Below are 72,089 nucleotides of genomic sequence, written 5' to 3'. Positions count from 1 at the left end.
AGGGAGTGTCTACTTAACAAGATGCGGCTTCATGGAATGTTGTAAAGATACTAGAAAACAGACTCTTCAGTGGTCTTATGATTTCGGTGGCAACAATTCATCGACGCCAACCATTGGAATTCATCGACAAAGTTTCGATCAGATTGCAAGGATTTCTAATGGTGGTAGTTTGCTAATCAAAATGAGAGACGGAATGCTTAGAAATATATGTCGCATAGACTCCATTAATAAAGGTCATTGGTGGTAATTCCTTGATTAATATGGACGATAAAGGTGGCTGGATTGCTGAAGCTACATGACTGTTCAAGAAGTTTTTTACTTAAATATGTTGCAATATTGATTGTAATAGCGGACTGTTTTGTATATTGATTTCTTTAATACCAATGGAGGATATGTTTTTGGAAAAAAAAAAACAAAAAAAACACGCAAAACACACAGACAGACACACACACACACATTCTCTCTCTCTCTCTTTCCCTCTCCACACACACACACACACACACACACTCTCTCTCTATTGATAAACCCTTTCATGAAAAATAACACACACACACACACACACACTTTCTTTCTCTCTCTCTCTCTCTCGATAAACCCTTTCATGAAAAATAACACACACACACACACACACACACTTTCTTTCTCTCTCTCTCTCTCTCTCTCTCGATAAACCCTTTCATGGAAAATAACACTCGAGAGTCAAAACACACACACACACACACACACAATCTCTCTCTCACTCTCTCTCTCTATGATAAACACCTCATGCAAAATAACACTCAAACCACACACACACACACACACACACTCTCTCTCTCTATATATATATATTGATAAACCCCTCATGAAAAATAACACTCAAACCACACACACACACACACACACACACACACACACTCTCTCTCTATATTGATAAACACCTCATGAAAAATCACACTCAAAACACACACACACACACACACACACACACACACACACACACACACTCTCTCTCTCTCTCTCTATATATATATATTGATAAACCCCATCATGAAAAATAACACTCAAAACACACACACACACACACAAACTCTCTCTCTCTCTATATTGATAAACACCTCATGAAAAATAACGCTCAAAACACACACACACACACACACACACACACACACTCTCTCTCTCTCACTCACTCACTCACTCACACACACACACACTCTCTCTGTGCTTCTGCTTCTTCCTCTTGCCCTTCAAGGCCCTGCCTCGCCCTCCCTGTTGCTGATTGAGGGAGACCCCATCCAGAGATGGGTCCCAAGAAGAAGGTCCAGCAAGAGAGACTCGCAGATGATGGAAGAGGAGCGCCTTCCACTTCTTCCAAAGACAGCAAGAAAGACTCGCAACAACCCAAGAAGGAGAGGCTCTCGGTCTCGGCTTTCCTCGCTGGCCTCGATAGCAAGAGTAAAGACAGCCTCCCCGGTGCCAAACCTAAACCTAAACCTAAACCTAAGCAAGCCAAAGCTCAAGATGACTACATCTCCGGTCTCGATCTGCCCCCGTCCGATGACGATGAAGAAGATGAAAGACCTGAGATCAGCGAAGAAGAGATGGAGAAAAGAAGGCACCAGGCTGAATTTGGTCCCGGGATGGGCGCGGCGTCAGAGAAGGATGCCAAGAAAAAGGAGAAGAAGGATCAGATGGCTGCCCACGTGGCCGAGATAGCGAAGAAAGAAGCTCTCAAGGATGATAGGAGTGCTTTCTCTGTTGTGGTCGGGTCCCGGACCTCAATCCTCGACGGTGAAGATGGCGATGGCGATGCCAATCTCAAGGACATCTCGGTGGAGAATTTCTCGGTCTCGGCACGAGGTAAGGAGCTCTTTAAGAATGCTTCGGTTAAGATTGCTCATGGTCACAAGTATGGACTTGTGGGTCCTAATGGGAAGGGTAAATCTACCCTTCTCAAGCTTCTTGCATGGCGACAGCTCCCAGTACCAAAGAATATCGACATTCTATTGGTTGAGCAAGAGGTCGTGGGTGATGAGAGAACCGCTTTAGAAGCCGTCGTATCGGCCAATGAAGAGCTCATCAGGCTCCGAGAAGAGGCAATAAGGTTGCAGAACCTCACCCTTCTAGATGATGATGACGAAGAAGAGGAGATGAATGGTAAGGAGAAGGATCCCGAGATATACACAGCAGGTGAGAAGTTAACCGAGGTCTATGAAAAGCTTCAAATGATGGGTTCAGATGCAGCCGAAGCACATGCTTCCAAGATATTGGCTGGATTAGGGTTCACCAAGGCCATGCAAGGGCGGGCCACCAAATCCTTTAGTGGAGGGTGGAGAATGAGAATATCGTTGGCCCGTGCTCTCTTTGTTCAACCCACCTTGTTGCTGCTCGACGAACCCACCAACCACTTGGATCTACGAGCTGTGTTGTGGTTAGAGGAGTATCTGTTGAGGTGGAAGAAGACCCTCGTGGTGGTTTCTCATGATCGCGATTTTCTCAACTCCGTCTGCACGGACATCATCCACCTCCACGACGAGAAATTGCATCTCTATCGGGGAAATTTTGACGTTTTTGAAGTGGGTTATGAGCAAAAACGCAAGGAAGTGAACAAGAAGTTTGAGACATATGATAAGCAAATAAAGGCAGTGCAAAGGAGCGGAAGCAAAGCCCAACAAGACAAGGTGAAAGATCGAGCAAAGTATGCCGCGGGGAAAGAAGCTCGATCGAAGGGAAAAGGAAAATCTGGGGCAGAGGAGGATGAGACCCCTATTGTAGAAGTACCTAAGAAATGGAAAGATTACAGTGTACAATTTGACTTTCCTGAACCAACTGAGCTGACGCCACCTCTTCTCCAACTCATCGAGGTTCATTTTAGCTATCCTGGGAGGGAAGATTTTGCTCTCAAGGGTATCGATGTCGGCATTGATATGGGCACCCGAGTAGCCATAGTGGGCCCGAACGGAGCAGGGAAATCCACTCTACTTAACCTGCTTGCAGGTGACCTAGAGCCATTACAAGGGGAATGTCGAAGAAGCCAGAAGCTCCGGATCGGGAGATATTCTCAACATTTTGTGGATTTGCTTACTATGGATGAGACCCCAGTGCAATATTTGTTGAGGCAATATCCGGATCAAGAAGGGCCAAGCAAACAAGAAACAGTTCGAGCAAAGTTGGGGAAGTTTGGCTTACCGAGCCATAATCACCTTACACCTATCATAAAACTCTCTGGAGGGCAAAAGTCCAGGGTTGTGTTCACGGCCATTTCAATGGCAAAACCTCATATTTTGCTCTTAGATGAGCCTACCAATCACCTGGATATGCAAAGTATCGATGCTTTAGCGGATGCTTTGGGTAAGTTTACAGGTGGAGTAGTGCTCGTGAGTCATGATTCTCGCCTGATCTCTCAAGTTTGCGAAGATGAAGAGAAGAGCGAGATATGGATTGTTGATAATGGGACTGTAAGGAAATATCCAGGGTCTTTTGAGGAATATAAGACAGAGTTACAAAGGGAGATCAAAGCTGAAGTGGATGAGTAGACAAACTAAATGAAAAGAAAAATCAAAATAGCAGAGAAATCAATTATTTGTCTATTTTTCCTCTTCCAAAATTTTGTTTTTGCTTGGTAAGAGTTTTCTATTAAGGCCTCAGAGACTTAAAATGGGAGTGGATTGTTTTATTTTCTTCTTCCCAGATAGTTCGAATGGGATGCCTATTTTTTTATTGAGACAAAACAATCATAACTTTTTCGTTTTGATATGAATGTACATGACAGAGAGAGTTCTTTTTTCAGAGTCCATGGGTAGACAACAGGATTATTCAAATGTTTCTTTTGATTGTTGGTTGTCATATTTGAATAAAGCTTCAATCTTCTTGAAATGAAGATATTCTTTGTATATTAAGGGAAAAGTGAATGCTTTCTTCATTGAATGAAATAGAAAGTCACCTTCTTTTTAAAACTAGCTTAGAATTGCTCTCTTTTGTTTACTTGGCCATGTATATCATAACGATCTTCCCTAAATATATTGAACAAGTCGGATGTACTCCTTATGTAGAGACTTAAGCAATGACCTACTGAAACCATTTGTTTCTCTTCGTGCCAATTTCACTTCATTTGAATGCATGCCACATGGAAAACTATTCATTGCAAGTAGTGAATAGAATCTTCTCATAACTAACAAAATAAATAATATAATATAATGAAATAAAGTAAGAACGAATGATATTCCTCAGTGCTTGGTGTGTGAGTGACAGTATGGAGGAGCTTGATGGTGGAAAATCACGAGGCCAGATTGTGGGGAACTGTAAGGCACTAATTGTGGGAATATGGTTCTGTCAAAGAAAGTCGCTTCAGAAGTACAAGAGTAAGGTTCACACCAGAATGTGCTTGTTATTTTATTGTATTCTAATACCTTGAAATTCGTTTTATTGGATTTCATCACCTCTTTTATATATGATAGTTGCATGTTTGCAAGATGCGAAACTTTTTTCTAACTGCATGATCAGAATGCTAATATATTTGATATGTTTGTTGATTGAGGTGATATGGAAAAGAGTAATCATTTGTTTTAGACTTTGGCATGAAAAGGTTGCATTGTTCAATCCACGTCCGGATGATTTTCCACAAAGAGACCCAAAACGAGGATGTGCCAGATCGATGAATTTGCAAGGTACTTTATCTGCAACAGGAATGAGAGTGGGATCTGGCCACTTATAATGAAGCAGAATCATATAAGGGGTTAGTCTTCATTCTATTATTCAAGAATTCTATCGCTTCCAGAATATGAGCCACACTCATGTTAAAATAGAACATGGGGCAACGAGCTCATATTTATGCATAAAACCGGCCCTAATTTTTCAACCGTATATAATAATGTCTGGATGATTCTTCAACTGTAAATATATATATTAACATGTATGTATATGAACTCTTAATGGTTGTTGCTGGCAAAATGTGTGATAATACCGTGGTGCATCACATGGAATGATATACAGTGAAGCTATTCTGATCATATACAAGTTGGCAACCAGATAGTAGCTGTCTGTATGATTTGCATGTGAACATCGATAACCACATTTTTCTCATCACAGCGCCTTGTCTACCATTATGGATGGCCATCCTTTCCGTTTCATTGACATCTATTACCATAGAGAGTGATGAGGGATCGCCATTTTGGGATGCTTGTCCTATAGTTAAACAGAGAGAGATATTGATTGTTATGGATAGAAACTGATTCATATTCTTATATAAATTGGCTCAGATCTCCAAAGATACATGGTTGTGGACATCTTGGCATACGTGATTATATTCATCTTCTTCTTGTTTATGTGGAGTACAGTCGCCAAAATGCCCCAGTATCTGTTTTCAACCTTAGACTGCTGAAGCATGGTGAAACCATCCTCAGTAAGGAGGATCCATTCATTATATCTTTGAGCCATTCATATCCCTCCTGGCTGGCTAACTCAACCCTCAAGCACTCCAAACTTTGTAGCTTATGTCATCATCATAAGAGCATCATATTGTTGATTTATGCCATTGATAAATAGAAAAGGGTTATTGGATATGTCACGCTGCAGAATATAATACGAGAAAAAGAGAGTGATTTCTATCCGGAGAGGGTGTTGGACTTCTTTGCAGAGATGGAGAACTGAAATATGAAATAATAGTGACTGGCACAGTCAAACCATGGAATTGCATGTGGGTATCACTTGGGATGGAGGATTTCAATGTCCTAGTTCTTGAGAAGTCTTATTAGCAATATTTGTAGGATGTAAAAGAACTGTGGGAATGTGTAGTGTTCCCTAGGCGTTGTAGCTATATCATTCATTTCTATGCTATGCCATTTCATTTGTCAAATTACTATCCCCTTGTTTAAATATGATGCACTGTACATTTTATTATTATTGGCAGCATTTCATGAATGCAGCTTGCTCCTTGAAAGGAAAAACAATATATATTTGTGATTTCATTGCCATCGATCAATGACCTCTTAAAACAAGTCTTTCTGCAAGGAAGGTGCATGAGCTACTAACGAAGGTTCCAGCAATATCAATCCATGAACAATTAGAATACCTCCTGAATACTTGCAACTTGACTACTCAACATGGATTAGAACTACGGGATGGATCCCTGTCTTACTGTAAAACACTGCAGTATCTTGCATATCATGGACTTTGTGGATGGTTTGACACTCAATAAATAGACAATGAAATCTCTAAATCAGCCATTTTTTGGTTGTAAGTTTACAGAACCATTAGATGTTGAACGTCGTACTCACATATCTTAATGGTCTTTGGTTTATGTTTTCAGCATCCATATCTAGGCCATAGGATTCTAAGATGGTAAAGTAATATTACTAGAACTATTCTCTTTTTAAACAGAGTTCTCATGTATGTGATTCTGCATTGCAGAATATTTGTTTCGTTTTAGATCATTTGATTAGCTTTTTGTATGCCAGAAATTTCATACTTGGTACACAATCATAAGGCTTATAATATCCATGATTTCATCCAAAAGCTGAGGATACAAATGTGGTTTTTTTATGATCAAGCCTGTATCACAATCTTCTCTTATGTAAACTCTAATCAGGTGGAATTCAGGTTACAATGCAGCCACAGGAAAACAAAGCTGTCTTTCTGGGCATGGTTTCAATTAGTTCAAAATGGAATTGTTGAATTTGTTGAAGCCCAAAATTTGGAAAGAGGGTTTCAGAGTATAGTGCCATTGTGAACAAAATTAAAGACAATCTGGTTGGTTTTTTTGAAGTCATATTTTGCAGCTTTTTGTTATGTGTTGGAACTGTCTCAGTAAGAGCAGTCTTTTGTTTTAAGAGGCCCCAGTTTGAAATGTTTTTGTCAAGGTCGATGCAATGACAAAAGAGTCGAGTGTTGAACTCAGCTTTTGGTTATTCTAAAAGAAGCCTTCTTCTCTATTTAATTCAAGTTTGCACAGATCGCCTGTAGGTTTCTAAAGGATATTAATTCTTCATTACATTCATGTCGTCCATCACGTTGGTGCTTTTTATGTCATGTCTTGCCCTCGTTTCTTCTAAAGAATTAAAGCGTTTACAATCTTTGCACAAAACAGTGAACACCAAATGTCTGATTAAAAATCACCTTGGGGATCTTCATGTGTAGTATTCATTCTATTATAAATCTTCTGGCTCTACTGGTACTAAAGCGCTACGCAACGAGTTTGAACAAGCCTTCTTTACTTCTTTTTAGAAAACAAATCCGTTACAGTGAGCTTTTGTCATGATAGTTTACTCCAACCTGTTTCAATCTGCCAAGTGAAATCATTGCAACTTAGTCTTCCGCCACTCGGTGGTAGAATAAAAAAGGCCATGTTTTACACTGTAGAACTGAATACATCATTGCAAGTTCCACAATGCTGTTTGGCTTTTGCTTCTTGACAGTTAGAGCTTGCTGACATTAATATGAATCTTTCAAAACCTGGGGTGATGCAAGGATCGTATACTAGCTCCTTTTAATTTAATTGAGTCCTTTTGGAACCTGATTGATTGTTTTGGCATTTTGTTAATCAATCAATCTCTATCCAAATTTAATGGTTGTGAAATCTCTCCACAGAAAATCCCTCCTGATTATCAGTTAAAAGAAAGAGAGTTGTTAGGGAGTCTTTGATGTGTATTGTATGAGATAAACTACTTCGTATTTGGTTATGCTATATAGAAATTGTTTGGTATTTCAAGTTCAGGGAAGATGTGTTTCTTTATCCCAAAAGAAGTTAAGTAAACTTGTAGTATTGCAATAGTAGAGATGATTTATTATCACCAGATACAGAAGAAGTAAAGTGTTTGTTATTGGAAATGTAAGCAGATGGTGAGATGGTCAATGTTTGTAAATTCTGAAATTGGTCATTATTGGGATAGAAGCCAGTTCCAATGCTTCACAATATCCTATAGAAGCTGTTGGGCAATTAAATAATAAACTGAGACTGGCTGTCAAAGGTCAATATGATAAAAATCTCTTTGATCCTGTTAAGATATGTCATAATGGGAAATAAAATCGATATTCTCTCTAAGAACCTAACTGATTTAGAATGAGAATGAGAGGAAAATCCTTGATGTACACATTATGTAGCCTGAAATGAAGCTGACATTGCAGTGTTTTAAAAGGTCGACCTACAGCTTTACCTGTTCAGGTTTATGGAAAAGAGAATCAGGAGATGCCATATTCAATAGTGTGTTCGAGAATGGTGACCTAAATGTTAAGCTATTTCCAAAAGCAGATGAAGTTCGAATCTTCCTCAACTTGGAAGATTAACATGAGGGCCTTTGCTTGCTCATAACCATGCCTTTTTGGTGTCTAGTGGTTGCATTTGAATCTCAGACATTCCATGGTTCCCACCTTTTAAATATACAATATGTCCTCATAATGAAAGGCATGAGTAGCAAGGCTATATAGAATTTGGATGCTGTGAATATTGCTGGAGAAGTAATGAGAATATGTAATTTTATTCGGTTGAAGTGTGAGATCACATCTATGCAAAAGAAATGGGGAGTTTTGTGGTTGAAATTTTGAATTGATATGGAAGAACTCTCCAATGTTTTGATTTAAAATCCACATTCACACAATGAGAGCAGTGAAAAAGATTGTTGGGAAACACCATTTATAGACATACAGATAGAAGATATAAACAGATCCATGGGCGACAAACACATTATTAAAATCCACAGGAGAGAAATAAACCACATACACTCACAAGTAGAATAAAGTTCAATTCACAACTTGCAACAAATTGTTTTAATTCTAAAACGACATGCTTGGATCATCTAGAGGGAGAATGGAATCAAACCCAGAAATTTGACATGCATTCCAATGAAATGAAATCACTGCAATGGGTGACAAACAGTTTTAGGAGATGATTGCTTTAGTCTCTATATAATGTGCATATCCAACTTGTTACCTAAACTTCATTACATGACAATCCAAGGTAGGGATTTTTTTTATCATTAAAACAATTAAGGTTTGGATTCTTTACAGTAAAACAGAGAGCACATGTTGATTCTTTTAGCAAACTAGGTGAGTTTGAATTTTATTCAATGCAGAAAGAGTTCATTTTATACTTCATATATGAAGCTTTTATTCAATTACTACAAGTAACAATTACAAGAAATGATAAAGCGGCCAAAAGAATGACCATATTGTATAACCGAAGACCTTGAGAGCTAACTGCTTTCTCTGCGCATGTATATTCAGCGCACAAATAAGAACTAACACAATGTCATACATTAAAAAAACAGAAGATCACATTAGAACAATCTGGGAAGAAGAAAATAAAATCGATCCATGCCGATTTAAAGTCTTTGGGACCTTAACAACAAACTCTTCAGGTACGAATACATTTTGTATAATAAAAAACTAACAAAATCAATGATTGATTTCTTTTCTCATTTGATTTTTCTTTTCATTTAGTTTGTCTACTCATCCACTTCAGCTTTGATCTCCCTTTGTAACTCTGTCTTATATTCCTCAAAAGACCCTGGATATTTCCTTACAGTCCCATTATCAACAATCCATATCTCGCTCTTCTCTTCATCTTCGCAAACTTGAGAGATCAGGCGAGAATCATGACTCACGAGCACTACTCCACCTGTAAACTTACCCAAAGCATCCGCTAAAGCATCGATACTTTGCATATCCAGGTGATTGGTAGGCTCATCTAAGAGCAAAATATGAGGTTTTGCCATTGAAATGGCCGTGAACACAACCCTGGACTTTTGCCCTCCAGAGAGTTTTATGATAGGTGTAAGGTGATTATGGCTCGGTAAGCCAAACTTCCCCAACTTTGCTCGAACTGTTTCTTGTTTGCTTGGCCCTTCTTGATCCGGATATTGCCTCAACAAATATTGCACTGGGGTCTCATCCATAGTAAGCAAATCCACAAAATGTTGAGAATATCTCCCGATCCGGAGCTTCTGGCTTCTTCGACATTCCCCTTGTAATGGCTCTAGGTCACCTGCAAGCAGGTTAAGTAGAGTGGATTTCCCTGCTCCGTTCGGGCCCACTATGGCTACTCGGGTGCCCATATCAATGCCGACATCGATACCCTTGAGAGCAAAATCTTCCCTCCCAGGATAGCTAAAATGAACCTCGATGAGTTGGAGAAGAGGTGGCGTCAGCTCAGTTGGTTCAGGAAAGTCAAATTGTACACTGTAATCTTTCCATTTCTTAGGTACTTCTACAATAGGGGTCTCATCCTCCTCTGCCCCAGATTTTCCTTTTCCCTTCGATCGAGCTTCTTTCCCCGCGGCATACTTTGCTCGATCTTTCACCTTGTCTTGTTGGGCTTTGCTTCCGCTCCTTTGCGCTGCCTTTATTTGCTTATCATATGTCTCAAACTTCTTGTTCACTTCCTTGCGTTTTTGCTCATAACCCACTTCAAAAGCGTCAAAATTTCCCCGATAGAGATGCAATTTCTCGTCGTGGAGGTGGATGATGTCCGTGCAGACGGAGTTGAGAAAATCGCGATCATGAGAAACCACCACGAGGGTCTTCTTCCACCTCAACAGATACTCCTCTAACCACAACACAGCTCGTAGATCCAAGTGGTTGGTGGGTTCGTCGAGCAGCAACAAGGTGGGTTGAACAAAGAGAGCACGGGCCAACGATATTCTCATTCTCCACCCTCCACTAAAGGATTTGGTGGCCCGCCCTTGCATGGCCTTGGTGAACCCTAATCCAGCCAATATCTTGGAAGCATGTGCTTCGGCTGCATCTGAACCCATCATTTGAAGCTTTTCATAGACCTCGGTTAACTTCTCACCTGCTGTATATATCTCGGGATCCTTCTCCTTACCATTCATCTCCTCTTCTTCGTCATCATCATCTAGAAGGGTGAGGTTCTGCAACCTTATTGCCTCTTCTCGGAGCCTGATGAGCTCTTCATTGGCCGATACGACGGCTTCTAAAGCGGTTCTCTCATCACCCACGACCTCTTGCTCAACCAATAGAATGTCGATATTCTTTGGTACTGGGAGCTGTCGCCATGCAAGAAGCTTGAGAAGGGTAGATTTACCCTTCCCATTAGGACCCACAAGTCCATACTTGTGACCATGAGCAATCTTAACCGAAGCATTCTTAAAGAGCTCCTTACCTCGTGCCGAGACCGAGAAATTCTCCACCGAGATGTCCTTGAGATTGGCATCGCCATCGCCATCTTCACCGTCGAGGATTGAGGTCCGGGACCCGACCACAACAGAGAAAGCACTCCTATCATCCTTGAGAGCTTCTTTCTTCGCTATCTCGGCCACGTGGGCAGCCATCTGATCCTTCTTCTCCTTTTTCTTGGCATCCTTCTCTGACGCCGCGCCCATCCCGGGACCAAATTCAGCCTGGTGCCTTCTTTTCTCCATCTCTTCTTCGCTGATCTCAGGTCTTTCATCTTCTTCATCGTCATCGGAAGGGGGCAGATCGAGACCGGAGATGTAGTCATCTTGAGCTTTGGCTTGCTTAGGTTTAGGTTTAGGTTTGGCACCGGGGAGGCTGTCTTTACTCTTGCTATCGAGGCCAGCGAGGAAAGCCGAGACAGACAGCTTCTCCTTCTTGGGTTGTTGGGATTCTTTCTTGCTGTCTTTGGAGGAGCCTTTGGGGGGCTGTGCTGCTGCTGCTGAAGCTTCTTTGTTCTTCCCCATGACTGTTTTTGTGAACGAAGAACAAAAAACAGAGGCCTATATGTATGTATGTATGTATATCTGTTTCCTTCTTCTTCTTCTCCAAAAGGGCCTATATATACATACATATTTGTGTTGGTCTTTTCCCCTGAAGGCAACGGTTCGGTTTCGCCTTGTCCAAACCAAACATGTTAAGCCTATATTGGTTTGAGAGTTTCCGAACCTAAATTGAACCGGTTCCTAAGCTGGTTTAGCCAAGCCAATTAAGCCTTAACGGGCTTGGTTGCCGGGTTTGGCCCAAATCGATTTGGTTCGATTTTAGCCATCCCAAACCCAGCTCAAACCGGTTAAGGAAGCTCAAGCCTAATCGAACCGCCAAACCGTTTAAAAACGGTCGGTTAAGGAAGCTCAAGATTAATCGAACCACCAAACCATTTAAAAATGGTTTCACTGTTCAATTTAGGCTTGAGCCGAGCTGTTGTCGATTCCTAGTTTTACTCGAATCGAGCATTCGAGTACCTAGAACAAACATCTTTTAGGGTTGGTACCCTTGCACACCGTAGTGGTATGTGGCAAAGAGAAGTGGAACAAGCTGGCCTAGTGCACACATTGTGAGCTTTTGAAAGAGTTTGTGCAGCTAACGAAATCCTCCCAACATGCCGAATGAAAGCATGTTGAGGAACAACAGGTTAATAAAGACACAACTGGACGAAGCTAACCAAGAGCTCACCAAATTGAACGAATGACCTCATCCGGGTTGGAGCCAAAACTAAAGCTCTTGTTATGGTCCTAGGAGTTCGTGTCAATAGCTCAGTACGAGTATTGAAGTACTTATCAATACTTCTGTCAGTCCTTTTAAGAACTTGTATAAAAGTGCTCTTTGAGCACGTTTTATGTACAGAGTAATATTTTGAAACTTAGAGTTTACTATTATGTTCTCTCTGTGTAGTTTGAAGTTTCCCATTAAAACTTGATTTTGTTTTCTGTTGCTTTTTGGCAGAACCAGTTGTGTCTACAAGCTTCCGTGGGTTATTCTTTACAGTTCTAAAGTTTGGTGGTTAGGACATGGAACTCCAAAAACCAACTAGCTAATGTTGGAAAACAAGATGTAAGGCATTGTTCTACAATCTAGTAGTTAGCTTTGGACTTATAATCCGTAAAGAATCGAGAGAGATTTAGTGTAGCCGAAGATGACTGCGTGTGTGTGTGTGTATGTACGAGAGAGAGAGAGAGAGAGAGAGAGAGAGAGAGAGAGAGAGAGAGAGAGAGAGAGAGAGAGAGAGAGAGAGAGAGAGAGAGAGAGAGAGAGAGAGAGAGAGAGAGAACAAGAAACTGTATATTACTTCCAACAAACAACTAAGTTACAAAGGGTTGGTTTAAATACCAACTAGGCTAGGGCACTTCCGTGTCACATGTTGTACTCCCCCTCAAGCTCGGCAACGTAGATATCGTGAGACCAAGGTCAGATGCGAATTGCCCAAGCTTGTCGATGCCTAAGGTCTTCGTAAAGATATCCGCAACTTGAAGGTGTGTATTGATGTGTTGTAGATCGATTTCGCCGGCTAGAACGCGCTCGCGAATGAAGTGGTAGTGCACTTCGATGTGTTTAGTCCGTGTGTGAAATACGGGGTTGCGAGGTAGATATTGCTCATGTTGTTGATGTATAAGCAAATTAGATCATTGATGGGTACACCAAGATCATTTAGTACGCGCTTCAGCCATACGACTTTGCATGCTGTGATTGCCACACCCCTGTATTCAGCCTCCGTGCTCGATAGTGCAACTGTCGGTTGCTTCTTGCTGCTCCACGAGATTGCTCTGTTGGAGAGGGAGAAGACGAATTCAGATGTCAATCATCTATCGTCCTTATATCCGGCGCAATCCGCATCTGTGTACCCTTCGAGTTGAATAAGCGTATTCAACTTGTACAGAATGTCGTAATCCATTGTACCACCGACATACCGAAGTATCCTCTTAGCACAATCGAGATGGAGATTCCGTGGGTTCAGCATGAATTGGCTAAGTAGGCTGACAGAGTAGCTGAGGTCAGCTCGTGTGATGGTTAGGTAGATGAGGCTGTCGATCAGTTGGCGATACTGAGTTGGCTCACACTCGGCTGTGCCGGAATCGACATCGAGCTTGACATTACGGTCAAGAGGAGTAGACATAGGTTTGCACTCGTTCATTCCGAACTTTTAGAGTAAGTTGAGAACGTAGTGCTGTTGAGAGATCAAGATCCCGACTAGTGTCAGAATTACTTCGATGCCAAGGAAGTAATGGAGCTCCTGTATATTTTTCATTTCAAATATGCCGGATAGGAGTGATTTCACCGTATTCACTTCGGCTAGATTTAGTACTCTGATTACCAAATCATCCACGTATATGTTATGTACACATAATGTTGGTGAGGGTAGGTCACCAATATTTACATTAGTGAAGGGTATGTTCCCTAATGTTAAAAAAGGGACTAATGATTGGATAGAAGGAATGATAAGTGCATGCACTATCATGATTTGGACAACCAATGAATGGAGAGCCTTTTAGAAAGGCACATCTATTCAAGGGGCCTAGGAAAAGGTATAAATATGAGGCTTAGCTACCCTCATAATGACATTATGTCAGAAGGCTGATGTCTTAGACACCGGTGGTGCGGGCTAGGCTTTCGTCTCAATGATCGTGTTTATCTCCTCCAAGGTATTAGTCATCCTAATATCCGGCGGTATGGGACGTCGGTGGTAGGTTGGCTATGTCTAGATCATAGCTCAAGGGTGGTAAGCGGGAACGGGTTATTCTATCCATTCTATTTTCCTTCTTTTACTTTAGTTTGGTCTATTGATTAGTAATAGACTCTTAACAGTGGTATCAAAGCATTTACTAACAATTTTTTTTGTTGTTTTGATGTTTTTTGCGTGTGAGCGATGGGGATCTAACAAGGCTTGTCATGGTCTTCACAGGATCAAAACAACATTCTTAACCTGGTATTCTTCTTTCTCGATCTCTCTCTTCTTTCGATGATGCGTTCTTTAAGGTCGAATCAAATTTGTATTACGTTTTCTTTTCTTTTCTTTATTCTTTCTACCACGATACGATTTTAATTATTATTGTGCATTGGGCCGAGCGTGTTTGCACTAATCGCACACGCTCAACTCATGGCCTTTTGCATATTGCGATGTATCTCCCACTCTCCCCTCTCTTGAGCCTTCTCTTACGATATTAATTATTGTTGTGCATTGGGTTGAGCGTGTTTGCCCTACTCGCACATTCTCACTTCATGGACCTTTTGCATTCGATGTTGAGTAGGCCACTCTTCCCTCTATTGAGCCATCACTTGGCCGAGTCTATGGGATGTTGTGGCCATGACGAGGTGTATGTTGCCTACCTATGCCAGTCCACTCTCTATTGAGCCATCACTTGGCCGAGTCTATGGGATGTTGTGGCCATGACGAGGTGTATGTCGCCTACCTATGCCACTCTACTCTCTATTGAGCCATAACTTGGCCGATTCTATGGGATGTTGTGGCCTTAACGAGGTATATGCCGCTTACCTATGCCACTTTACTTTTTATTGAGCCATCAATTGGCCAATTCTAGGGAGATGTGGTGGTCTTGATGAGGTGCATGTTGACTACCTTAGGGTTTCATACCTTAAGGCACGCTTAATGATTCATACACCTAATTGATTATTATTCTAATTCATTTCTAATTACATAAATTTTCGTTTCACTTTTGTATGCTTTTCTAGTAATTGTCATTTACCCACCCACAATTAACTCTCTTTCTTGTCCTTATTTTAAGTTCATCTACACTATTTACGTACGTTTAATGGTATAACGATTCATGTAGACTATTTTTTAATATTGAGTGGGCATCGTGCCGTTTTTTGAACGATTTTTTCCAACGGCTCATCTAGGTTTAACTCATATTATCGAGCCTTACAACTCGAGTAAAACCACATGAGTTCCCCTATTGATGTTTTACTCATAGATTTGAGTTCTACATCTTTGCGCACAACACCACCGCCACTTGTATCAATTTGTGGCTTATGTCACAATTGTGCAAGTTACAACCACCATATTGGGATGTAAGTGTCATAACTAGACTCGAACAACTAGACTCGAACCCATAACCTTTTGTTACACGGGTCGAGACTTTACCATTAGGTTATGAGTTGTAATTTGAAGGATATTATTTTCATTTAGGTTTTATTAGGAAATTGATGTATATTCCAGATTTCTCTGGAACATTCTAGAAACTTCAGGAGTATTCCTGAAGACACTATAAAAGGAGGCGCAAGGCATTAGTTCGAACCAAATCGGTTCAACGCCAGTCTTAAGCCTTCTAACTACTGTTGTATATCTTCCGTCATATAATACATATATCTTTCGCATCATCATTCTCTCTCTCTCTCTCTCTCTCTCTCTCTCTCTCTCTCTCTCTCTCTCTCTCTCTCTCTCTCTCTCTCACTCATTCCTTCTCTCAAAGTTCGACACCTCTCATAGTACTAATCCTTCTCTGTCTTAGTACTATTCCCCAACAATAGTACTAATCCTTCTTTTAGTACTAATTCCTTCTCTGCCTTAATAGAGTTCCTGACAGTTTGAACCGATTTTGGTCCTACTAGTCTCCCTCTTCCTTCTGTCTCTCTCCTTTCCTACTAGTCTCTTATTTCCCTTTTCCTTCATCCCATGGCCACCGTTAGCGCTGAAGAGTATCAATCCGTTTTCTCGGAATTTCAATGCTTGAAAGAGAAGTTTCATGCTTTGGAACAAGAAAATCAACGCTTGTTGGGGGATCTTCAGCAAATTTCCTTAGAAAAGCAGCAAACGCAACAACAGCATGGGGAACTTGCGTTACGCGTGCAACAACTCGAAGCAACCATCGTAGCAATGCAACAACAAGGGCACGGAGCACAAGGGATTCATAAAGAACCCAAGATTGGCCTTCCCACAAAGTTCGATGGAACGCGATCGCAGTTTAGAGGGTTTCTTAACCAGGTACGGTTAGTTATTCAAATGCATCCGTCCCGATATCCCACCGATGCATCACAAGTGGGTTTAGTAGGCACGTTGTTAAATGGCTCAGCATTAGCATGGTTCGCTCCGCTACTAGAAAAGGAATCTCCAGTACTAAATAATTTTGAAGAATTCATAAGTGAGTTTAAAGCATGTTTTGGAGATACTGACAGCATAAGGACTGCAATCAACAAAATCCGGCGATTACGCCAAGGTGACCGTCCAGCCTCCGCATATGCTGCAGATTTCCGCCTACTCGCCGCCGATATCCCCTGGGATGATCAAGCATTGATGGAGCAGTTCCGCTATGGTCTACGCAACGATGTCAAGGATTTACTCTTGACTTTCCCTGAAGAGCCAAAATCATTAACAGAAGCAATCAGTCGAGCGGTCAGATGTGACAACCGCCTCTTCGAGCGACGTTCGGAACGACAATTTCAGATGCCGAGGGCAAGATCCGAGCCTACCTATGCCTCAGTGGTAGCGAAACCTTTTCAAAGGGAGTCACATAATGCGCCTCCAGTAAGTACTCCAACTCCAATGGAAATTGACACTACACGTCGTCGTGGGCCGCTATCGGAGGAGGAAAAGCAACGACGCCGAACAAACCGATTATGCCTTTATTGCGGTGGACCAGGGCATATCGCGATAAACTGTCCCCATAGACCAAGAAGGCAGGTAAACCAAGTCATTGTTAGTTCTGACTATACTAAACCCGAGTCTATTTCAGTAGGAATCTCTGATAATCCTCATAGTCATAATAGTCCTAATAGTACTAATAGTCCGAATCTCGCAAACAAATTTGATGTCCTTAGCCAATTAGAAGAAGAGTTAAACGACTAAGTCCAGCCAAAATAGGAGCCGTTTGGTTGGACAGCCCTAGATCTGTGCAGCCCATTAGTGGTTCCATTCCCTCTAAGCAAGTTAGTGATGTGTTCGTAGTCCAAGTAGCAGTTAGTACTAAAAGTACCCCTCCAGTACATACCTTAGCCCTTCTAGATTCTGGAGCTAATTCTTGCTTCATGGATAGGAATTTTGCCCGAGTTCATCAGATATCTCTCAGAAAGCTCCCATGTCCAGCCTCAGTAGTAGTCATTGATGGTCGTCCCATTGCTTCTGGTAATATCATAGAAGAGTCGGAACCCGTTAATATTGTCCTAGATAACTTAACATGTGTAGTATCATTTAATATTATTAGTATTCCAGAACATCCCATAGTTTTAGGATTACCATGGTTCGAGTTACATGACCCAGACATAGATTGGAGGACAAGGGAAATCCGGTTGCGACAAACCCAAGGATCTACCCAGAAGGTTGCAACCATTTCGCTACGTCAGTTGCGTGAGGAAGGGCGCAAGGAGGAAATGTTTCTCTTTGCAATATCAGTACAACCCTCCAGCACCACCAAAGAGGAGTCCATCGTTCAACTTCCCGAGAAGTATCGTCAGTATGCTGATGTGTTCGATAAAGTACAAGCCAACACACTTCCTCATCATCGGCCGTACGACTGCGCCATCGACTTACAACCGGGAAAAGAGCCGCCATGGGGGCCGATCTACAATTTGTCACCAACCGAGCTAGAAGTCCTTCGAGCCTATATAGAGGAGAATTTGGAGAACGGTTTCATTCGGCATTCGAAATCTCCAGCCGGCGCACCCATTTTCTTCGTCAAGAAAAAAGATGGCTCGCTTCGACTCGTTGTAGATTACCGTGGCTTGAATAAGGTCACAGTAAGAAATAGGTATGCTCTTCCCCTTATCTCAAGTCTTTTAGAACGGATCAACGGTGCCAGGTTCTTCACGAAGATCGACTTACGAGGAGCCTATAACCTCGTACGGATCCGACCAGGAGATGAATGGAAGACCGCGTTTCGCACCAGATATGGGCACTTCGAGTATACGGTCATGCCGTTCGGACTCACTAATGCGCCGGCAGTCTTCCAGCACATGGCGAATGATATATTTCGAGATCTCTTGGATGATTTTTTGATCATCTATTTGGATGATCTACTGGTTTATTCAAAGACCCAAGAAGAACATGATTCTCATGTACTATTAGTACTAAAACGACTTCGAGAACATGGTCTGTATGCAAAGTTAGAGAAATGTAGTTTCGGGTGCAACCAAGTGGAGTTTCTCGGCTATGTCATCTCCTCAGAAGGCATATCTATGGACCCAGCCAAGGTCAAAACGGTGATAGAATGGCACACTCCGCGTTCGGTGCGGGATGTGCAATGCTTCCTAGGCTTTGCAAATTTCTACCGGAAGTTCATACAAAATTACTCAAAAATTGTGCTGCCTCTCACACAGCTCACCAGGAAGGGACAATCATTCATTTGGTCTAAAGAGACGGACATGGCTTTCGAGAGTCTTAAGAAGGCGTTTACATCAGCTCCAATTTTAGGTCATGTGGATCCGGAAAAACCATTCATTATCGAAGCTGATGCATCGGATTTCGCATTGGGGAGCATTCTGTCACAACAGGGTAACGACGAGAAGCTACATCCTGTGGCTTTCCACTCCCGTAAGTTTGACGCCGCCGAAATCAACTACGAAATTCATGATAAAGAGCTATTAGCAATAGTTGATTCTTTTATGCAATGGAGGCATTTCCTGGAGGGATCTCCTCATCAGGTCACTGTATTCAGTGACCACAAGAACCTTGCCTACTTTCAAGATGCTCGTGTACTGAATCGACGTCAAGCTCGGTGGGCCCACTTCCTCACACGCTTCGACTTCAAAATTACATATCGTCCGGGGAAGCACCAAGGGAAGGCAGATGCATTATCACGGCGTTCGTATCTAACACCACGTCCCGGTGAGCCAGCTTTCGATAACCAGAAGCAAGTAATCTTGGGTCCAGCACGACTGCAAGCAGCACAGATCTTTGACATGCCCGTGGATTCCGACATTACCAATACTATACGTGAGGACTTGAAGACTGACGCTTTCGCCCAAGCTATACTAGCACAAATTGACCCCTCTCGAGCGTCATGTTCACAATCACAATCACCAGGTACGGATTATCGGCAATTCAAATACTGTGATGGATTACTCTTCTTTAAAGAACTTTTGTATGTTCCTAATGGTTCTTGCCGCCTTCGAGTAGTACAAAACTGCCATGACACATATACAGCAGGACATTTTGGTAGTACTAAAACATTAGATTTAGTACAACGATCATTCTGGTGGCCCCGTATGCGACAATTTGTCGAAGATTTTGTTCGGACTTGCGATACATGCTGCAGAGCGAAAATGCCAAGACATCATCCATATGGTTTATTAGAACCATTACCAATTCCAAGCAAGCCATGGCAATCCATTGCTCTTGACTTCATTACAGATCTTCCAGTCTCTAAGGGATTCAGTGCGATTCTCACAGTGGTGGATCGATATACGAAGATGGCTCATTTCTTACCATGTACTAAAGAAATATCTAGTGAAGACACCGCCGAAATTGTCATGCGGGAAGTATGTCGGCATCATGGACTCCCTGATAATATCATCAGCGATCGTGGACCCCAGTTTGTGTCAAAATTCTGGAAGCACCTTTTTAAAATGCTGAAGGTCACTTGTAACCTCTCCTCCGGCTACCACCCACAAACCGACGGTCAAGCCGAACGAACAAATCAAACACTGGAGCAGTATCTGCGGTGCTTTCTCAACTATCATCAGAATGACTGGGCATATATTCTTCAGTTCGCCGAATTTGCCTATAATAACGCTATCCACGCATCGACTAAAGTCACGCCATTCTACGCTTATACGGGATATCATCCCCGGTGGTGTGTCCTTGAAACCCCAGAAGTGTCCACAAATCCTTGCGCGGAGGATCGTTTGGAGCGGTTACGCAAGATACAAGCGGATTTATCTACTCAACTCCAGCAAGCTCAACAATCACACAAGGACTACGCAGATCGTCATCGACTTCCATCCAGTTTTAACATTGGAGATCGGGTGTGGCTGCTACGACGACACATCAAGACTACTCGCCCATGTGAGAAGTTGGATTATCGACGATTAGGTCCTTTCCGTATTATCGGGAAGATTAATGATGTCGCTTTTCGTCTTGAGCTACCTCCGCAACTTCGGATACACCCGGTGTTTCATAGTTCTCTCCTCGAACCCTATCACGAGAGCACTATCCCAGGACGTACTATACAACCTCCACCTCCTATCGAGCTCGAAGATGGACCTGAGTATGAGGTCGCTGCCATCCTCGATTCCAAGATTGTTCGCAACAAGCTCTACTATCTAGTCGATTGGCTAGGATATAGTCCCAGCGAGCGTACTTGGGAACCGATCGAGAATGTGACCAATGCTCGTGCTCTTCTAGAAGACTTCCATCGACGATATCCCGAGAAACCGGGTCCTCAATCCAAAACGACTCGTGAAACTCGTCGTTTTAAAGGGGGGATAGTGTCATAACTAGACTCGAACAACTAGACTCGAACCCATAACCTTTTGTTACACGGGTCGAGACTTTACCATTAGGTTATGAGTTGTAATTTGAAGGATATTATTTTCATTTAGGTTTTATTAGGAAATTGATGTATATTCCAGATTTCTCTGGAACATTCTAGAAACTTCAGGAGTATTCCTGAAGACACTATAAAAGGAGGCGCAAGGCATTAGTTCGAACCAAATCGGTTCAACGCCAGTCTTAAGCCTTCTAACTACTGTTGTATATCTTCCGTCATATAATACATATATCTTTCGCATCATCATTCTCTCTCTCTCTCTCTCTCTCTCTCTCTCTCTCTCTCTCTCTCTCACTCATTCCTTCTCTCAAAGTTCGACACCTCTCATAGTACTAATCCTTCTCTGTCTTAGTACTATTCCCCAACAATAGTACTAATCCTTCTTTTAGTACTAATTCCTTCTCTGCCTTAATAGAGTTCCTGACAGTATATGTGCATACCTCGCACCATCCATTTATTTGTGACATTTTATTTTTAGTAGGTAACACATGAGTTTTTTGACCCTTGTTTTTGTCATTGCTTGATTCTTATGGGTAGTGCCTTATTTTATCGTTTTTGTCATAACATTTGCTTGTTACTCGCAAGACTAGAATATTACTTGCAAGTGCACTTGTTTTTTCACGTAATACACTTTCTCGACCATATCAATACATATTGGGTTGGCATTCTAATATAAGGCTAACTAGGAAACTACGTTGATGTTAAAACCATGGTTGAGCCTCGGGGAGCCGCCATGATTATTCAAGATAGAGATCCGAGAAAGACATCTTAGCTATGTTTTCCCCCATGGTTTTTAAAACACCATAGTTTTACCATAGTTATCAGATCTCGAATCACATCTCATATGTCTAGAGGGCTAAAGATGTGAGATGCTTTCTTGGTAAAGTTCTTACAATCAAAATTTCAAGCATTCATTTTGCTTGTGTATTTTCTGAACCTCCTTATTTATATTGCATACCCACAACTTGCATCATGGAACAAGTTTTGAACGTTGTTGGAGCAATCTCTCCGTCCGAGACCTCTCAACTCCAATCCACATCTCGCACACAAGCTGAGATCACTATTGAGCAATTGCTCACTACTACCTTGAATCAATTGGCCGAAATGAGGCAGGACAATATGGCATTGGAAATTTTTCCCCAAGAATTGACTATTAAGTCCAAGAAAGAAGGTGAGCCTTCTTTCGTAGTAACGCCATTCAAGGGAGATAAGAAAGAAAGAACCGAGGAGGCCATTAACACTTGGCTTGGTCGTTGAGAATCTCACTTTGAGCTCCACCCCAAGCCTGATGCTGTAAAAATTGGTTACGTCGGTCGTGAGTTAGGTGGCTGAGCTGCTGCTTGGTGGCGTGGCCTAAGGACTGCAAAGAACTTACCCACAACTTGGGAAGATTTTGTTGATGTTTTTAAGAAACAGTTTTTGCAGCCACCTTCTCAAACTAAACAAGCACAACACTTGCTCACGTTATCGAGTAAGCCATTTACCTCTCTCGAGGATTATGTGCATCATGCTCGGACCCAGATCCAAAAATTGGGACTTACGGGTGAGAAATGGTTTGTTGCTTGCTTTTTGAATGGTATTCCTAATGGGGATTAACATTGGATTGTCCATGACAAGGACCCCACAACTTTTGAGGAAGCCGTCAACATTGTACTTTGGTACCATAGGACTTCCAAGAAAGACCACAATAAACCTGAGTTCACCAAAACTCCGAATGTCAAGTTCATTGGGAAACGTAAGCAATCCAATGACACTCTTGACCACGACTCCAAGAAACCTAACCTCTTCTGTGCATATTGCAAGAAATGGGGCCACACAAAGGATACCTGTCGTCGTCTTGAGAGGAAGTCAATGAACACCCCTCCTCAAGGCGAATCTACGAGTCACACAGGTGAGTCTTTTGATGTTGTTGAAGTTCATACCAACCACTTAAGTTCATGTGAATGCACTTTTCCTTCACATTTACTTGGACCTAATGATTTACTCCAAGCAGTCGGGTATATCAATGGAACACAAGCACATTTCTTGTTTGATTTCGGTAGTTCTCACAATTTTCTTAATGATCACTTTGTGCAGCAAATGGAACTCCACCTAAACGCAAGTGATCATATCTATCAAGTTCACATGGCAAATGGAAGTGTTCAATACATCAGTGGCATTGTTTGTCAATTGTCAATTCAAATAGATACCTATTTGGAGAAGCTTGACTTTCATGTTATGAAACTACAATCCGCAGATGTCATTTTAGGATACCCTTGGTTTTTTAAATAAAAACCCTTCTTTGTCCATTGATTGGGTTAATCACTCAATCACATTTGAACTTAATAATTGTAAACATTTTATTCAATGTTCCAAACTTCCTTCTTGTTCACTTGTGTCTTCTAAATCTTTAAGTGAGTATTCAAGTTCATTAATTTATTCGTGTGTAATTGATCTTGCGCTTCAATTTTATTATTTTAATATTGACGCCACACAATTACCACATTATGAACAACGATTACTCGACTCTATTTTAGACGATTTTCAAGACGTGTTTCCTAACGAATTGCCACTTACTTTACCACCAAAACCTAATGTGGACCACCAAATTGAACTCATTCCTGGTGCTGCACCTGTGAGCATTCCACCTTACCGACTTAGTCGATTAGAAGAGGATGAGATCGCTAAACAACTTAAGGAATACTTGAGTATGGGCCACATTAGGTATAGTAAATCACTTTGGGGTGCACCAGTTCTATTGGTTAAGAAGAAGGAAGGTTCATGGCGAATGTGTATCAATTATCGCTGTTTGAATAAAATGACAATTAAAAATGCATATCCGTTACCTCGTGCCGATGATTTGATTGATCGTTTGCATGGGGCCCGATATTTTATGAAAATTGACTTACGGACAGGTTATCATCAGATTCGCATTGCCGAGGATGATATTCCTAAAACTGCTTTTCGTACGCTCTATGGCCATTATGAGTTTTTATTTATGCCTTTCGGGTTGACTAATGCTCCAGCCACATTCCAAAAAGAATGACGTTTTCCGAGATCAACTCGGTATGGGGCCCGATATTTTACGAAAATTGACTTATGGACAGGTTATCATAAGATTCGTATTGCCGAGGATGATATTCCTAAAACCGCTTTTCGTACGCGCTATGGCCATTATGAGTTTTTATTTATGCCTTTCGGGTTGACTAATGCTCCAACCACTTTCCAAAAAGAATGACATTTTCCGAGATCAACTCGGTGATTTTGTTGTTGTCTTCTTGGATGATATATAGCCGTACCTTGCAAGATCATGTTCAACATGTTCGATTTGTTTTGCAAAAGTTGCGTGACAACTCTTTCTATGCAAAACATTCAAAATGTGATTTTTTCCAAAAATCTATTGTGTACCTAGGTCATTTAATTATAGAAAATGGTATTGAAATTGAACCTTCTCGTATTGAAAAGGTTAAACTTTGGCCCATTCCTTATTCGTGAACTGCGATCATTCTTAGCGTTTGTTGGATTTTTACGAAAATCAATTCGTAACTATTCCAAATTGACTACACCATTAACTGACCTTTTAAAAGGTCATCCACGTAAGTCTATCAAACCAATTGCATGGAATGAACAACTTGACAAATCATTTGAGACACTCAAAGAGCATGTGTGTCTGGCTCCCACTCTTCTATTACCAGACCCTTCTAAGCCTTTCTCAATCGAAACCGATGCCAATGATTATGCTATTGTTGTCGTTCTTTATCAAGGCGGTCACCCTATTGCTTTTGAAAGTAAGAAGCTTGATGCTGCTCAATCTCGGTATTTAGTTCAAGAGAAAGAGTTGTTTGCGGTAATACATGCAGTTAAAACATGGAGGCACTATCTATGGAAATAAATTTGTGGTTACAACAGACCATCAATCATTGAAGTATTTTTGTGACCAACCAGATCTTGTTGGTCGTAAAGGCCGTTGGGCTGACCTTATGCAAGATTTTGATTTTTCCATACGGTATCGCAAGGGTTCTATGAACACTGTTGCGGATGCTATTAGTTGCATTAAAGAAGTTAACATGCTTAACTTCACGAAAATAAAGTCTGATCTTTTAGATCACCTTCGAGGGAAATACCTTGATGACAGTTATTTTTTGAAATACTGGACGAAAGCCGAATCTGGTTTAGATGCTGATACTAGCACCCTACCCTCGAAGGCGACCTTTCACATTACAAACGGTTTGCTCTACCGTACTGGAAAGGTATGTGTTCCCGATTACCAAACGTAAAACAGAAAATTCTTCATGAATGTCATGATGCACCATCTGTTGGTCATCCTAGAATACAACGCACACTTGTTCTCATCTCGAGTACTTTTTTCTGGCCTAAGATGCGCTCTGACGTGCATAAATTCGTAATTCAATGCTTACAATGTCAGATTAATAAGTCGGAACGACTTAAATCTGCGGGTCTTTTACATCCCTTAGATATTCCCAACAACAAATGGGAAAGTATCTCGATGAATTTTATTGTTAGTTTACCTCGTACACAGAGGGGTTATGATGCCATTTGGGTTGTCGTTGATAGACTAACAAAATTGGCTAGATTTATTCCTACCAAAACCAAGGTAATCGCTCAACAATTGGCTTATCAATTTGTTGATGAGTTATTTCGCTTTTATGGATTACCGATGGATATTGTTAGTGATCGAGATTCCAAGTTTACTAGTGACTTTTGGACTCAGGTCTTTAAGAAACTAGAAACTACGTTGAGCATGAGTTCTGCAGATCATCCTCAGTCTAATGGACAAACTGAACGAGTTAATCAAATTATTGAGGACATGCTTCGAGCTTATGTAGCAAAAACCCCTTCTAAGTGGGAACAATACCTTCCTATCTTAGAATTTGCATATAATAGCTCTAAACATACATCGATTGGATATAGTCCTTTTATGTTGATTTATGGTTTTCAGCCACGTGCCCCAGTTGATGTCATGATTCTGTTGAGAAATCGTTGTGGAATTTAAATCACAATGAACAGACAATGCTAAAATACGAATCACAGAAAGACAAGATAGACAACTATGCATATAGATTTACGTGGAAACCCTAAAACGGGGAAAACCACGGGAACGGAACTTCACTATAGACAGTGGATATACAATACAGAGAGGATTACAACACTCTTGTGAGTGGATCAGCCGCACAGGGCTCTTCGCGTCTGTTGTTGCTCACACAGCTATGGCGCGGCTCACACCTCTCTCTCTCTCACACACACACATTTATGTTCTCTTCTATTCTCTATCTATTCTACATCTTAAAGTTTGCCCTAGTTGCATATATACTTACACAACTTTCTGGCCATTTACATACCTAGCCCTCATGGGGCGCACATTGAGACTATTTACAAGTATAGTCTCCTGAGTTGGCTATATACACGATTCTGGTTTCGGCCTCGGCCGAACTCGGCTCCTCTCTCTCCCCACCCGGAGTGATCTGTTTCCTAACATCATCATTATTATTACCATAATAATAATAACAATCGAATTCTCAAATAGTCGAATCACTGTTTTAGACCCTTCGATAGTCGGCTTTCCGAACAGTCGGCTCTTCCTCCCACTGGAGGGACATATTCCCAAAAGTCATGATTCATCATGATACATTAGATAGTACACACAATTTTTTGCAAGACATGAACCAAATGTTGCATATTGCCAAAGAGAATGTCAAGACATGGCAAGATCGTGCTCGATTTTATGTTGATCAGGATTGACGTCCTCGTGCATTTACTATTGGTCAAAAAGTTTTTTTGCGTGTCCCTACTGACTCTATGTCATTGTCTACGGGCAAGTGGGCAAAGTTAGCCCCACGATATTGTGGCCCATTTGAAATCCTTAAGCGGGTTGGGTCATCTACTTATCACCATGCCTTACCCCGTAACGTTGGTATTCATCCTGTTTTTCACGTTAGTAATCTAAAACCATTTTTAGGCTTTGGTGATAACACCATCACAATCCAAGATCTTGTAACATTAGAGGATTTTTCTTACAAACCTCATGTTCTTGAATAAATTCTTGATTCTCGTACTAAACGTTTACGTTTTAAAGAGATTCGGCTATTCAAGATCAAATGGATGGATAAACCTATTGATGATGCCACATGGGAACACGAGCATACTCTTAAGGCACAATTTCCTCACTTTATATTGCAAGAGTGCAATCTTTTGAAGTAGGGGAGTATGTTATGTACACATAACATTGGTGAGGGTAGGTCACCAATATTTACATTAGTGAAGGGTATGTTCACTAATGTTAAAAAGGGGACTAATGATTGGATAGAAGGAATGATAAGTCCATGCACTATCATGATTTGGACAACCAATGAATGGAGAGCCTTTTAGAAAGGCACATCTATTCAAGGTGCCTAGGAAAAGGTATAAATATGAGGCTTAGCTACCCTCATAATGACATTACGTCGGAAGGCTGCTGTCTTAGACACCGGTGGTGCGGGCTAGGCTTTCGTCTTGACGATCGTGTTTATCTCTTCCAAGGTATTAGTCATCCTAATATCTGGCGGTATGGGACACCGGTGGTAGGTTGGCTATGTCTAGATCATAGCTCAAGGGTGGTAAGGTGGAACGGGTTATTCTATCCATTCTATTTTCCTTCTTTTACTTTAGTTTGGTCTATTGATTAGTAATAGACTCTTAACAGTATAGGATGATGACAATTGGGTTGGTCGACTCGTTTTGGATGTACATTGTCAGGAACAGTACTAAGACAGAGAATGAATTAGTACTAAAAGAAGTATTAGTACTAAGAGAGGTGAAGAAGTCTCGAGAGAAGGAAAGAGTGAGTGAGAGGGAGGGAGAGAGAGATCGAGAGAGAGAGAGAGAGTGATGATAAGAAAAGATATATATTATGTGAAGAAAATGTACAGTAGCTAGGAGGCTTAAGACTGGCGTTGAACCGATTTGGTTCGAAATAATGCCTTGTGCCTCCTTTTATAATGTTCTAAGGAATACTCCTGAAGTTTCTAGAATGTTCTAGAGAAATCTGGAATATACATCAATTTTCTATAATAAAACATAAATGAAAATAATATTCTCCGTATTACAATGTATAGTCTAATGGTCAAGAGCTCGACCCATGTAGCATAAGGTCATGGGTTCGAGTCTTGCTATATCATGACACTATCCCCCCTTTAAAACGACGAGTGTAACGAGTCGTTTTGGATTGAGGACCCGGTTTGTCTGGATATTGACGATGGAAGTCTTCAAGAAGAGCATGAGCTTTGGTGACATTCTCTATCGGTTCCGAAGTACGCTCGTTGGGACTATATCCTAGCCAATCGACTAGATAGTAGAGCTTGTTGCGAACAAGCTTGGAATCAAGGATGGCGGCAACCTCGTACTCAGGTCCATCTTCAAGCTCGATCGGGGGTGGAGGCTGTGTAATCCTGGGATGGTGCTCTCTTGATAGGGTTCGAGGGGAGAACTATGAAACATCGGATGTATCCGAAGTTGTGGAGGTAGATCAAGACGAAAAGCGACATCATTAATCTTTCCTATAATACGGAAAGGACCTAATCGCCGATAATCCAACTTCTCGCATGGGCGAGTGGTCTTGATGTGTCGTCGGAGTAGCCATACCCGATCTCCAATGTTAAAACTAGATGGGAGTCGATGACGATCCGCATAAACCTTGTGTGTTTGTTGAGCTTGTTGGACGTGAGTAGATACATCCGCTTGTATCTTGCGTAACCTCTCCAAATGATCTTCTGCGCAAGGATTTGTGGACACCTCTGGGGTTTCAAGTACACACCACCGAGGGTGACATCCCGTATAAGCATAAAATGGTGTAACTTTAGTGGATGCGTGGATAGAGTTGTTATAGGCAAATTTGGCGAAGTGGAGAATATCTACCCAGTCATCCTGATGATAGCTGAGAAAGCACCGTAGATACTGCTCCATCATTTGATTGGTTCGTTCAGCTTGGCCATCGGTTTGGGGGTGGTAGCCGGAGGAGAGGTTACAAGTGACCCTGAGCATGTTAAAAAGGTGCTTCCAGAATTTTGACACGAACTGGGGTCCACGGTCGTTGATGATACTATCGGGAAGTCCATGATGCCGACATACTTCACGCATGATAATTTCGGCAGTGTCTTCACTGGAGATCTCCTTAGTACATGGCAAGAAATGAGCCATCTTCGTATATCGATCGACCACCGTTAGAATCGCATTGAACCCCTTAGAGACTGGAAGATCTGTGATGAAGTCTAGAGCAATAGATTGCCACGGCTTGCTTGGAATTGGTAATGGTTCTAATAAACCATATGGATGATGCCTTGGCATTTTCGCTCTGCAACATGTATCACAAGTCCGAACAAAATCCTCGACAAATTGTCGCATACAGGGCCACCAGAATGATCGTTGTACTAAATGTAATGTTTTAGTACTACCAAAATGCCCAACTGTATATGTGTCATGACAGTTTTGTACTACTTGAAGGCGGCAAGAACCATTAGGAACATACAAAAGTTCTTTAAAGAAGAGTAATCCATCATGGTATTTGAATTGCCGATAGTCCATACCTGGTGGTTGCGACTGTGAACACGACGCTCGAGAGGGATCAATTTGTGCTAGTATAGCTTGGGCGAACGCATCTGTCTTCAAGTCTTCGCGTATGGTATCGATAACACGGGAATCCATGGGCATGTCAAAGATCTGTGTTGCTTGTAGTCGTGCCGGTCCGAAGATGACTTGTTTTTGGTTATCGAAAGCTGGCTCATCGGGACGGGGTGCTAGATACGAACGCCGTGATAATGCATCTGCCTTCCCTTGGTGCTTCCCCGGACGATATATAATTTTGAAGTCGAAACGCGTGAGGAAGTGGGCCCACCGAGCTTGACGTCGATTCAACACACGAGCATCCTGAAAGTAGGCAAGGTTCTTGTGGTCACTAAATACAGTGACCGGATGAGAGGATCCCTCTAGAAAATGCCTCCATTGCATAAAAGAATCCACTATTGCCAATAGCTCCTTATCATGAATTTCGTAGTTGATTTTGGCGGCGTCAAACTTGCGTGAGTGAAAAGCCACAGGATGTAGCTTCTCATCATTCCCCTGTTGTGTCAGAATTCTCCCCAATGCAAAATCCGATGGGTCAGCTTCGATAATGAATGGTTTTTCCGGATCGACATGAGCTAGAATTGGAGCCGATGTAAATGCCTTTTTAAGACTCTCGAAAGCCATGTCCGTTTCTTCAGACCAGATGAACGATCTTTGAGTAATCTTGTATGAACTTCCGGTAAAAATTGGCAAAGCCTAGGAAGCATTGCACATCCCGCACCGAACGCGGAGTCTGCCATTCTACCACCGTTTTGACCTTAGCTGGGTCCATGGAGATGCCTTCTGACGAAATGATGTACCCGAGAAATTCCACTTGGTTGCACCCGAAACTACATTTTTCCAGCTTTGCATACAGACCATGTTCTCGAAGTCGTTTTAGTACTAATAGTACATGAGAATCATGTTCTTCTTGGGTCTTTGAATAAACCAGTAGATCATCCAAATAGATGATCAAACAATCATCCAATAGATCTCGGAATATATCATTAGCCATGTGCTGAAAGACTGCCGACGCATTAGTGAGGCCGAACGGCAGGACCGTATACTCGAAGTGCCCATATCTGGTGTGAAACGCGGTCTTCTATTCGTCTCCTGGTCGGATCCGTACGAGGTTATATGCTCCCCGTAAGTCGATCTTCGTGAAGAACCTGGCACCATTGATCCGTTCTAAAATACTTGAGATAAGGGGAAGAGCATACATATTCCTAATTGTAACCTTATTCAGGCCACGGTAATCTACAACGAGACAAAGCGATCCATCCTTTTTCTTGACGAAGAAAATGGGCGTGCCAGCTGGAGATTTCGAATGCCGAATGAAACCATTTTCCAAATTCTTCTCTATATAGGCCCGAAGGACTTCTAGCTCGGTTGGTGACAAATTGTAGATCGGTCCCCATGGCGGCTCTTTTCGCGGTTGTAAATCGATGGGGCAATCGTACGGTCGATGATGAGGAAGTGTGTTGGCTTGTACTTTATCGAACACATCGATGTAATGACGATACTTCTCGGGAAGTTGAACGGTGGATTCTTCTTTAGTGGTGCTTGAGGGGTTTACTGATATTGCAAAGAGGAATATTTCTTCCTTGCGCCCTTCTTTACGCAACTGACATAGCGAAATGGTTGCCATCTTCTGAGTTGACCCTTGGGTTTGTCGACACCGTATTTCTCTTGTTCTCCAATCTATGTCTGGGTTATGGAACTCGAACCACGGTAATCCTAAAACTATGGGATGTTCTGGGATACTAATAATATTAAATGATACTACACATGCTAAGTTATCTAGGACAATATTAATGGGCTCTGACTCTTCTATGATATTTCTGGAAGCAATGGGACGTCCATCAATGACTACTACAGAGGCTGGACACTGGAGTTTTCTTAGGGATATCTTATGAGCGTGAGCAAATTTCTTATCCATAAAGCAAGAGTTAGCTCCGGAATCTAGGAGTGCTAGGACATGTACTGGAGGGGTACTTTTAGTACTAACTATTACTTGGGCTACAAACACATCACTAACTTGCTTAGAGGAAATAGAACCACTAATGGGCTGCACAAATCTAGGGCTGTCCAACCAAACGGCTCCTATTTTGGCTGGACTTAGTTGTTTAACTCTTCTTCTAACTGACTAAGGACATCAAATCTGTTCGCTAGATCTGGGCTATTAGTACTATTAGGACTATCAGATATCCCTACTGAAATAGGCTCGGGTTTAGTACAATTAGAACTAGCGACTATTTGATTTACTTGTCTTCTTGGCCTATGGGGGCAATTTATTGCAATATGTCCTGGTCCACCGCAGTAAAGACATAGTCGATTTGTACGGCGTCGCTGCTTTTCTTCTTCGGATAATGGCCCTCGACTACGTGTAGTGTCAATCTCCATCGGAGTCGGATTATTCGCTGGAGGCGCATTATATGACTCCCTCGGAAAAGGTCTTGATACCACTGAGGCGTAGGTGGGCTCTGATCTTGCCCTCGGCATTTGTAGCTGTCGTTCCGAATGTCGCTCAAGGAGGCGGTTGTCACATCTCACCGCACGACTGATTGCTTCTGTTAAGGACTTTGGCTCTTCGGGGAAGGTCAAGAGTAAATCCTTGACGTCGTTGCGTAAACCATAACAGAATTGCTCCATCAACGCTTGATCATCCCAAGGGATATCGGCGGCGAGTAGGCGAAAATCTGCAGCGTATGCAGAGGCTGGACGGTCACCTTGGTGTAATCGCCGAATTTTGTTGATTGCGGTCCTGATGCTGTCAATATCTCCGAAACATGCTTTAAACTCACCTAGAAACTCTTCAAAATTGTTGAGTAACGGAGATTCCTTTTCTAATAGTGGAGCGAACCATGCCAACGCTGAGCCACTTAACAAAGTGCCTACTAAACCCACTCGTGATGCATCGGTGGGATATCGGGAAGGATGCATTTGAATAACTAATCGTACTTGGTTAAGGAACCCTCTAAACTGCGATCGCGTTCCATCGAACTTCGTGGGAAGGCCAATCTTGGGTTCTTTATGAATCCCTTGTGTTCCGGGCCCTTGTTGTTGCATCGCTACGATGGTGGCTTTGAGTTGTTGCACGCGTAACGCAAGTTCCCCATGCTGTTGTTGCGTTTGCTGCTTTTGTAAGGAGATTTGCTGAAGATCCCCCAGCAACCGTTGGTTTTCTTGTTCCAAAGCATGGAACTTCTCTTTCAAGCATTGAAATTCCGAGAAAACAGATTGATATTCTTCAGCGCTAACAGTGGCCATGGGATGAAAGAAAAGAGGAATAAGAGATTAGTAGGAAATGAGAGAGACAGAAGGTAAGGAAATCGGTTCAAACTGTCAGGAACAGTACTAAGACAGAGAAGGAATTAGTACTAAAAGAAGTATTAGTACTAAGAGAGGTGAAGAACTCTCGAGAGAAGGAAAGAGTGAGTGAGAGGGAGAGAGAGAGAGATCGAGAGAGAGAGAGAGAGAGAGTGATGATAAGAAAAGATATATATTATGTGAAGAAAATGTACAGTAGCTAGGAGGCTTAAGATTGGCGTTGAACCGATTTGGTTCGAAATAATGCCTTGTGCCTCCTTTTATAGTGTTCTAAGGAATACTCCTGAAGTTTCTAGAATGTTCTAGAGAAATCTGGAATATACATCAATTTTCTATAATAAAATATAAATGAAAATAATATTTTACGTATTACAATGTATAGTCTAATGGTCAAGAGCTCGACCCATGTAGCATAAGGTCATGGGTTCGAGTCTTGCCATATCATGACATACATGGAGTTATCCGATTTGGTGAAGTTACCGTGTGATCTTCGAATGCCAACCACGCGGTTCTTGCTTAAGACCGTTGTCGCGAAGTTTCGCGTGTGTGTGTCGCTCGAACGGGACCGCCGGGGCCTTGGACCGGGGAGACAAAAGTAGTGAGGAAGTGGGAGATCAAGACAAAGACATGGGCAATTTATACGCAAGTTAGATTTAATACCACGATTTCGGTGGTTTTTTTTATACATAGAATCCATTTCATGATTAATAAAAAAACAGCTATGAATCAAAGCGGGTTTTTGTTTTCTTTGGAATTGCTAAGCTTGACACCACAATTTCGGTGGTTTTTACAATAATCGATTATGAAATAATCAAAGGCTAAAATAATCTAGCGAAGGTGAGTCTAGTGGGCTTCGAGCTCGACTACTCCCAACGGCTATGTTGCCTTGATTCGGAGTAGCCCTCGTGCCACTACAACCTCCCTTCCGCAATGGGCCACCGAGTTGACTACCACCGAGATGGTGAAGAAGTTGATGTATAAGGAATCCAAGCCCTAAAATATATCGAGTAAGAAGTATAATCCAAGGCCTAGAAGACAAAACGGGCGACCGAGTTTACTACCACCGAGATGCCAAAGAAGCCATTGTGGAAGGAATCCAAGCCCTAAAATATCTCGAGTAAGAAGTACAATACTAGAAGCAAAACTCTCAAACCCTAAAATCCTAATTCCTCTAGTATGTTGAGGAGAAAAGAAGAAGCTAACCCTAGAAGGTAAAAAGAGAAGATGATTAAACCCTAGTGGTACACCCCTAAGACAAAATGGGCGACCCCCAAGTAAGACCTATCCCTTCTCTCTTATAGAGGAAAGAGGAGCTTATTTTAACATTACATACATTTTTATTTTATTTCCTTTGTCATAAAAATGGAAGGGGAGCAAAATGCCCCTTGATTTGTAGGAAGAGAGACTCAAACTCTACACCTCTCTACATGTACTTATAGACCTTCACCACTAAGCTACTACAAGTTACTTATTATTATTATTGTTGTTGTTGTATTTTATACATGATTTCATGAGATGTGGGTGGAACCTCGTTCTTTCTCACACTGAACACGCCACACCATGACAACGTCGTTGCATCTCATCTTCATACAAAGGCCTTCGACGACGTGTTACATCGATCTCCATCGGACTTGGACCACTTGATGGAATCATGTGTGAAGTATGGGTAGTGCTCGTAGGTGTTGAGGCTACTACTGAAGCATATGTTTGATCCGTTCTTGGTCATGACATTAGTTGACGTTCTGAACGTCACTCAAATAAGCGATTGTCACATCGCACCGCACAACTTATTGCTTCTGTATGAGATCTTGGATCTTCGTGGAAAGTTAATAACAAATCTTTTACATCATTTCGTAGTCCATGGCGAAACTGATCCATTAATGCTTCTTCATCCCATGGAATATCACAAGCTAGAAGGCGGAAATCTGCGGCGTAAGTGGAGGCGGGACGATCCCCTTTATTAGAGACATGTACTAAAGTAAGCATTAGATAAGGATAGATCTAGGTAGATAGAAAGAAAGGAGAGAGAGAAAGAAGGGTGCCGATCCACTCGACCACCCCCAAGCGAAGGGATCGAGACGGACTCGAGCCTCGATCGACGTCCCATACCACCGCTGTGGCGTCGAGTTGTACCTGGTGTTGGCGTGCTCGCTACAAGAGTTGACCCACCACAAGACAGAGTGTCGACGTAGTCAACCAGCTGATCAAATGAGGGTAGCTTGGCCTCTATTTATAGAGATACCCAAGGCCCCCAACCATGTTCACACTTGGCCTAATGGGTTGTCTCAATTCCAAGGATTTAAAAGTAATCCTCCCCTTCTTTACACTCTCGTTTAACCTTCACACTTATCCACGTGTATAGAATACTACGGTAAATTCTCAGCACGGGATATTATATGGTCATGCCCGTAACATACTCCCCCTCTTTAAAACATTGCACTCTTGCAATGGAAAGTTAGGGAAGTTAGTTCTGAGAGTATTTTCGCGTTCCCAAGTGGCATCTTTTATTGATTTATCCATCCATTTTATTTTAAATTCTCGGATTTCTTTAGTACGTAATTTTTTTGTTTTAACATCGAGAATTCTTTCTGGTACATGTGGTTTAGAAGATAATTCTTCAGAAGTAATCAGAGTTTTAGTTGTAATTGTATTGTCGCCAGAACCTAGAAGTTCTTTTAGACGACTCACATGAAAGACTAGATGAATTCCAACACCATCGGGAAGAGCGAGACGATAGGCTGATGACCCAATGCGTTTGAGGACTGTAAAAGGTCCACAAAACCGTGGGGCTAACTTAGCGCACTTACCCGTAGACAATGTCTTAAAATTGTGAGGTACACGTCAAAATACCTTCTATCTAGGGTTGAATACATGAGGTTGCCTATGATGATCGGCATAAAAACACGCTCTATCTTGAGCTGTTTTTATATTATCTGGTGCAATATGCAACATATCTTTCATATCCCGAAGAAAGTTTTGCGTACTTCGCAACTCATCATGATGTATATTAACATCAATCGGGGCTCGTGGCTGAAAACCATACATCAACATAAAAGGACTATATCCCGTCGACGTATGCTTGGAGCTGTTATAAGCAAACTCCAAAATTGGGAGATAATGTTCTCAATAATTTGATTTACTCGTTTTGTTTGTCCATCAGATTGAGGATGATCCGTGGAGCTCATGCTCAACGTAGTTTCTAACTTCTTAAGGACTTGCGTTCAGAAGTCACTAGTAAATTTTGGATCTCAATCACTCACGATATCCATCGGTAACCCATAAAAACGAAATAACTCGTCCACGAATTGGTAAGCCAATTCAGGAGCTCTTACCATGGTTTTAGTAGCTATAAATCTGGCCATTTTAGTTAGTCGATAAACCACAACCCAGATGGCATCATGGCTTTTTTGGGTGCGAGGAAGGTTAACAATAAAATCCATGGATATACTTTCCCACTTATTATTGGGAATGTCCAAGGGATGTAAAAGTCCCGCGGCTTTAAGTCGCTGTCAGGAACTCTATTAAGGCAGAGAAGGAATTAGTACTAAAAGAAGGATTAGTACTATTGTTGGGGAATAGTACTAAGACAGAGAAGGATTAGTACTATGAGAGGTGTCGAACTTTGAGAGAAGGAATGAGTGAGTGAGAGAGAGAGAGAGAGAGAGAGAGAGAATGATGATGCGAAAGATATATGTATTATATGACGGAAGATATACAACAGTAGTTAGAAGGCTTAAGACTGGCGTTGAACTGATTTGGTTCGAACTAATGCCTTGCGCCTCCTTTTATAGTGTCTTCAGGAATACTCCTGAAGTTTCTAGAATGTTCCAGAGAAATCTGGAATATACATCAATTTCCTAATAAAACCTAAATGAAAATAATATCCTTCAAATTACAACTCATAACCTAATGGTAAAGTCTCGACCCGTGTAACAAAAGGTTATGGGTTCGAGTCTAGTTATGACACTATCCCCCCTTTAAAACGACGAGTTTCACGAGTCGTTTTGGATTGAGGACCCGGTTTCTCGGGATATCGTCGATGGAAGTCTTCTAGAAGAGCACGAGCATTGGTCACATTCTCGATCGGTTCCCAAGTACGCTCGCTGGGACTATATCCTAGCCAATCGACTAGATAGTAGAGCTTGTTGCGAACAATCTTGGAATCGAGGATGGCAGCGACCTCATACTCAGGTCCATCTTCGAGCTCGATAGGAGGTGGAGGTTGTATAGTACGTCCTGGGATAGTGCTCTCGTGATAGGGTTCGAGGAGAGAACTATGAAACACCGGGTGTATCCGAAGTTGCGGAGGTAGCTTGAGACGAAAAGCGACATCATTAATCTTCCCGATAATACGGAAAGGACCTAATCGTCGATAATCCAACTTCTCACATGGGCGAGTAGTCTTGATGTGTCGTCGTAGCAGCCACACCCGATCTCCAATGTTAAAACTGGATGGAAGTCGATGACGATCTGCGTAGTCCTTGTGTGATTGTTGAGCTTGCTGGAGTTGAGTAGATAAATCCGCTTGTATCTTGCGTAACCGCTCCAAACGATCCTCCGCGCAAGGATTTGTGGACACTTCTGGGGTTTCAAGGACACACCACCGGGGATGATATCCCGTATAAGCGTAGAATGGCGTGACTTTAGTCGATGCGTGGATAGCGTTATTATAGGCAAATTCGGCGAACTGAAGAATATCTGCCCAGTCATTCTGATGATAGTTGAGAAAGCACCGCAGATACTGCTCCAGTGTTTGATTTGTTCGTTCGGCTTGACCGTCGGTTTGTGGGTGGTAGCCGGAGGAGAGGTTACAAGTGACCTTCAGCATTTTAAAAAGGTGCTTCCAGAATTTTGACACAAACTGGGGTCCACGATCGCTGATGATATTATCAGGGAGTCCATGATGCCGACATACTTCCCGCATGACAATTTCGGCGGTGTCTTCACTAGATATTTCTTTAGTACATGGTAAGAAATGAGCCATCTTCGTATATCGATCCACCACTGTGAGAATCGCACTGAATCCCTTAGAGACTGGAAGATCTGTAATGAAGTCAAGAGCAATGGATTGCCATGGCTTGCTTGGAATTGGTAATGGTTCTAATAAACCATATGGATGATGTCTTGGCATTTTCGCTCTGCAGCATGTATCGCAAGTCCGAACAAAATCTTCGACAAATTGTCGCATACGGGGCCACCAGAATGATCGTTGTACTAAATCTAATGTTTTAGTACTACCAAAATGTCCTGCTGTATATGTGTCATGGCAGTTTTGTACTACTCGAAGGCGGCAAGAACCATTAGGAACATACAAAAGTTCTTTAAAGAAGAGTAATCCATCACAGTATTTGAATTGCCGATAATCCGTACCTGGTGATTGTGATTGTGAACATGACGCTCGAGAGGGGTCAATTTGTGCTAGTATAGCTTGGGCGAAAGCGTCAGTCTTCAAGTCCTCACGTATAGTATTGGTAATGTCGGAATCCACGGGCATGTCAAAGATCTGTGCTGCTTGCAGTCGTGCTGGACCCAAGATTACTTGCTTCTGGTTATCGAAAGCTGGCTCACCGGGACGTGGTGTTAGATACGAACGCCGTGATAATGCATCTGCCTTCCCTTGGTGCTTCCCCGGACGATATGTAATTTTGAAGTCGAAGCGTGTGAGGAAGTGGGCCCACCGAGCTTGACGTCGATTCAGTACACGAGCATCTTGAAAGTAGGCAAGGTTCTTGTGGTCACTGAATACAGTGACCTGATGAGGAGATCCCTCCAGGAAATGCCTCCATTGCATAAAAGAATCAACTATTGCTAATAGCTCTTTATCATGAATTTCGTAGTTGATTTTCTTGTTCCAAAGCATGAAACTTCTCTTTCAAGCATTGAAATTCCGAGAAAACGGATTGATACTCTTCAGCGCTAACGGTGGCCATGGGATGAAGGAAAAGGGAAATAAGAGACTAGTAGGAAAGGAGAGAGACAGAAGGAAGAGGGAGACTAGTAGGGAAAATCGGTTCAAACTGTCAGGAACTCTATTAAGGCAGAGAAGGAATTAGTACTAAAAGAAGGATTAGTACTATTGTTGGGGAATAGTACTAAGACAGAGAAGGATTAGTACTATGAGAGGTGTCGAACTTTGAGAGAAGGAATGAGTGAGTGAGAGAGAGAGAGAGAGAGAGAGAGAGAATGATGATGCGAAAGATATATGTATTATATGACGGTAGATATACAACAGTAGTTAGAAGGCTTAAGACTGGCGTTGAACCGATTTGGTTCGAACTAATGCCTTGCGCCTCCTTTTATAGTGTCTTCAGGAATACTCCTGAAGTTTCTAGAATGTTCCAGAGAAATCTGGAATATACATCAATTTCCTAATAAAACCTAAATGAAAATAATATCCTTCAAATTACAACTCATAACCTAATGGTAAAGTCTCGACCCGTGTAACAAAAGGTTATGGGTTCGAGTCTAGTTATGACAGTCGCTCGGCTTTGTTAACTTGACATTGGTGACATTTAGTCACATAGCTATGTATGTCAGGACGCATCTTAGGCCAATAAAATTGAGTGGAGATGAGAACGAGTGTACGTTGTATTCCAGGGTGCCCTGCTGAGGGTGCATCATGGCATTAAAAAAGAATCCTCTTTTTGACCTCGGGTAAATCTAGAACACAAACCTTCCCATTATGGTAGAGCAGACCGTTACCAATGTGGAAGTATTCCTTCGAGGATGTGGTGGTGTCTGTTCTAGACTCAACTCTTGCCCAGTATTTTGCGAAATAACTGTCATCAGGATACTTTCCTCGAAGGTGATCATAAAGATCTGATGATATTTTAGTGAAGCTAAGCGTGTTAACTTCACGGATGTGACTTAGTGCATCAGCGACAATGTTCATGGAACCTTTACGATATCGTATGGAAAAATCAAAGTCCTGGATGAGATCAGCCCATTGTGCCTTACGACCTTTCAGGTCTTGTTGGTCACAAAAATATTTCAAGGACTCATGGTTCGTAGTTACCACAAAGCGATTTCCATAAAGATAATGGCGCCATGTTTTGAGCGCATGTATAACTGCAAATAATTCCTTTTCTTGAACGGTATACTGACATTGAGCAGAAGCAAGTTTCTTACTCTCGAATGCTATTGGTTTTCCCTCTTGATATAAGACAACACCTATAGCATAATCGCTTGCATCGGTTTCAACCTCAAAAGGTTTTGAAGGATCGGGTAAAAGAAGTGAAGGAGCCTTGCATACTAGGTCCTTGAGTTCCTTAAAGGCGAGGTCTAGTGTAGCATTCCACACAATAGGTTTTGTAGACTTACGCGTTTGACCTTTTAGAAGATTAGTAAACGGCGTCGTCAAGTGGGAGTAATTACAAAGAGATTTTCACAAAAACCAAACAAAACCAAGGAATGATCGAACTTCTCGAATATTCCAAAGAGTGGGCCAAAGCTTGATTTTCTCGATGCGAGAAGGATCAATTTCAACTCCTCGTTCGGTTATGAGATGTCCAAGATAAATAATTGATTTCTTGAAGAACTCACATTTTGAGATCTTCGCATAAAACTGTTTGTTACGCAATGTTTGTAAAACAAAGCGAACATGTTTAGCATGTTCTTGTAATGTACGACTATAAACTAAAATATCATCCAAGAAAATAACGACAAATTTTCCAAGTTGTTCTTGGAAAATGTCATTCATTTCTTGTTGAAATGTAGCCGGAGCACTGGTCAAACCAAAAGGCATAACCAAAAACACATAATGGCCATAGCGCGTACGAAATGTCATTTTAGGAACATCGTCCTCACTTATACGAATTTGATGGTAGCCAGTGTGGAGATCAAGTTTCATAAAATACCAAGCTCCCTGAAGACGGTCAATTAGATCGTCCGCCCAGGGCAATGGATACGAATTCTTGATCGCCACTTTATTTCAAGCGTCGGTAATTAATACACATACGCCATGTGCCCACTTTCTTTTTAACCAAGAGAACTGGTGGCCCCCATGGAGACTTGCTATAACGTATATAACCCATTCGTAAATAGTCCTTGAGTTGCTTAGCTACCTCATCCTCTTCGGATCGACTTAAGCGATAAGGAGGTATATTTATTGGTGCAACACCAGGTACAATATCTATATGATGGTCTATATTACGTTTAGGAGGTAAGCCATCTGGTAGTTCACTCGGAAAAACATCACGAAAATCATTTAAGATTTCATCAAGTTGTTGTTGTTCAAAATATGTTAATTGAACCGAGACATTATCGATATTGTAAAAGTGAATGTCCGAATCAAGTACACAATAAAATAGAGTAGAACAAGACAACTCAGATATTGATGGACACGAGGAAACAATCGAGATGGATTGTTTTTTTACACATTGAATAAAATGAGTACAATCGTTCAGTACAAATGTAATTGAATGATGAACCCAATCGATAGATAAAGAAGAGTTTTTATTATAAAACCAGGGGTAAAAAAGTTTTCCTCACTAGAAGACTATGTCCACCATGACCTCGCCTTTAAGGAACTCAAGGACCTGGTATGCAAGGCTCCTTCACTTCTTTTACCTGATCCTTCAAAACCTTTTGAGGTTGAAACCGATGCAAGCGATTATGTTATAGGTGTTGTCTTATATCAAGATGGAAAACCAATAACATTCGAGAGTAAGAAACTTGATTCTGCTCAATGTCGGTATACCGTTCAAGAAAAGGAATTATTTGCAGTTATACATGCGCTCAAAACATGGCGCCATTATCTTTATGGAAATCGTTTTGTGGTAACTACTGTCATGATATGGCAAGACTCGAGCCCATGACCTTATGCTACATGAGTCGAGCTCTCACCATTAGACTATGAATTGTAATACTTAAGATATTATTTTCATTTATGTTTTATCATAGAAAATTGATGTATATTCCAGATCTCTCTGGAACATTCTAGAAGCTTTAGGATTATTCCTGAGAACACTATAAAAGAGGGCACTAGGCATTATGTTGAACCAAATTGGTTCAACTCCAGTCTTAAGCCTCTTAGCCATTTTGTACTTATCTTTCACATAATATATTGGTTGTTATCATCATATCTCTCTCTCTCTCATCCTCGCTATCTCTCTTTTCTCTTTTCTCTTTCTCTCTCTCTTGGGAGTTTTACGCAATCCTGTCGTCTTAGTACTAATAATACTGCTCTTCTTTAGTACTAATTCCATCTCTACGTTAGTACTATTCCTGACCGTTTGAACCAATTTCTCCTCCAACCTACTTGTCGTTCTCCCTCATCCTCCTACCGTTTTCCCTATACTATGGCTACTGTTAGCGCCCAAGAATATCAATCCGTTTTCTCCGAGCTACAATGCCTAAAAGAAAAATTTGTTGCCTTGGAACAAGAAAACCAACGGCTGATAGGAGATTTGCAACAAATCGCTCTAGAAAAACAACAAACACAGCAACAACAACTCGAAGCGGCATTGCAACAACAAGGATCAAGTCCCCAAGGATTTCATAAAGAGCCGAAGATTGGACTTCCTGTGAAATTTGATGGAACGCGATCGCAATTCAGGGGATTCCTTAATCAGGTACGATTAGTCCTCCAAATGCATCCTTCCTGATACCCCACTGATGCATCCCGAGTCGGCTTAATAGGCACGTTGCTTAGCGGCTCAGCCTTAGCATGGTTCGCTCCGCTTCTAGAAAAACAATCATCCTTGCTTAATAACTTTGAAGATTTTATTAGTGAGTTTAAAGCCTGCTTTGGAGACATCGACAACATCAGGACGACGATCAACAAGATCCGGCGATTGCGTCAAGGCGATCGTCCAGCCTCGGCCTACACGGCGGATTTCCGCCTACTCGCTTTAGATATCCCCTGGGATGATCAAGCACTAATGGAGCAGTTTCGCTATGGCCTGTGAAACGATGTCAAAGATCTACTTCTAACTTTCCCCGAAGAACCAAAGTCTCTTACGGAGGCAATCAGTCGAGCGGTCCGATGTGACAACCGTCTTTTCGAACGGCCTTCGGAACGTCAATTACAGATTTCACGCTCTAGGCTGGAGCCCACTTACGCCTCAGTCGCGGCTAAACCGTTTGCACGAGACATACCTCAAGCAAATACTTCGACACCGATGGAGATCGATACCATGCGTCGACGTGGCCTGTTATCGGAAGAAGAAAAGCAACGACGACGTGCAAATCGATTATGTCTTTATTGTAGTGGACCAGGGCATATCACAATCAATTGTCCCCATAGGCCAAGAAGACAGGTAAATCAAATTGTAGCTTGTACTAAACCCGAGTCAATTCTTCCCTTAGGAGTGTCTGATAGTATTAATAGTACTAATAGAGTGTTTGATAGTATTAATAGTACTAATAGCCCAAGTATCTCAAACAAATTTGAAATCCTTAGTCAATAAGATGAAGAGTTAAACGATTGAGTCCAGCCAAATTAGGAGTCGTTTGGTTGGACAAACCTAGATCTGTACAACCCATTAGTGGTTCCATTCCCTCCAAGAAAGTTAGCAATGTGTTCCTAGCCCAAGTCATGGTTAGTACTATTAGTACTAAAAGTACTCCCCTAGTACATGTCCTAGCACTTCTAGATTCTGGAGCTAATTCTTGTTTTATGGATCGAAATTTTGCCCAAGCTTCTCAGATACCCTTAAGAAAACTTCCTTACCCTGCATCTGTAGTAGTCATTGATGGTCGTCCCATTGCTTCCAGGAATATTGTAGAAGAGTCAGAACCCATTCAAGTTGTCCTAGGTAGTTTTGTGTGTGTAGTAGCATTTAATATAATTAGTAGTCCAGAGCATCCCATTGTCCTGGGATTACCTTGGTTTGAATTACATAATCCAGACATAGATTGGAGAACAAGAGAAGTCCGACATCGACAGGCCCAAGAATCTATTCATCGTGTTTCGACCATTTCACTACGTCAATTACGCGAAGAAGGACACAAGGAGGCAATGTTCCTATTTGCAATATCAGTACATCCTTCCAGCACTATTAAGGAGGAATCCTTAGTACAACTTCTGGCGAAATATCATCCTTATGCTAATATATTTGACAAGGTAAAAGCAGGTACTCTTCCTCATCATCGTCCCTGTGATTGTGCCATCGATCTACAACCGGGAGTAGAGCCACCATGGGGACCCATTTACAACTTGTCCCCCACCGAGTTAGAAGTCCTTTGAGCCTACATAGAGGAGAACTTGGCAACCGGGTTTATTCGTCATTCGAAATCTCTGGCCGGTGCACCCATCTTCTTTGTTAAGAAGAAAGATGGCTCACTTCGTCTCGTCGTTGATTACCGCGACTTAAATAAAGTCACCATCCATAATAGGTATGCACTTCCTCTTATATCAAGTCTTTTAGAGCGAGTTAATGGTGCCAAGTTTTTTACAAAGATCGATCTACGAGGAGCGTATAACCTCGTGCGGATCCGACCGGGAAATGAATTGAAGACCGCCTTTCGCACGCGGTATGGGCATTTCGAATATACGGTTATGCCATTCGGTCTAACCAATGCACCCGCAGTCTTCCAAGACATGGCAAATGATATATTCAGAGACCTCTTGGATATCTGTTTGATCATCTATCTGGATGATTTATTGATTTATTCGAAGACCCAGGAAGAGCACGATTCTCATGTACTATTAGTATTAAAGCGACTCCGCGAGAATGGTCTTTATGCCAAGCTAGAAAATGTAGCTTTGATTGCAAGCAAGTGGAATTTCTAGGCTACGTCATCTCCTCAAAGGGTTATTCAAAGATTATTTTACCTCTCACACAACTTACGAAGAAGGGACAAACATTTCTTTGGTCCAATGAAGCAGATATGGCTTTTCGACATCTTAAGAAAGCCTTTACATCAACACCGATTCTAGCTCATGTGGATACAAGCAAACCATTCATCATGGAGGCCGACACGTCAAATTTCGCCCTCGGTAGCATCCTTTCTCAACAAGGAGATAAAGAAGAGTTACATCCTGTGGCTTTCCATTCGCGCAAATTCGATGTCGCGGAAATCAACTACGAAATACATGACAAGGAGTTATTAGCCATCGTGGATTCATTTGTGCAATGGCGGCATTTCTTAGAGGGCTCTCCACATCAGGTCATTGTCTTTAGTGATCATAAAAATCTTGCTTATTTCCAGAACGCTCGCGTACTAAATCGACGGCAAGCTCGGTGGGCGCAATTCCTCACGCATTTCGACTTCAAAATCACATCTCGACCGGGGAAGCAACAAGGAAAAGCAGATGCACTATCACAGCGTTCATATCTTGCACCTCGTCCTGGTGATCCAACATTTGATAATCAAAAGCAAGTAATCTTGGGACCAACACGATTGCACACGACGCGGATTTTTCACACCCCGATGGATTCACGGATTACCGATGACATATGTGCAAACTTGAAGACGGAGAGTTTTGCTCAAGACATCCTGGCGCACATTGATACTTCTTGAGCATCTTGTTCTCAGTCTCAACAACGAGGTATTGACTACCGACAATTCGAATATCATGATGGTTTGTTATTCTTTAAAAAGCGCGTATATGTCCCCGATTGCTCCTATCGCCTTCAAATCGTCCAGAATTGTCACGACACCCATACGGCGGGACATTTCGGTAGTACTAAGACGTTGGAGTTAGTGCAACAATCTTTTTGGTGGCCCCACATGCGCCGTTTTGTCGACGACTACATTCGGACCTGTGATGCTTGCTGCCGAGCAAAGATGCCATGACACCATCCATATGGCTTGTTGGAACCCTTACCGATTCCAAGTAAGCCGTGGCAGTCTATTTGTCTTGATTTTATCACAGATCTGCCGGTTTCGAAGGGGTTCAATGCTATCTTTACCGTCGTCGATCGATATACGAAGATGGCACATTTTGTGCCGTGTACTAAGGCCATCACTAGCGAGGAAACCGCCGCCCTTGTCATGCGTGAGGTATTTCGACATCATGGCCTCCCAGACAGTATCATCAGTGACCGAGGACCGCAATTTGTCTCCAAATTATGGCAGCATCTCTTCAAGATGCTCAAGGTCTCTTGCAACCTCTCCTCCGGCTACCATCCTCAGATCGATGGGCAGGCGGAACGAACAAACCAAATGTTGGAGTAATGTGTCCGATGTTTCCTGAGTTATCAACAGGACGATTGGGCCGAGATTCTCCACTTTGTGGAGTTTGCGTATAATAATGTTGTTTACTCCTCGATTCGAGTCTCCCCATTCTACGCTTATACCGGTTCTCATCTTCGCTGGTCAGTGATCGACACCCCGGAGCTACCTACCAATCCTCGTGCCGGGGATCATTTGGAGAGACTACGCAAGATCCAGCCAGATCTCTCGACTCATCTTCGTCATGCTCAACAGACATAGAAGACTTACGCGGATCGTCATCGGCTTCCCTCATCTTTTGCCATCGGAGATTGAGTATGGCTCTTATGTCGTCATATCAAGACTACTCGACCGTGCGACAAGTTGGATTATCGACGACTCGGTCCTTTCCGTATTACGGGTAAGGTTAATGATGTCACATTCCGCCTTGATCTCCCTCCGCAGCTTCAGATACATCCGGTTTTCCATTGTTCTCTTCTTGAACCTTATAAAGCAAACACCATTCCCGATCGTGTAACACCACCGCCGCCCCCACTGGAGTTGGACGCCGACCTGGAGTATGAAGTTGCTGCCATCCTTGATTCCAAACTTGTTCACAACAAACTTTATTATTTGGTCAATTGGCTTGGTTATAGTCCGAGCGAACGTACGTGGGAACCCGTCGAGCATGTTGCCAATGCTCAGGATCTTCTTGCTGATTTCCACCGAAAGTATCCGGATAAACCCGGTTCGCAATCAGCGCCGACTCGTTCCACTCGTCTTCTTTAAGGGGGAGATAGTGCTCAGGATCTTCTTGCTGATTTCCACCGAAAGTATCCGGATAAACCCGGTTCGCAATCAGCGCCGACTCGTTCCACTCGTCTTCTTTAAGGGAGAGATAGTGTCATGATATGGCAAGACTCGAACCCATGACCTTATGCTACATGGGTCGAGCTCTTACCATTAGACTATGAATTGTAATACTTAGGATATTATTTTCATTTATGCTTTATCATAGAAAATTGATGTATATTCCAGATCTCTCTGGAACATTCTAGAAGCTTCAGGATTATTCCTGAGAACACTATAAAAGAGGGCACTAGGCATTATGTTGAACCAAATTGGTTCAACTCCAGTCTTAAGCCTCTTAGCCATTTTGTACTTATCTTTCACATAATATATTGGTTGTTATCATCATCTCTCTCTCTCTCATCCTCGCTATCTCTCTTTTCTCTTCTCTCTTTCTCTCTCTCTCGGGAGTCTTACGCAGTCCTGTCCTCTTAGTACTAATAATATTGCTCTTCTTTAGTACTAATTCCATCTTTGCTTTAGTACTATTCCTAACAACTACGGACCACGAGTCCTTGAAATATTTTTGTGACCAACAAGACCTCAAAGGTCGTAAGGCACGATGGGCTGATCTCATCCAGGACTTTGATTTTTCCATACAATATCGTAAAGGTTCCATGAACACTGTCGTTGATGCACTAAGTCGCATCCGTGAAGTTAACACGCTTAGCTTCACTGAAATATCATCAGATCTTTATGATCACCTTCGAGGAAAGTATCCTGATGACAATTATTTTGCAAAATACTGGGCAAGAGTTGAGTCTAGAACAGACACCACCACATCTTCGAAGGAATACTTCCACATTGGTAACGGTCTGCTCTACCGTAATGGGAAGGTTTGTGTTCTAGATTTACTTGAGGTCAAAAAGAGAATTCTTTTTTAATGCCATGATGCACCCTCAGCAGGGCACCCTGGAATACAACGTACACTCGTTCCATCTCCACTCAATTTTATTGGCCTAAGATGCGTCTTGACATACATAGCTATGTGACTAAATGTCACCAATGTCAGGTTAACAAAGACGAGTGACTTAAAGCCGCAAGACTTTTACATCCCTTGGACATTCCCAATAATAAGTGGGAAAGTATATCCATGGATTTTATTGTTAGCCTTCCTCGCACCCAAAAAGGCCATGATGCCATCTGGGTTGTGGTTGATTGACTAACTAAAATGGCCAGATTTATTGCTACTAAAATCATGGTAACAGCTCCATGCTCGTAACACCCTTGATGCAGGACCTTCAAATTTTATTGATCGCAATTCTAACACGATCAATGTCTCCAAAGGTTTCTTGAAATTCTTTAATAAAACCTTCAAAGTCGTGAAGGAGAGGAGATTTCTTTTCTAGCAGTGGTGCAAACCATGCTAATGTCGTTCCTGTTAAGAGGGTTCCTACTAGTCCAACTCAAGTTGTATCGGTTGGATATCTATTAGGATGCATATGAATTACTAGACACACCTAGTTTAGAAATCCTCGAATGTGTGATCGATTACCATTGAACTTCTCGGGCAAACAAATCTTTGGTTCTTTAGGAGAGCTTTGTTGCATCGAAGCTTGTTGATGAAGAGACCACAATGTTGTTTCGAGTTGCAATACACGTGTTGATAACTCGTCATATTGTTGCGCCTTTTCTATGCTTACTCAAGTTGTAAATCTCCAAGCAATCATTGATTCTCTTGCTCTAGAGCCAGAAACTTATTTGTGAGATGCTCAAGCTTAGAGACGACTCGGGCATACTCTTGCTTGCTAACGGACTCCATGACGACTCAGACATACTCTTGCTTGATAGGATTCTCAAGGAAAAGAAGGAAAGAAGAGAGAGAGAGAGAGAGAGTTGGCGAGAAAGAGGGAGAGAAAGAGAGAGGATATTCTGGTTCAAATTGTCAAGGCCCTAGCTTGACAAAAGAAGATTGAACAAGAGAGGAAAAGAAAGAGACAACAATGACTATATTTTATTATAATAGGAAAATATACAAGAGCAAGAACTAGAATATTTGCCAAAGATTGACGTTGAACCAGAATGGTCCTAACAATACAATACGTCCTATTTATATAGGAGTAGTATGTGCCCCTTGGGTATTTGTAGGGTCATGATACCCTTTGGGATGTTGTAGGGTCATGGCACCCTTTGGGATATTGAAGGGTCATGGCACCCTTTGGATATTTATAGGGTTACATTATCAATATTATAATAAAGTAAATTATAATATCTTTATGTATAACCTAATAGCTAGAGTTGAGTACTTTTCCTTAGGAGGTCATGAGTTCGAGTCACCCTAAACCTCATGGGTTTTCATCTACTCATGACAAATTGTCTATCTAGAGTCACTCATCTAGATAAACATGTATTGGATATAATAAGTTCCATCGATATTTGAACTCAAGGTTTGAGATTCAAAATCTAATAATCTAACCATTAAACTATAGAACTATGTGTTGTTGGGGTGGGGGGTGAAGCCATCCCAAGGGGGTTATGATAGAGAGAGCGAAGGAGAGTGAAAATACGAAATGACACAAAAATGAGGGGAAAAAGCTATCTCTACTATGTGCCCCACCAAGCTAGTTTTTATAGTACATAATGTAACAGTTAATAATATGACTGTTAAATTCTTGTCACATGCACATAATTGTGCATGTGCTCACACATACTCATCCTCGCACACTCATATACATTAAACACCTTAGACCATACATAGTACACCTTGACCCTCCCATACACCTATACGGATAACACCTTGCACGCCTATGGGACACTGCATTGCAGAGGACAGTAGTATGCTGACATCTGCGCCAGCATGCATATCAACCCAAGAGGCGGTGGCAGAAACATTAGTTGAATGCTATAGCCATCGATTCCTTCATCAGGCCTGGCCTCTTTGTCACTTTCTTGATTTTTCATCTTCCCTGTTAGGCACGGTTTCTTGTTCAAGATTATCTGTGAGATTCTTGAAGGAGCACACTTTGACCTTGCAAGCGATGCAACCAGTAGCAAGAAAGATCTTGTTTCATCAAAATCAATGGTAGAAATAACATCTGATGCCAAAGAATATGGCTCGACACGCAGAGAAATTATGACACGAAAAGACCGTTTCCTGGACAACTATAAGGGAGACATGTAGGGAAGTCATATCCAGTAGTATTCTCTTCTTTCTTAGAAGAAGAAACTCTAATTCTATGCAGTTCGGAAGGCTGCAGTTCGGAAGATGATGGTGAGCAGGATCTATGCAGAGAAACTGTTTGACCTTCCTCCTAATAATCATTGTCATCATCCTCTTCTTCGCCTTCATCTTTTGGAAATAGACATAAACAGACACACGCACAACACAAACACAAATGCAAATACAAGAATGAGAGAGATGGGCATAGAGATGAACTCTGTGGTGTCTAGGGTTTTAGGTAGAGAGAGTGAGGAGAGAAATCACCATTGCCTTCGCAGATTGGCTCTCACATAGAAGAGTCCATGGACCAACCACTCTCCCTAGACAGAAACAGAGAGAGAGAGAGAGAGAGAGAGAGAGAGAGAGAGAGAGAGAGAGAGAGAGAGAGAGATTAGTGATGGAGAGGGAAGAGTGAGGGATAGACTTCCTCTCAAGGGATGTCGACCGTTCAAGCGTGCCAAAAGTGTTGTTAGGGTTCACCTAGAATGGCTTCACCCCCCCTCCCATGGGGGTTATGATAGAGAGAGCAAAGTAGAGTGAAAATACGAAATGACACAAAAATGAGGGGAAAAAGCTATCTCTACTATGTGCCCCACCAGGCTAGTTTTTATAGTACATAATGTAATGGTTAATAATATGACCGTTATAAAAAGAGGACCATTACATTCTTGTCACATGCACATAATTGGGCATGTGCTCACACATACTCATCCTCACACACTCATATACATTAAACACCTTAGACCATACACATTACACCTTGACCCTCCCATACACCTATACGGATAACACTATGGGTTACATTTGGATTTCCAATCTTACTATTGGATTAAAATTCAATGTCCTAAATGTTGTAGAATGGCTCATCAAATTAAATGTACTCATTTCCAACTTAAGCTATTTTTCAATATCCAAACCACTAGACTTTAAAACCATGCCTCAGATCTCAACTTAAGTAACCGGCACGCAACATTCCGGTCATGAAGATCACGGCACCATTAAGGACACCAAGCTCAATCAACCTTAGGAAAAGGGGGATAGAACAAACCAAATGTATCCAAATGGGCACCCTAGTGTGAAAGAGATATATTAAGTGTAAAAGACACATTTTGATGACTTTTGAAGGGCTCCTTCATTCTTGAGAGTTCTCATCGGATTAGTGCATTATGCCTTTCTCTATCTCTTTAACCCTTATCAAGGGAAACGAAGATCAGGGTTAAAGACTAATAGAGCTAAACCCAAATCTTCTTCTTTTGTATGGTGCTAAATCTCTTTGTATCAAGAAGAGTGTTGATTAATACAATACTTTCCATGTGTTTACCTTGTCTATCACTGTGTGTGTGTGTGTGTGTGTGTGAGAGAGAGAGAGAGAGAGAGAGAGAGAGAGAGAGAGAGAGAGAGAATAAAGTGAGAGAGAACGACAACGATATAAAATGCTAATCTTGAGTGAAGTTGGTTGGTAGCTGATAGGTACTTGATAACCACACACGTCTGGTTTGCCCAGACGGAATATGACAGTTTGGAGTGAAGGCCAAGGACTTTGACTGGAGGTATAAATCCATTGATGTATAGATACAGTCCTTGAGGTACACAGAAGCAACATAATTATAGAATGACTCACCCAATTAAATGTATTGGAGATCAAAGGTTCTATTGAGATTTGATGTTGAGCTTTTGGATTCAGAGTCCAATGTCCTAACTACTAAACTATAGAGCCATCTTATTTTCTAGATAAACATTACCTAATTTTTTCATATCCAGATTTGAACTCAAGCTTTTGGATTATGTTGAGAGTCCAACACAACTTCCCATAGAGATAGGTTTCACACTAGCTCATGGACACACCAAGCTAGTTTTGTAAATAGTTGAAAGGGCACTTGCCCTAGCCTAGTTGGTATTTAAACCAACCCTTTGTAACTTAGTAGTTTGTTGGAAGTAATATACAGTTTCTTGTTCGATCTCTCTCTCTCTCTCTCTCTCTCTCTCTCTCAGCGTGTCTTATGTACACACACACACACACACACACACACATCGTCATCTTCCGCTACACTAAATCTCTGTCAATTCTTTACATGGTATCAGAGCATGTGGTTATCTGATCAAACTCGCTCAACTATATTGTGATCACAACACTAACAATCATCAGAACCGGTTCGAGCAACAGAGAAGAAATCGAAGTCATGAACACTCAAATGGGAAGTGTTCTTCCTACAGAGAAGCTAGAACGAACAAACTTCGCATCTTGGGAGTACCAAATGCATCAATACCTTGTTGGACAAGGCTATTGGAGCTATATTGAAGGTGCCCACGAAACGCAACCCAACCCAACACACGCCGACTGCCCAACTTGGGAGCAGGCCGCGAGCCCTGTGTTGTATTGCCTTGCATCGTGCGTTCATGATCATATGCTCGGCTACATTCGAGAGTCGAAAACACTGAAAGAGGCATGGGGCAATCTTAAGAAGATTTTCAAGGATAGGGTTGAGGAAATAGAGGCCGACACAACCAAGAGCAACCCCGTGAAAACAACTTCTACTATCGATAAGACGCGTCAAAAACGCAAGGCGGAGCGTCTGGAAGAAGGGGGAGCCATCCTGTCAGACCAAGAAATCGTAAATGCTTGATCGAATGCGGGTACTGGGGAAAACTTGGCCACTAAGAAGAGGAGTGCCGAAAGAAGAAGCGAGACTACTCTTCGACTAGTCGACCGCTCATGAATTACGCATCGAATTCCCGTTACAATCATCGTAGCGGAATTTTCACGATGAGCCACAAAGCGAACTCAATGGTGACACAAGGTGAAACAAGCACCACACCCTCAGATAATGTATGGTTCGTTGACTCGGGAGGATCCAATCATATTACATCTCATGAAGATTGGTTCCGAGAATTACGAAAGACCAAACGGCCCAGATATCTCGAAATAGGCGATCACAAGACTCATTCAATATGGTATATAAGGAATGTCCAACAACGAAAAACAAACCTACCTCAAAAACTTCATGCATGTCCCAAACATCATGAAAAACCTCGTCTCGGTCGGCCAGATTGTCAAACAAGACATGCAAAACAAGACGTAATGCATGACTTCGAAGTCCAAGCCCAGATGCAAGGAATGGCTCTAAAGTTTAGTGGTTAGTACATGGAACTCCAAAAACCAACTAGCTAATATTAGAAAACAAGATGTAACACATGGTTCTATAGTCAAGTAGTTAGCTTTGGACTTATAATTTAAAAGCTCGATAGCATAAAATTATCTAATATTTTTATACTTAAAAAATAACATGGTTCTATAGTCTAGTGGTTAGGACATTGGACTCTGAATCCAAAAGCTCGAGTTCAAATCTCGATAGAACCTTTGATCTCCAATACGTTTAATTAGGCAAGTCATTCTATAATTATGCCGCTTTCGTGTACCTCACGAAATGTGTCTATTCATCGATGGAGTTATACCTCCTGTCGATGTCATTAGCCTTGACTCCAAACTATCATATTCCCTCTTGGTGGCTAACCAGGCGTGAGTGGTTGTCAAGTACCTATGAGCTACCAACCAACTTCACTCAAGATTAGCACTTAATCTCTCTCACTTTATTCTCTCTCTCTCTCTCTCTCTTTCAATCACACACACACAATGATAGACAAGGTAAACACATGGAAAGTATTGTATTAATCAACACTCTTCTTGATACAAAGAGGTTTAGGACCATACAAAAGAAGAATATTTGGGTTTAGCTCTATTAGTCTTTAACCGTAATCTTCACTCGCTCTGATAAGGGTTAAGGAGATAGACAAGTGTTGGCAGACAGGTCCCTCCGGATGGGAAGGGAGAAGAACAGTGCCGACGAACAAACTCGGCCGAGGCCGATAGGCCGAGGCCGAAACGGTATGAACCGGATGGGGAGAACCCGACTGCGGAGAGTCGGATGGTGTAGGCCCAACTGCGGAGAACCGGATGAGGAGTACCCGACTGCGGAGAGCCGGATGGAGCCCATCAAGGCTACATTTGTAAATAGCCGAAAAGTCTTACTAGTATAAGTATGACTTAGGGCAAACTTTTAGTGTGGTATAGTAGTCATTCTTTCTTGTTGGTGCAAGAAGAAATCAGAGCGTGTAACTGTACAGAGAGAGAGAGAGAGAGAGAGAGAGAGAGAGAGAGAGACGAGGTCGTTGCCTCTGTTGTAACCGCCGCCTGTGGCGAAGATCTGAGAGCACGAGGTCGTTGCCTCAGTGGTCTCACTGTTGTATATTTCTACATAGTGACAGTTTGCAGCTTGTGGGCTGCCGTGGTTTTTTCCCCTATTTTGGGGTTTTCCACGTAAACCTCCTGTGTACCATTTCTCCTCTTTGTGTCGCGTTAAAGTACCTGTTTTTCTGTGTATAAAAGAATCTCGGTTGTGGCCGAGCGTCGGACATAAGGAACGTCGTGTTCCCAATAAGTGGTATCAAAGCAAAATCGACACAGAAAATGGACGAATCGTTTGGCGGCATGTTCAAGCTCACCAGCTCCAACTATTCAGTGTGGAAGTCGAAGATGAGGGACATGCTCGTGGTTAAAGACCTCTGGCTGCCGGTTCAGTTCGGGGACAAGAGACCGGACAAAATCGACGCCGCGATATGGGAGGTGATGCACATGAAGACAACGGCGTATATACGGTGCTTCATCGACATGAGCCTGTACAACAACTTCAATGAAGAGAGTAAGGCTCATGAGCTCTGGGAGAAGATCGGCATAATGTTCCAGAACAAAAATGCTGTCAATCAGGTGTCGGTATTCCGGAAGCTAGTAAGACTCCGGTACCAAGATGGCTCCAGCATGGCGGAGCATATAAATGCCTTCCAGGGGCTGATTCACCAGGCAACGTCATTGGAAGTACCTCTTGCCGATGAGGTACTAGCGCTACTCCTGCTCGGTTCCCTCCCGGACAGCTGGGAGACGTTGGTTGTCACTTTGGGCAACGCCGGGCCGGAAGGAAAACGGTTATCCCTAGCAAGAGTAAAGTCGAGCTTGCTAGATGAGGAGGCTCGTCGGAAAGACAAAGATACGAGCTCCGACTCCAAAGCGCTCCTTACCGAATCGGAACGCGGAAGGCATAGAAACCGTAGTCCCCAGAACCGGGAGAAGTCGGGGACACGGTCAAAGTCAAGGGGGAGGCCTACTTGCTTCTATTGCGGCAAGCCGGGACACTTCCAAAAGAACTGTCGGCATTTCCGTAAAGACAAGGAAACCGACGGTACCGATTCGAAGCAAACCCCGAACCGGAACGGTACAGACCGGAATGGTAAAGACCGGAGGGGGCCGGACCGGAAGGGAACGACGGCAATTGCGGCAAGTGAAGAGGAGTTGATGCTCATCACCGAGGAGAGTGAGATAAACCACGCCGGCGACGAGATGACCTGGGTGGTAGACTCCAGAGCGTCGTTCCACCTTACCCCGGACCGGAAATGCTTCTCATCCTACTCAGCCGGTGATCACGGCTGGGTCCGGATGGGGAATGAAGGAACATGCCGAATTGTCGGCATAGGAGACGTGTGGCTGACAACACCAACCGGATGTAAGTTGCTGTTGAAAGATGCCCGACACGTTCCGGAAGTTCGTCTGAACCTGATATCAGCCGGTCGGCTAGATGATGAAGGCTACACGTGTAGCATCCGGAACGGTGTCATGAAGTTCAGCAAAGGGAGCCTGATTGTGGCTCGGGCCCGGAAGGTAAACACACTGTACCTGATGAATGCCCGGTTATGTCCGGAAGAAGTGAACGTGGCTTCCGACACTTCCGGTGAGCTGTGGCACAAGAGGCTATGTCACATGAGTGAGAAGGGGATGAAGAGGCTTGCAGACGACAACCTCATTCCAGTGAAGAACGTGCATTTAGAGAAGTGCACTGATTGTCTGGCCGGTAAGCAGAACCGGACCTCCTTCCGACCAAGGCCACCGATGAGACGTAATGCACCACTGGAGTTGGTGCATACGGATGTTTGTCAAGTAGACACGAAGTCACATGCCGGAGCGCAGTACTTCGTGACGTTCATAGATGACCACAGCCGGAAGCTGTGGGCCACACCGCTGAAGACGAAGGATCAGGTGTTATCCGTCTTTAAAGAGCTCCACGCGAGAGTGGAAAGAGAAACCGGCCGGAAGCTGAAGGCGGTTCGAGTAGATAACGGAGGAGAGTACCGGGGGCAGTTCGAGGAGTACTGCCGCTCGAAGGGAATCCGGCTCGAATTTACCGTGCCGAAGACGCCGGAACTAAACGGACTGGCCGAGAGGATGAACCGGACCATAATGGAGAGGGTCCGGAGTATGCTAGCGCATGCAAAACTACCCAAGACGTTTTGGGCTGAGGCACTGTCGACGGCGACATATGTGATAAACAGATCACCCTCAGTACCCTTGGACGGAGACACGCCACAGAGAGTATGGACCGGTAAGGAACTGTCCTACCGGCATCTAAGGGTGTTCGGGTGTCTCGCGTATGTGCATGTAGCAAAGGACCGAAGAGGAAAGCTAGATCCAAAGACCAGGCCATGCATATTCCTCGGTTACGGTGACGATGAGTTCGGCTACCGAGTGTGGGACCCGGTCGACAAGAAGGTATTCCGGAGTCGAGATATTATCTTCTTGGAGAACAAGACGCTCGCCGACTGGGAGTCGGAGAAGAAGATAATGAACTCCGAGTCGACCGGTAAGGATAGACTCTACAGTGAGCAGACCCAACCGGCAAGAGACCGGTTAGCACTCGAGGAACCAGCCGGTTACGGTGAGGATACCGAACCGGCAGAAGAAGAAGTAGAGGAAGCTGAGACCGGAACCGGCCAACACCCCGAATCGGATTCGGATGAAGAGGAAATGGAGGAACCGATTACCGAAGCCCGAAGACGTAGATATCCTCTCAGAGAGAAAAGGGCGCCCCGGAGATTTCCGGATGCAGAGCATGTCCTGCTGACCGATGAGGGGGAGCCGGAAAGCTTCGAAGAAGCGAAGGTTGACACCCACAGCCGAAAATGGTTAAGTGCCATGCAGGATGAGATGGATTCCCTGCATGAGAACCATACGTACGAATTGGTGGAGCTGCCGAAAGGAAAGCGGGCACTTCGAAACAAGTGGGTGTTCAAGTTGAAACCGGGAGATGCCGGCAACCCCCCGAGATACAAAGCCAGGATCGTGGTGAAGGGGTTCCAGCAGAAGAAGGGCGTGGACTTCGACGAAATATTTGCCCCGGTAGTAAAGATGACCTCCATCCGGACGGTGCTGAGTATAGCAGCAAGCATGGATCTCGAGGTAGAGCAGCTGGACGTGAAGACGACATTCCTCCACGGCGACCTCGAAGAGGAGATCTACATGCAGCAACCGGAAGGATTTGTGGAGAAAGGGAAGGAGCACCTGGTATGCAGGTTGAAGAAGAGCTTGTACGGACTGAAGCAGGCTCCCCGACAATGGTATCGGAAGTTCGACTCCTTCATGACCGATCAAGGGTACCACAAGACGCAGGCCGACCACTGTGTGTTTGTGAAGAAGTTCGAAGGAGGGAACTTCCTGATACTCCTCCTGTACGTGGATGACATGTTGATCGTCGGACGAGACAAAGGCAAAATACGGATGCTGAAGAAGGCTCTCAACCGGACCTTCTCAATGAAAGACTTGGGTCCGGCAAGACAGATGTTGGGGATGCACATCATTCGGGACCGGTCAGTGAAGCAATTATGGCTGTCACAGGAGAAGTATGTGACAAAGGTGCTTCACCGGTTCAACATGTCAGATGCAAAACCGGTCGGATCGACACTCCCGGCAAACTGCAAGTTGTCCGGCAAGCAAAGCCCGAAGACAAAAGGAGAAAAGGCAGATATGATAAAGATTCCATATGCCTCTGCCGTCGGGAGCTTGATGTACGCAATGGTTTGTACCCGACCGGACATTGGATACGCAGTCGGAGTGGTGAGCCGGTTCATGAGTAATCCCGGCAAGGAGCATTGGAACGCGGTCAAATGGATACTCCGGTAGCCGAAAAGTCTTACTAGTATAAGTATGACTTAGGGCAAACTTTTAGTGTGGTATAGTAGTCATTCTTTCTTGTTGGTGCAAGAAGAAATCAGAGCGTGTAACTGTACAGAGAGAGAGAGAGAGAGAGAGAGAGAGACGAGGTCGTTGACTCTGTTGTAACCGCCGCCTGTGGCGAAGATCTGAGAGCACGAGGTCGTTGACTCAGTGGTCTCACTGTTGTATATTTCTACATAGTGACAGTTTGCAGCTTGTGGGCTGCCGTGGTTTTTTCCCCTATTTTGGGGTTTTCCACGTAAACCTCCTGTGTACCATTTCTCCTCTTTGTGTCGCGTTAAAGTACCTGTTTTTCTGTGTATAAAAGAATCTCGGTTGTGGCCGAGCGTCGGACATAAGGAACGTCGTGTTCCCAACAACAAGTGCTTAACGTACTAATCCGAAGACAACTCTCAAGAATGAAGGAGCCGCTCAAAAGTCCCCAAAATGTGTCTTTTACACTAAGTACCTCTCTTCCACACTAGGGTGCCCTTTGGGATACATTTGGTTTGTTCTATCCCCCTTCTCCTAAGGTTCATTGAGCTTGGTGCCCTTGTTGGTGTTGTGATGTTTGCCACTGGAGTGCCGACTGTCGGATACTTAAGTTGAGATCCGAGGCATGGTTCTAAAGTCTAGTGGTTTGGACATTTAAAAATAGCTTAAGTTGGAAGTGAGTACATTTAATTTGATGAGCTATTCTAGAACATTTAGGACATTGGAATTTTAATCCAATAATAAGATTGGAAATCCAGATGCAAGCCATGTTTCTATAGTTTAGTGGTTAAAGGTTATTAGACTTTAAATCGATAGAACGTATTATCTCCAACACATGTTTAACTAGATGAGTGACTCTAGATAGACGATTGGGCATGAATGTATGTGTTGTTAGGATGTTTGGGACATTTTCAATTCAATAGATATAGGTTGACTTTGAAGTTTTTGGCAATATAAACCATGGTTCTATAGTCTAGTGGTTAGGACATTGGACTTTGAATCCAAGAGCTCGAGTTCAAATCTCGATAGAACCTATGATCTTCAAGACACATTTAATTGGATGAGTCATTCAAGATACTAGACAATTTAGCATGAATGTATGGTTTATTGTGAGAATGTTTAGGACATTTTCAATCCAAATATCGTGAGTTGGAAGTCCAAGCCGGGATGCAAGGAATGGTTGTAAATATTGGTGGTGGTTAGGACATGGAACTCCAAAAACCAACTAGCTAATGTTGCAAAACAAGACGTAATGCATGACGTTGAAGTCGAAGCCCAGAATCAAGGCGTGGTTCTAAAGTTTGGTGGTTAGGACATGGAACTCCAAAACCCAACTAGCTAATGTTGGAAAACAAGACGTAATGCATGGTTCTATAGTCTAGTAGTTAGCTTTGGACTTATAATTTAAAAGCTCTAGCTCGAATCTCGGTAGGAAATTAGCCAATATTTATTTGGAAAATAAGATGGTTCTATAGTCTAGTGGTTAGGACATTGGACTCTGAATCCAAAAGCTCGAGTTCAAATCTCGATAGAACCTTTGATCTCCAATACGTTTAATTAGGAGAGTCATTCTATAATTATGCCGCTTTCGTGTACCTCACGGAATGTGTCTATACATCGATGGAGTTATACCTCCTGTCGATGTCATTAGCCTTGACTCCAAACTATCATATTCTCTCTTGGTGGCTAACCAGGCGTGAGTGGTTGTCAAGTACCTATGAGCTACCAACCAACTTCACTCAAGATTAGCACTTAATCTCTCTCACTTTATTCTCTCTCTCTCTCTGTCTTTCAATCACACACACACAATGATAGACAAGGTAAACACATGGAAAGTATTGTATTAATCAACACTCTTCTTGATACAAAGAGGTTTAGGACCATACAAAAGAAGAAGATTTGGGTTTAGCTCTATTAGTCTTTAACCGTAATCTTCACTCGCTCTGATAAGGGTTAAGGAGATAGACAAGTGCTTAACGTACTAATCCGAAGACAACTCTCAAGAATGAAGGAGCCGCTCAAAAGTCGCCAAAATGTGTCTTTTACACTAAGTACCTCTCTTCCATACTAGGGTGCCCGTTGGGATACATTTGGTTTGTTCTATCCCACTTCTCCTAAGGTTCATTGAGCTTGGTGCCCTTGTCGGGGTTGTGATGTTTGCCACTGGAGTGCCGACTGTCGGATACTTAAGTTGAGATCCGAGGCATGGTTCTAAAGTCTAGTGGTTTGGACATTTAAAAATAGCTTAAGTTGGAAGTGAGTACATTTAATTTGATGAGCTATTCTAGAACATTTAGGACATTGGAATTTTAATCCAATAATAAGATTGGAAATCCAGATGCAAGCCATGTTTCTATAGTTTAGTGGTTAAAGGTTATTAGACTTTAAATCGATAGAACGTATTATCTCCAACACATGTTTAACTAGATGAGTGACTCTAGATAGACGATTGGGCATGAATGTATGTGTTGTTAGGATGTTTGGGACATTTTCAATTCAATAGATATAGGTTGACTTTGAAGTTTTTGGCAATATAAACCATGGTTCTATAGTCTAGTGGTTAGGACATTGGACTTTGAATCCAAGAGCTCGAGTTCAAATCTCGATAGAACCTATGATCTTCAAGACACATTTAATTGGATGAGTCATTCAAGATACTAGACAATGTAGCATGAATGTATGGTTTATTGTGAGAATGTTTAGGACATTTTCAATCCAAATATCGTGAGTTGGAAGTCCAAGCCGGGATGCAAGGAATGGTTGTAAATATTGGTGGTGGTTAGGACATGGAACTCCAAAAACCAACTAGCTAATGTTGCAAAACAAGACGTAATGCATGACGTTGAAGTCGAAGCCCAGAATCAAGGCGTGGTTCTAAAGTTTGGTGGTTAGGACATGGAACTCCAAAACCCAACTAGCTAATGTTGGAAAACAAGACGTAATGCATGGTTCTATAGTCTAGTAGTTAGCTTTGGACTTATAATTTAAAAGCTCTAGCTCGAATCTCGGTAGGAAATTAGCCAATATTTATTTGGAAAATAAGATGGTTCTATAGTCTAGTGGTTAGGACATTGGACTCTGAATCCAAAAGCTCGAGTTCAAATCTCGATAGAACCTTTGATCTCCAATACGTTTAATTAGGAGAGTCATGCTATAATTATGCCGCTTTCGTGTACCTCACGGAATGTGTCTATACATTGATGGAGTTATACCTACTGTCGATGTCATTAGCCTTGACTCCAAACTATCATATTCTCTCTTGGTGGCTAACCAGGCGTGAGTGGTTGTCAAGCACCTATGAGCTACCAACCAACTTCACTCAAGATTAGCACTTAATCTCTCTCACTTTACTGTCTCTTTCTCTCTCTCTCTCTCTCTCTCTCTCTCTCTCTCTCTCTCTTCGTAAATAATGGTTTTCATTACGAAAGAAAGAACACCACCATGACTAACTTACAACAAATTATAGAACCCCTTTTATCTAGGGATCTAAAAAAAACTACGACACCAAACTCAATGCCACCCTACACACCAATTCAAATGGCGAATATGATGATATGTGACCTTGCAGAGTTCTCTCTCTTCCTGGTTGTGATTTTGTGACTTCTCTTGCATTGTCAATTGCCACAAAAGAAGTGCTTTTAACTTTAGAACATATTTTCTCACCCCAACTTGCAAATAAAAAATGAAGGCATTCCGCATATTCCAATTGAACCATAGCCCCCAATACCTCAAGAACTCAAAAATAATTTGAAAATGAGGTATCAGTACATTGTTTTGCATATGTGCAAAAACCCAATTGAAGGAAGATAGACTTACTCCTGTTAGAGACATCCACACTAAACTGATACACCTCAAAACCATCCTTGCCATCGGGTATGAAATAAATCGATGCCTACTATGTTCCAATTCCACCGAACAAAAGAAACACAATCCTTTAGTAATGTTTCTTCTTTTTAATGCATCCCCTAATGGTATATCTCCAACCATAACTCTCCAAATAAATACCTTGGCTCGTAGCATCAATCGAGAACACCAACCTGCCTTGATCACATGAAACCATCAAGTAATGGGCTTATGAAAACCCCATATCTTTATAACCCTTTCTTCCAACCACTTATGTTTGTCAATCAACTTGTGATAAGCAACATTCGTTGAGATCATAGTCAATATCTTATTTCCAACAAACTTCCAATCAAGCTCTTGAGATCGCCCATCTAAATAAGGAATTGGCTCATGCGAAGATAGTATTTGTTGCAACTTATCCCAAATAAAGTTATAACCTTTTGGAATACGAAATGTTGATCTTATTGTTCGAAAAGCCATTAATCTTCTTTGTGAAACCAACATAGCATCATTAACTATTACCAAACCCAATCTAGCCATCCGATTAAATTGAAGGTTAAGAATTTGTTTACCTTCCCACCTCAACAACCTTGATGTTGCCAAAACCTCCATTTGTAGTGAATTGGCACATCCCCTTTCTTGTGGGGAATGCCATTTCACAAAATCCAACATACTTTGCCAAGATGTCAACAAATGATTAACTATCATAGACCCTGTACATTTGACATCCCTGTCAGAATTAATTACATTCCACCAATTCCCTTCAACCTTCATGTTTCTAAGCTTTATTCCGTTCTTCTCTATAAAGTATGCCACAATTTCTGTCCAAGGTTGTACACCTTCAAACATGAATCGAATGAAAGTAAATCGACGAGCCACCATATGCTCATATAGATTCAATATTGATGCCCCACCAAGACGCTTCGAAGTACAAACATGATCCCATGCCAACCATGATAAGGCACTTTTCCCTTTTCTTTTCCATAACAACATTCGCATCGAGCGTGACAACATTTCAAGAGCTTTCTTTGACCATGGGAGCAAAGAAAGATAATAAGATACCATAGAGACCATAATTGATTGGACCACCTTAAGTCGTACATGAAAAGGCCAAAATTGAGACCTCCAATACATAAACTTATCCTCCAACCTTTTGGATACCCACTCAATAAGTTTCACATGAGAAACTTCCACCCCAATTGGATATCCAAGATGACGACAAATCATACCATGATGTACTATCCTTCCTGACCACCCCAACCCTAACACATCTTGTTCTGTACATGAAATGAGGACAGATTTATGTATATTAATTCTCAACCCCGAAGCATTTGAAAACAATTCCCACACATCTCTTGTCTTACTAATATTTTCCCGATTAGGTGCCAAAAACATAATATGGTCATTTGCGAGAGCTTGAACAATACATGGCTTCCCTGATGGCAACCTTAGTCCAAGCAATTCTTCCCCCATAGCCATATTGTGTAACTTAACAAGAATAGGATGTGTCACAATAGTGAATAGTAAAGGACTTACCGGGCATCCTTGTCTAACTGACCTCCAAATAGAAATCGTTTGGGTTACTCCTCCATTAAACATCACATGTGAAACCGAACCCTCCCCTAATGTGTATATCAACTTAGACATACGATCACCAAAACCCAGATGAGACATCAATTGATTTATAAATGACCAATCCACATTATCATAGGCTTTCTCGATATCCAATTGTAGCAACACTAATTCTTGTTTAGACTCCTTTGCATAGTCAATTGCCATTTGAACATTTAAAATATTATATAAAATGTCTCTTTTTGCTAAAAACCCATATTGAGCATTATGAATAATAGAAGGTAAAACCTTATGCAACCTATTGGCCATCACTTTTGCAAAAATCTTGTACATTCCCCCCATCAATGAAATAGGCCTCCATTGAGCAAAGGAAGATGGAGAAGGCACCTTCGGCAAAAGCTTGATCAAACCAATCTTCCAAGAATGAGGCATTTCCCCTCATGTCCACACATTCTGAAATAAAATCGTAAAAGGCCCCTTTAACTTAATGACATATTTCTTAAAGAGTTCATGTGTTAATCCATCCCACCCAGGACTCTTATCATTAGCAAGATGTGACAAGACATGTTCCACCTCATCCTCTGAAATATTAGCACCTAATGATTGTGCCACATCATGCGATACATGATTTTTCACTCCATTAAAAAATACATCTCTATCCTTTTTAACATTATCATCGATACCATTTTCCTCTAACCTTACCACATTATGTCGTGCATGTGATTTATGAAGGTCATGGAAAAACTTATGTGTTTGACAATTAGTGTCATCCACTTCTTGTCTTAGACGATGTAGTCTAGGCATGGAAGACCTCATGATCCAAAAATGATGAATTAAAAATCAACGGTGGTTTTCCTAAAAACTCATGAAAACCTCTAATTGAGTGGTGATTGAACTCAAAAATTAAAGGGAAATGATCTGATATAATTGACCCATAAGACACTAAAATATCCAAAATCTCTGGTAAAAAACCTTCGATATGCATTACATACATTCAATCCAACCTACTCCAAGTATGCTTATATTCAACCGATTGAAAGGTATAACCAGGTTCATCTCCCTTGATCCATTTCCACACATCCCTTAACATGACTTCAGTCTCAAAATCTCCCCATTCTTGAGCCTCTGGTCCATCCATAATAGAGTGGATAGATGTTGATTGATCTGTCTCACAACAAACATTAAAACCTCCCATCAATAAACCCGGTCTACCATTATCAAGCACTGAGTTTAGAGATCTCCATAACAACCTTCGTTCTTGTGAAACATTTGATGCATACACACCAACTAACCAAAGAGCTTGCCCTTGATAACATATCTCTACCACAATAAATCTTCCAAATTCATCTGAAATAATTACTTTTGGGTGAAATTTATCTCTTATAAACATGACAATCCCAGAATAATCCCCATGAACCTTGCCAACATAACATAATGTATAACCCTTAGAATAACTAATTAAACCAACATTATGATGATCTTTATGCTCTATTGCACATAAAACATCCCATTGCTCACTTAACACAATCCTCCAAACCTCATGCATTCTAAATCTAGAACACAATCCCCTCACATTCCATGTGGTGATCTTCATACTTTATTTTTTCCTTTTATTCGAGAAATATCCTTCTCCTTCACTGCTAATGTTTCTGCCATATCCTGAAATAAATCCCCTAAGATTGCATATGAATTACTATGGGAATGCAAAACTCCAGACCCCGATGGCTCCTCATGTGAACGAGGCACCGATTTCCGTTTATTCCAAGGAACATACAAATTACCTTTATTATCAAAAGATAATTTCTTTGGATAGTCCTCTTGATGAGCCCATGGTTTATTCCACATGGGATGTGTCGGTGTGACCTTCTCCATAGATACATTATGCCCAACATTTTTATTAGACTTCTTCATCTTTCCAGAAACTATTGACCATTGTCCTTCATCCTCTAGAGTCTTTCCATCCTTCTCATTCACAATTAATGGTTCCTTTGTTTGCTCTGAAATTGTCAAATCTTGAATCTGATCATGAGTTGTAGGCTCTTCATGTACCACTTCCACTACATTATTTCTTTTTTGAGGACATTCAGCCATAAAATGCCCCAACACACCACAGTGGAAACAATGTCCTGCAAATGTACCCCATTCAAGCCGAAAATACATAGGCGGCATACCAGAACATGCAATCTGTAAACAACTTGGCCTCTTTATAGTAGTATTCCAAATAATACACATCCGATATCGATTTTGAGCATTAGCACTGGAGGCACCAAGATCTTTCCCAACTTTTCCATTGTTGACCGTAATATTGGCCAAACCACTGAATATGTGCACTCTACCTCAACCCATACGGGACACTCTCGCTTTAATATATCTTGGTATTCCACTAGTGGTCTCCACGGAACAATATGAACCAAACTTTTCTCATAAAAAACTAGCAATTTATTGAGTAATTTCTCTTTATACTCTTGTGATACCAAAACAACCTCATAAAATCCACGAGGACCAACATAAACATCCTAAACACAATCAACTTGTAAAATCCCACGTAACCATTGTTTGACCCTCCAAAGGAAAGGTATCTTTCCCGTGAAAAACAATATGACCCCTTTATCACAAAAATTAGCAAATGAGCCCAAAAACTCCTTATTGTCTATTTCTACCTTAGCCACTTCATCGTCAACAAACTCCTCAGCAACTTTCACATTCTCCCTTATACAATCTTCCATTAATATATTTGTCATGCATCTTAAATGTTCCCAATGACTATCATCTTTCTCAATATCATCTTGTCGCATTGCATCAACATAAGACATGTCATTACTATTATCTCCAATACATCATTTTCTTTTACCATCCCCTCTTGGGCTTGATACTGACTCAACCATGCACACATCCTTTGAAGAATTTGGAGACTCATACATATTCATGAAAACACTACCATCCATATGACAAGAAATAGGAGAGAGCTCACTTACAAGTAATTGTGTTGGAGAAGGAATCAAACCAAGCGATCATGAGATGCATGCAATCGAATGGAATTTGTACTCGTAACGTTCTACCAAGACCTCCAAATGGTACTTGCAGATACTCTTTAGAAAGCTCTATGTGCAAGCTTCGAGACGAGCTAAAGAACAAAAGAAACGGACACCGTAGCAAGAAGATACATCAAAATTAGTGTTTGTCCTTCTCCAACATCTCCGAACTTTGCGTTTTCTCTCTCTCTCCACTCTCTCTCCCTCTCTATCTCTTTCATACACACACACACACACAATGATAGACAAGGTAAACACATGGAAAGTATTGTATTAATCAACACTCTTCTTGATACAAAGAGGTTTAGCACCATACAAAAGAAGAAGATTTGGGTTTACCTCTATTAGTCTTTAACCCTAATCTTCACTTGCTCTGATAAGGGATAAGGAGATAGACAAGTGCTTAACGTACTAATCCGAAGACAACTTTCAAGAATGAATGAGTCGTTCAAAAGTCACCAAAATGTGTCTTTTACACTAAGTACCTTTTAAGGATTAGGTAATTAATTAAGGAATAATTATTGCCTAATTTTGTGATTACGTAGCGGAAGATTAAGTGATATGTGCGTGTATGTGTGCGTGAGAGGAAGAGAGAGAGAAGTACACTTATGAACACAAAAACAAGATGGGGGTTGATAAAGTATATTAAAAGGTAAATATCATCAACTATCATCAAATACAAAAATACCTTCAATGAGGTATATATAGGTTTCATGTGCAAGGGTGCACATGTGCTAGGAGAATATAGGTACAACGTGTAAGTCCTATATTAAATGAGCATGGAGTGGTGGATCTACAATGTATCCCACTCGAGTACAAAATCCTATTTAAGGCTTTATGGTCACCACACTAACTAGATTCTATCTAGGTAACTACTAAGTTACATGTGTTGACTAACTAACTAAACTAAGTTGAGCTTGATCTCTCAACAGTACCTCTCTTCCACACTAGGGTGCCCGTTGGGATACATTTGGTTTGTTCTAGATCCCCCTTCTCCTAAGGTTCATTGAGCTTGGTGCCCTTGTTGGTGTTGTGATCTTTGCGACTAGAGTGCCGACTACCGGATACTTAAGTTGAGATCCAAGGCATGGCTCTAAAGTCTAGTAGTTTGGACATTGAAAAATAACTTAAGTTGGAAATGAGTACATTTAATTTGATGAGCCATTCTAGAACATTTAGGAGATTGGAATTTCAATCCAATAATAAGATTGGAAATGCAGATGCAAGCCATGTTTCTATAGTTTAGTGGTTAGGTTATTAGACTTTAAATCTTAGACCTTGAGTTCAAATATCAATAGAACTTATTATCTCCAATACATGTTTAACTAGATGAGTGACTCTAGATAGACGATTGGGCATGAATGTATGTGTTTTTAGGATGTTTGGGACATTTTCAATTCAATAGATATAGCTTGACTTTGAAGTCTTTCACAATATAAACCATGGTTCTATAGTCTAGTGGTTAGGACATTGGACTTTGAATCCAAGAGCTCGAGTTCAAATCTCGATAGAACCTATGAGCTTCAAGACACATTTTATTGGATGAGCCAGATTCGAGCGGGAACCAGAAGCCTAGTAGTAGCCTAGACTACTAGGTAATCATTGTCTCGTAGTTAGTGTCAGTCGCACGTGTGAGCATTGAAGTACCTGTCAGTACTTCTGTCAGTCCTTTATGGACTTGTATAAATAGTGTTGTTTAGCACGTTGTATGCATAGAGTTTTAGAGTTAATTTTTTAATATACTTTTATGTTCTGCTCTCTCTGTCTCCTCTATGTTTTAAGCTTTTCCATTAAACCTTCATCTCATTTTCTGTTGCTATTCGGATGAGCAAGTTTTGTCTGATGCTTCCGCACATTAACATTCACAAAACCCTTTTACGACAATTCATGCTTTGTATCTAGGTGGATTTCGGCCATCTCCTGGTTTCAACTTGTATACCCAGTTATTTTGAAGTGCATTCTTCCCCTTTGGCAACATGGTCAGTTCGTATGTGTGGTTCTCAAGCAAAGGAATCCATCTCCTCTTGCATGGCACGTAACCACTCTCGGTTGTGGGTATCTTTCTTAGCTTCTTCATTGCTTTCCGGATCCCCCTCATCGGTTAGCAGTACGCGTTCTTCATCCAGAAATCTTCGGGGGGCTCTTCGCTCTCTAAGGGGGTATCTTCGACCTGCATTCGATACGGTTAGTTCATCTTCAACCTCTTCGTCCGAGTTAATTTTGGTTCCTCGTTTGGACGACTCCCCTTGATCATCAATCGTTTCTCAATTTTGCCGAGTATCAGATGGATTGACTCGTACGGATTCGATTTCGATCGAATCGTCATCTACATGATCCAGCCGAGCATCTACTCGGCTCGATTCGTTGGTTGGAGAATTTTTCTCGTTCTCCTAATCAATCATTGTCTTCTCTTCCATGAAGAGAATGTCTCGGCTCCTAATCACCTTCTTGTCGGCTAGGTCCCATAGCCAATAGTTGAACTCATCGTCGCCGTAACCGAGAAATATGCACGACCGAGATTTCAGGTCTAATTTCCCCCTCTGGTCCTTTGCCACATGCACAAAGGCAAGACAACCGAACACCCTCAAATGTTGGTATGACACGTCTTTGCTGCTCCACACCCGTTGTGGAATATCACCGTCCAAGGGTACTGAGGGTGATTGGTTTATCACATATGTTGTTGTCATTAGCCCAGAACATTTTTGATAATTTCGCATGTGCAAGCATGCTTTGGACACTCTCCATTATGGTCCGATTCATTCTCTCAGCCAGACCATTCAACTCTGGCATTTTTTGCAAGGTATACTCAAGCCGGATTCCTTCTTTTCAGCAATGTTCTTCGAACGGTCTGCAGTACTCTCCGCCATTGTCCGTTCGAACTGCCTTAAATTTATGATTGGTTTCTCTCTCGGTCCTCGCTTGGAACTCTTTAAAGAAGGATAATACTTGATCCTTCTTCTTCAGCACGGAAGCCCACAACTTCTAGCTATAGTCGCCTACAAAGGTCACGAAATATTGTGAACCACTATGCGACTTCAAGTCCACGTAGCATACATCAGTATGCACGAGTTCCAACGGTATCTTCTTCCTCATTGCTAGCCTCGTTCGAAAGCATGTTCGATTTTGCTTTCCGGCCAAGCAATCCGTGCATTTCTCAAGTTGCACGTTCTTCACTTCCGGAATGAGGTTGTCCTCGACAAGCTTCCGCATCCCCTTTTGGCTCATGTGGCACAACCTCCTGTGCCAAAGTTCACCAACTATTTCAGCTGCCACATTCACTTCCCCACGGCACAATCAGGCATTCATTACGTACAATGTGTTGATTTTTCATGCTCGAGCCACGATTAGGCTCCCCTTGCAGAACATCATGAACCATTCCGGATGCTACCTGTGTAGCCTTCATCATCCAGCCGACCGGCTGATATCAAGTTCAAACGAACCTCCAGAACATGCCGAACATCTCTCAGCACGAGTCTGTAGCCGGTTGAGGTCACCAAACACACGTCTCCCATGCCGACAATTCGGTATGCTTCTTCATTTCCCATCTTTACGAATCCGAGATCATTGACCTTGTACGATGAGAAGCATTTCCGATCAGGGGTTAGGTGAAATGACGTACCTGAATCGACCACCCATGTCAATTCATCGCCAACAAGGTTCACTTCATTCTGCTCACTAATGAGCAGCAACTCCTCCTCACTTGTCGCAATCGCCGAGGTGTTCCTCCTTTCCAAAAAAAATCGGCTGCACACCATCGGCTCCCCCTTTTTCCTTTTGGAAATGTCGGCAATTCTTTTTAAAGTGCCCCGACTTCCCACAATAGAAGCACGTGAGCCTTCCTCTCGACTTCAACCTCAACCCCAATTTGTCCCGGTTTTGAGGACTCCGATATTGGCCTCTTCCCCGGTTGTGGTCATCTTCCGTAACCGAGGCCTTCGAATCGGTTCCGGACTCCTGGTCCTTTCGGCGAGCTTCTTCATCTAGCAAGCTTGATTTGACTCTTGCTAGGGACAACTGTTTTTTCCTTCCGACCCGACGTTGCCCAACATGACAACTAACGTCTCCCAACTATCCAGGAGGGAACCGAGCAAGAGTAATGCAAGTACCTCATCGGCGAGAGGTACTTCTAACGAGGTTGCTTGATGTATTAGCCCCTGGAAGGCATTCATATGTTCCGCCATACTGGAGCCGTCTTGGTACCGGAGCCTTACTAGATTCCAGAATACCGAAACCCAATTAACAACATTCTTGTTCTGGAACATGATGTCGATCTTCTCCTAGAGTTCATGAGCCTTACTTTCTTCATTGAAATTGTTGTACAGGCTCATGTCGATGAAGCGCCGGATGTATGTCGTCGTCGTCTTCATGTGCATCACCTCCCACACTACGGTGTCGATCTTATCCGGTCTCTTGTCCCCGAACTAAACCGGCAACCAAAGATCTTTAAACACCAGCATATCCCTCATCTTCGACTTCCACATTGAGTAGTTGGCGCTAGTGAGCTTGAACATGCCACTGAACGATTCTTCCATTTCCTGTGTTGTTCGCTCTGATACCACTTTGACGAGAATCGAGACCAGTCACACCCGGCTTATCGTTTGGATGTTCGGGTGCAGGAACGTAAAGTAGAATGCACTCAGACAGAGTACGAAAAACAGAAATAGCACTAGAGACAAAGACACACGATCTTAACGTGGAAACCCGAAATGGGAAAACCATGGGGGTCAAGTCGGCTCTTCCCTTCCCATCCGGAGGGACCCATTTCCTAACAGAATCCAAGAGCTCAAGTTTGAATCTCAATATGTTAGGAAACAGGTCCCTCCGGATGGGAAGTGAGAACCGGATGACAAGTACCCGGCAACGGAAGACCCGGTGAGAACCAGATGAGGAGTACCCGGTGAGAAGTTCTCACCGGATGAAGGGACATATTCATAAATATGTTTTCTGAGAGTCCATCGGGGCTATATTTGTAAATAGCCAAAAAGTCATATTAGTATAAATATGACTTAGGGCAAACTTAGAAGTTGTTGTTGTCATTCTTGTTGGCGCAAGACTAGAGAGCGCGTAACAGTGTATAGAGAGAGGGAGAGAGAGTAAGAGGTCGTTGCCTCTGTTGTAACCGCCGCCTGTGGCGAAGATCGTGAACACGAGGTCGTTGCCTCCGTGAGCTCAATGTTGTAATCATTGTGATATAGTGATAGTTTGGAGTCTGTGAACTCCCGTGGTTTTTCCCTCTAAGGGTTTTCCACGTTAAACATCCTGTGTACTCTTCTCTCCTTTGTGTCGTGCATTCACTATCCGTTTTCTGTGTTTGATTTTAGACTCGGTTGTGGCCGAGCGTTGTTCATCAGGAGCGTGTAGTTCCTATCAAAGTGGTATCAAAGCGAGGCAACACAGAAAAATGGACGATTCATTGGGCGGCATGCTCAAGCTCACCAGCTCCAACTATTCGGTGTGGAAGTCGAAGATGAGGGACATGCTCGTGGTTAAAGATCTTTGGTTGC

At 42.2% G+C, this 72,089-nt stretch overlaps 1 protein-coding gene, 6 non-coding genes and 1 pseudogene across 7 annotated transcripts; 7 read left to right on the top strand and 1 right to left on the bottom strand.

Moving 5' to 3' along the window:
- The first annotated feature begins 1,280 nt into the window (after positions 1–1,280).
- Positions 1,281–3,570, top strand: LOC147849988 (ABC transporter F family member 4 pseudogene; annotated as a pseudogene).
- Positions 3,571–9,227: 5,657 nt separating this feature from the next.
- On the bottom strand, positions 9,228–11,705 carry LOC147849987 (ABC transporter F family member 4-like). Its single transcript, XM_087337079.1, has one exon. It carries the CDS (start codon positions 11,628–11,630, stop codon positions 9,417–9,419), a length of 2,214 nt encoding a protein of 737 aa, XP_087193205.1. The 5' UTR covers positions 11,631–11,705; the 3' UTR covers positions 9,228–9,416.
- A 41,693-nt stretch (positions 11,706–53,398) lies between these two features.
- Positions 53,399–53,470, top strand: TRNAQ-CUG (transfer RNA glutamine (anticodon CUG)). The gene has a single exon. It is a non-coding gene; the product is annotated as a tRNA-Gln (tRNA).
- Positions 53,471–59,100: 5,630 nt separating this feature from the next.
- On the top strand, positions 59,101–59,172 carry TRNAQ-UUG (transfer RNA glutamine (anticodon UUG)). The gene has a single exon. It is a non-coding gene; the product is annotated as a tRNA-Gln (tRNA).
- Positions 59,173–59,603: 431 nt separating this feature from the next.
- Positions 59,604–59,675, top strand: TRNAQ-CUG (transfer RNA glutamine (anticodon CUG)). The gene has a single exon. It is a non-coding gene; the product is annotated as a tRNA-Gln (tRNA).
- A 1,005-nt stretch (positions 59,676–60,680) lies between these two features.
- TRNAQ-UUG (transfer RNA glutamine (anticodon UUG)) lies at positions 60,681–60,752 on the top strand. The gene has a single exon. It is a non-coding gene; the product is annotated as a tRNA-Gln (tRNA).
- Positions 60,753–61,183: 431 nt separating this feature from the next.
- On the top strand, positions 61,184–61,255 carry TRNAQ-CUG (transfer RNA glutamine (anticodon CUG)). Its single transcript has one exon. It is a non-coding gene; the product is annotated as a tRNA-Gln (tRNA).
- A 6,774-nt stretch (positions 61,256–68,029) lies between these two features.
- Positions 68,030–68,101, top strand: TRNAQ-UUG (transfer RNA glutamine (anticodon UUG)). Its single transcript has one exon. It is a non-coding gene; the product is annotated as a tRNA-Gln (tRNA).
- The last annotated feature ends 3,988 nt before the right edge of the window (positions 68,102–72,089 follow it).

This window comes from Azolla caroliniana, unplaced genomic scaffold (assembly GCF_043228905.1).
Source record: "Azolla caroliniana isolate FFs.n. ecotype wild unplaced genomic scaffold, voAzoCaro1.0.p SCAF_22, whole genome shotgun sequence".
NCBI classification, from domain to species: domain Eukaryota; kingdom Viridiplantae; phylum Streptophyta; class Polypodiopsida; order Salviniales; family Salviniaceae; genus Azolla; species Azolla caroliniana.
The sequence above is the reverse complement of the archived record's forward strand: the minus strand, read 5'-3'. Positions and strand labels throughout refer to the sequence as shown.

Coding starts and splice junctions, on each gene's coding strand:
- LOC147849987 (XM_087337079.1), bottom strand. CDS start 11,630: ATGGGGAAGAACAAAGAAGCTTCAGCAGCAGCAGCACAGCCCCCCAAA.